General features: G+C 47.1%; 1 protein-coding gene across 10 annotated transcripts; it reads right to left on the minus strand.

Moving 5' to 3' along the window:
* Positions 1 to 37,178: 37,178 nt before the first annotated feature.
* LOC109782921 (uncharacterized) lies at positions 37,179 to 41,296 on the minus strand. 10 transcript variants are annotated; one of them, XM_073508958.1, is made up of 9 exons: positions 40,620 to 41,296; positions 40,246 to 40,550; positions 39,977 to 40,158; positions 39,077 to 39,877; positions 38,334 to 38,412; positions 38,075 to 38,220; positions 37,839 to 37,978; positions 37,671 to 37,751; positions 37,179 to 37,400 (listed from the first exon to the last, which is right to left on the minus strand). In XM_073508958.1, exons 2-4 carry the CDS (start codon positions 40,339 to 40,341, stop codon positions 39,838 to 39,840), a joined length of 318 nt encoding a protein of 105 aa, XP_073365059.1. In that variant the 5' UTR covers positions 40,342 to 40,550; positions 40,620 to 41,296; the 3' UTR covers positions 37,179 to 37,400; positions 37,671 to 37,751; positions 37,839 to 37,978; positions 38,075 to 38,220; positions 38,334 to 38,412; positions 39,077 to 39,837. The 10 variants fall into 10 exon arrangements, 3 of the variants coding, with proteins under 3 accessions (XP_073365059.1, XP_073365060.1, XP_073365058.1); XR_006670552.2 differs by having other exon boundaries at positions 37,839 to 38,248; XR_002237603.4 differs by having other exon boundaries at positions 37,839 to 38,220; positions 38,959 to 39,877.
* Between the last annotated feature and the right edge of the window lie 30,793 nt (positions 41,297 to 72,089).

The raw sequence follows: 72,089 nt of genomic DNA on the forward strand, positions 1-72,089 counted from the left end.
GTGAACCCAGCTACACTAATTATGCCAGATGTATTTGATTGAAAAATAGCATGAGCTTACAATTCGCAAGCATGTGATTTGATTTTGCATGTTTATTTGACTAGTTCGACTGTTTGGTAACCTATTTTTAATTTTCAGTTTCTTTCAGGGGTGCGACCTATTGTTCATTATGTCTGATAGTTTACGGACACGAACGGTCGCGACCATCTTACACTACCCGACATCGCCTTGGCCAGCTGCAGAAACCTAGCACCTCCGCCGATTCGTCTTGGTTCGTCTCTCTGCCTTGGACTTTAGTTTCAGTCATAGGCTTCTTGTGAGGATATATCTTGCTTGCAAGGATGATTGTTCTAGCCACCACGAACCAGGACTAGAGTGCAACCCTGTGCGTCCTCCCCTTCTACTTAAGTGAGATTGGTTTCCTTCGGGGTTGCCTTTTGCCATTTGGAAAACTTGTGGTTCTGAACCTGTGACTCTGCTCTTCTCCCCTGCCCTGAAACTCTGAACCTGCTGCCCTCTTTCTTCTATGAATTCTACTCTCTGTCATCTGAATATTCTATCCTGTGAAGATAGAAATACCAATTGGGTGGGTGTGGACGCTGATTCTGAACATAACTGTATCGAATTACTCCGCTGCACTGGTGCCTCAAGGTACTACGATTTCGGCTTTAGTCAACCTTAATGACTCTGCGGGACATGTATATACATCTCTGCCTGCCATACGTAAGCATGCAAATAAATTTCGGTAAGCAGCAACAGAAATATTCTTCTTTGAATTTTGTACCTAATTGAATAAACAAAATTTGAGCCACTGTATTCTTTCGTACAGTACCTATATGTTATTGTGCTTATCTGGTAGATGTTTATTAGGTATTGCTATAAATATGATGAACTCAGTTAGAAGGTTCTCGAAAGAGCTGTAACTGATTATAATGGCTCTGCTAAAGAGTTAAACAACACTGCTTTGGTTGATGAGTTGAAACATTATATTATTTCATGCATCTCCATTACTAGTGTCAAAGTTTTATCGTATTTATCTCATGGAATAGTCTACATCTTTAGAGCCTTACCCTATTTTCTCATTTGTAAAGATACATGATTCCATTGTGAGGAGCACCCATTTTAGAGACTTAAATTACAACTTTTCTTTAATTTGGTTAAGTTAAACTAATGATTATCATTTAGTATGCCCTGTTACACACCATGATTGAAGCATGCAGCTCACTAGAACTGCATGAAAGCTGTAATGCTATTTTATTTATTGAATTTACTTATTTTGGTAGTGTCACCCTCTCATGTTTATTTTAGATCAAACATTTACAACTCAATGCGCACACACAAAGGTAAGGCTCTTCAGATCCTGTGGTAGCAGTCTTGTCAATAACTCCATGATATCTCGTAGTAGATGGTATTTTTTGTTGGAGATATGCCCTAGAGGCAATCATGTGATGATGATATTTCCATATGTATTCATGAGTCCTTTGTATTGTCCTTGAACATCATCAATGATATGTATCAATAAGTATGTGACTTGTTTGTGGAACTATGCACTACAAAAAAATACACTTCCGTGATGATACATGTTTGTCATAGTAGGTCGCGTTTTTTGTCATGCATGTACATCCATGACAAATTTATGACAGAATCAAGATAGTCATACCTGTGCTATCATAGAAGTGTTCCATGACATTACCAAAATTATCATCACGGAAGTGTCCACTTCCATGACGATAAATCGCGCATCATAGAAGTGCTTTCGTCAAGGGTGACCGACACGTGGCATCCACCGTAACGGAACGCCGTTAAGCTATCGGGTCGGGTTTTGGATCCAATAACCCGTTAACAGCCCCGACCAATGGGGATTTTCCACGTGTAAAATCATCATTGGCTGGAGGAAACACGTGTCGGCTCATCGCTGGGACAGATGTCATGCACTCATTGGACAGAAGGCGCCTATGATACGTCGACACGTGGCACGGCCCAACAGAGGCCCATTCTTGTGAAAAGGCCGGCCCGTTTGACTTGGTCAAAAGGTGGCGGGCCGGCCCATGGAAAGCCTGTTAACGGCCTGTTCGCATATAGCCCATTTACAGCCCGCTAACCCAAGGCCCGTTACGCCCTATTCGAATTAGGCCCAGTAGCGTCATCTGGGCCTCCAATATGATTCCAGCCCGTTTTCACTTCTGGCCCATGTATGGCCCATGACGTCTTTCGGCCCATATGAGGCTCTATGTAACTCTTGGTCTATTAATGGCCCATGGTGAAACTGGCCCGTAATGAACAGTGTTTCACTTTACACCCATTAACGGCCCGTGGTGAAACTGGCCCGTAAAGAACAGTGTATCACTTTATACCCATTAACGGCCCGTTATTCCGTTGGGCCGTTTCCAGCCCATGTTATCTTTCGGCCTTCTCAAAGCCCATTTATTCTTGGGCTATTTTCCAGCATTCGTTTACTTACGGCCCGTTACTGTCATTTTCTGCTTGTGGGCCAAATTCCGCCCGTAGTTACAGTTGGCCCGTTTGTGGTCCGTTAATACGTTGGGCCGTTTTCATAGCATCATCAAATACGGCCTATTAACGATGGCCCATTATGGTCGGCCCATGAACGGACGATTCCAACTGTAGCCCGTTTACGGCCAGAATGCAGTCTGTTTGGCCCATGTTTGGCCAATCGATCATACGGCCCGTATAAGGCCCATTGATGATACGACCCATAGAAGGCCCATTGTTTCTACGACCCGTAGAAGGCCCACTATTTCTACGGCCCGTAGAAGGCCCACTGTTTCTACGGCCCGTAGGAGGCCCAGTGTCACTACAGTAAATATTAGCCCATGGTTATTGTGGCCTAGTTTTAAAAAATAGGTTATTGCAGCCACTAGCAAACCGCAGAAAAAGAACTGCACTGACTACTAGCAAACAAATAAACAAGACAACAAGGAAATAAATAATCAAGCAACTTACACTAGGCTATCATGGCTATTACACATATTACATCCACTGGGCATCAAAGTTCGCCACCAGTGCAAATATAGGGAACACAGCAGCATATAAACGCCGCAGCAAAACAAGTCCAGAACTGAAACCACTTCAGAAGAGCTCAAGAAACAATATCCTGGGTACCCATAATGCTGGCAGGATGCTTAGCAAGCTTATTAACTTTCTCTTGTTTGGCGCTTAAGTCCTCCAGCGCTTGCTGTTGCACCAGAAAGTATGCATCTGAATTCTGCAGGGACTTCCTCAGTCCTTCGGCTTCCTGTCGCATAACATCTGATCGATGCCTTTCAACTTGAAGTTGAGACTCAAGAAGCCGAACTGATTCAGGCAACGAGTATGAAGAGCTGGTGCCAGCAGTGGTAGCCAGTAACTCGAACACTACATCAAGACTGGACTTTGGGGTTGTCTCAGTGTCTTCAATATAGTTTTTATCAGCTTTCTTGGAGACCAACAGGGATGTCTCACTATCTTGAACCTTATCTGCATTACTTCCTTTACCATTGCATAACAGGGTACTCTTCTCCAATATTTTATCCACGTTCTAAAAGAGAAACAAACAAACACATCTCAGGTTTACAATGTAGTATATGAAACTCATTTTGGTAAATCAGTTCAGTAGTAAGGTGGACAGGATAACAGCATGAAACAAACATATATCTATGTAGTATGGTCACTGTATGGTCTATATCATTCTAGTTTATGTTGCCAAATCAAGATAGACACAGTTAGAATCATATCTATTTAAGACAAAGCAGCATAGACAGAATATAAGTGTGGGAAACTACACAGCAATAACAACACTTGTAATGTGCATGGCATGAGAACATAACTGTTTATTCAATTGAAACTGAAATCAACATAGAGCAAGTTACAACAGGAAACAACCAAAAACGTTGAAGAAACATGTTTAAAACATACCTGTTGTGCCATTGGAGTTTCAATTGCATCCTTCAAATTTGAAATTAGTTGGTATCAGTAAATACAGTGATGCAAGAGCAAAGTAGTATGAACCATAGCTACGGAACCTGACCTGAGAACAATTCTTCTTCTGCTTTAAGCGTTGACTTCGGGTTCGGAGTGGTGGTCCTCGTGATTTGGGCACTGCAGTTGCCTTACTAACTGCTCGTGTTTGGGTGCTCTGTGGTGGAGACGGTGCTGTGTCAACGGGAACTGGGTGTCTATCTGTTGGGGTTGGGGTTAGAAGGGGTGTAGCTGGTTCTCTGTCCAACTGGGTAGGGGTACAATCTGCATGAGTGTGGGTTATGTGTGGTGGGGCTGGTTCTTGGGCAAGTACAACCGTGGTTCTATCTGCATCGACAGGTAGCACGATCTTTTCTGAAGACCGTGTTTTTACTCCCACAGATACTGCCATCACTCCCTCCAATTGAAATGGCTGATAAACAAGAAAAGTAATTGAATGTACAGACATTGTAAGATAGACAGGTGTAATGGATAGTAGGGAAGAAAATAGGGCATGAAATAATTCACATTTATGTTGTCTAAGCAAACAGAATAGCAGGACATAATTTCACATATATGATGGCTAATTAAACATGATAGCATGACACAATTTCACATGTATGATGGCTAACTAAACAGGATAGAATGACATACTTCAAAATATGATGACTATGTAAACAGGATGACATGATATAACTATACGATGTGTCTATTAAAGTGGTTGGCATGCCATAAATCACAAACATGCCGTCGATGGAAACATGATGGCATGATATAATTCACGGATAGAATGACATAATTTAAAATATGATGACTATGTAAACAGGATGAGATGATATAACTATATTATGTCTTTAGAAAATGGGTTGGCATGCCATAATTCAGATACATGCTGTCTATGTAAACATCATGGCATGACATAATTCAAATTTATGATTTATATACTAAGGAAGTGAGCAGAGGGCAATCGCATATATGATGTGTCAACTAAGGAGATGGCATTCAATATTGTGTATATGATGTAAAAACTAAGCATTGCAATACAACATATGCATTATATGAGTAATATAACCCTGCCAAGTTTGAGCATACACCTCAGGGGGGTAATAGGACTGGTCATGTGCCTCTGAATCCTCCTCTGAAGAGCTATCTGTAACCAGCAAGATATCTGCTTCAGCAGGTAGCATTGTCTCCTCTGAAGACCTTGTTTTCACTCCAGATTTCTCCATCACCAATTCAAATGGCTGATGCACAGGAAGAGCAGTTGAATATACAAACATTGTCGACAAAAGCAATGAGAAATACAAAAAAAGGACGACATGATATAATTCACATATATGACGCTTGCCTAAACAGCATGGCATTGCATAATTCACATACATAATGCCTTGCAACAAGATAACATTGCATAATTCACATATATAATGTCTTGCAACAAGATGGCATTGCATAATTCACATATATGGTAATTAGACACTAAACAGGTGGCATTCACACAAAGCATGTCTAAACTAAGCAAATGACATAGCAATGCAAGATACCATACGCACGATATGAGCAACATAACCCTGCCAAGTTAGGGCATGCACCTGGGGGGGGGGGGAATATGACTGGTCATCTGTCTCTGAATCCTCCTCTGAGGAGCTATCGGTAACCAGCAAGACATGCGCTTCGTCAGATAGCATTGTCTACTCTGAAGACCTTGTTTCCACTCCAGATTTTTCCATGACCGTGCCGAATGGTTGATGCACAGGAAGAGTAATTGAATGTACTAAAATTGTTGACAAATTTAACACGTAATAAAAAAATGATGGCATGATATAATTCACATATAAGATGACTGGCTAACCAGGGTGGCATTGCAAAATTCACATATATGACGCCTGGCTAGACAAGATGGCATTGCATGATTCACATATACGATAAAGAAACTAAACAGATGGCATTGACACAAAGCATGTCTAAACTAAGCAGATGACATCTTTAATGTATACAGTAAGCAATGCAAGGCACCATATGCATGATATTACCAACATCAGGATGCCAAGTTAGAGCGAAGACCTCATGGGGTAAATAGGAGTGGTCTTCTCCTTCTGAATCCCCCTCGGAACAGTTATCTTCCTCTTGATTACGATCCGAAATGGGTGGAGGGGGGGCTGCCTTTGCGCCCACCATGGAACGACATCTACATGAAATTTTATTGCCACGCAAGGTTCGTCTCTTTTGCTCTACATGATCAGTTCCATTGTGTACAATAACTGGCATGCATAGGAATAAAACATAGTGAGATTATGTAAGGAGTGCATGCACAAATCCAGAGTGATGGTAGCAAACTGTGGATAGACTCAAAACCAATGATAGCAGGCAGATAATAGCTTTCGTTAAAAAATACAGATAATGGCTCCTTTAATGTTTGTTTGCACCCAACATGAAACTCATAGTAGACACCGGAGATTAACCAGATAGTAGACAGATAGTACTGATTGCTGCCCCAATATGTACCCCACAACCATTTAAAAACTCAAGTTTCAGCATTAGTTTGGACCTGACTCGGAGTCTAATAGGTGAACACGACGATAATGTAGCATGTCATCATATTAAGCGACGCATAACGTAAGCAGACACGGAAGAGTGCGACCTCTCTTGCGGACCCGTGTAGTCCTCAAGGTCATCTGCTCAGTTGATGATGGTAATGCAGTTGCCGTGGCTGCCAGTGGCAGGGAAGAAGATCTGAGGCGGCGAAAGACAGTCTGGAGAGCGGATCCCTGCTGTGGTGAACCCTTCCGTTGTTGGAGCAGCTGAGCTGGGGTGGAACACAGCGCCGCAGGAGCAGGACAAACCACACAAGGTTTTCTTTGACACATATCTGTAACAGAAGTAATTGAGTAAGGGCTTGTTTGAATTTGAGGATTCTAACAATGCAGGGATAGGAAATAGACATGATAAGATAGGAATGCACGTGCAAAACAGAGAATTTAAAAACACAGGATTTCTGCCAATCTGGGTGTTTGATTCACAACAATTGGAAGATCACAGGATGCAAAAAAGCATGGTGAGATTAAGTCAAACCACAAGAAAATGTACGGTTATAATGCTATTATGCTACTATCTCTTAGTCTTGTGCTTGATGAATAGGAATATGAAAAGGAGGAGAAGTGGAAATTAGAATTCCTACGGTTTTTCTTTCAAGGAGACACTAAAGGAACAAATCCTATAGTTTCCTTTGCTCCATTCCTTTGCACCAAATTCATGAAAAGTAGTACCATAGGAAACTTTCCAATTCCGATGTTTTTCATTCACTTTTCCTTTCAAGCACTGGCGATTCTAGTAGGCAGGCTTGAGCAAGGAAAATCCTACACTAAAAAAATGTTTTTGTGATACTTCTATTACTTTGGACCCAGGCCACTGCCATACTAGCTCAACTCCCAGGCCCATCGACAAATGCACAGCTCAAACACGCAGAGATAAATAATGATGGCGTTCAAGAGAGTCCATCACGGATAGCTAAGTTGCCTGGTACCTCACTGCTTGTCATATAGTAGGATAAAATAATCGTATTTCCCGTTACTACGAGTGCTCAGTGGACAATATATAGGACATGTAGAGTAAAAAAGAGATGCAACAAGTGTACAACCTCTTTGGCGAAGCCATGTCGATCTCAGCATGATTGGGTTGGCCGGTGAGGATGCTCCGGCTGACTTGGCTGTCGGAGGAGGGGAAGAAGATCTTAGGCGTCTGGAGATGGAGCCCGAGGTACTGCTCCGCTGTGATGGATGGGTTCGTCGTTGGAGCAGCTCCGGTGAGTTGTACGACGCCGAGGCTGAAGTAGGACAAGAGAGACAACGAACAACGTTAACCTGAGTGGAATTCTAATAGCATCTCCAATACATGACGTAAAATACATAACCACAAAGTGCTAGATGTAAAATACATCAACCGCTCATCTCTGAACTTAATTGTCGAAACTGAATTTAACTGTCGAAACTGAACTTAACTGTCGAAACTGAACTTAACTGTCAAAACTGAATTTTGCTGTCGAAATTGAATTTTGCTGTCGAAACTGAACGCACTAGCAAGGTGAGGCTACACGTCGGTCGACTGACTTTTTCATCTCTGGTCAGTCGATTTTGCAGCCGTTGGATACGAAATCAAGGGCCTGCGGTTCATCTTCAACCTACACCCCCCTGAGCCGCCAGCCACCACCAGCCAAACAGCAGCCCCCCGCCGCCCGCTGCCGGCGGTGCGCCGCCCCGCCCGCCCCAAAAACACTCCCCACCGCCGGTCCGCCGCCGCCCCGGCCATCCCTCTAGGCCCCCCCGTGCCGAGCTTTTTCTCCGGCGATCCCCACGCCACCGCCCCGCCAACGCCCCGCCACCGCCGGCGACCACCACCCCCATCCTGAACCCTAAGATAGATAGTTGGGCACCTCTCCGGCGAGCCCCCCTTCCCGCTGCGGCTGGTTCTTCCTTCACCCCGGCGAGCCCCCCCACCCCCTGAAAATTGACTGACCCAAAAGTCGATTCAGTCGACTGAAGTGTAGCTAAATCGGAGCAGCATCATAAGCAAGAGCAAGAGCGAGAGCACCAACGCGAGCAAGAGCAATAGCAAGAGCAGACCAGGCAGGGGACCGAGAGCAAGAGCAGAGCAGCAGCGCGAACGAGAGCTAAAGCAGCAGCACCTCCTACTGATGTGGACGTCGCCGCCGAGGGAGCGATGCCGTGGAGGAAGTGGCCGGCGACGCCGCCGTGGATGGAGCCGCGCCGTGTCGGCTCGGGACCGAGCGCCGGCAGCACCGTGAGATCGAATCAAGAAAAAAATGCGGCGATTAGTGTACAACCTCTTTGGTGGCGCCGATTAGGCCGCAGCTTCATCCGAGGAAACGGTGATGATAATGCTCTTCCGGTGGTGAAGGTGAAGACGGCGGTGTGGGAATGGAGGTGGCGCGAAAGACGAGGGGAACGTCGGGGCAGCTCCTTGGAGGTGGAGGACGTGGTGGCTGAACCGGCGGGACGATGAGATCGACGACGGATCCTCATCCGGTATGGTGGATGAGGGACGTCGAGGTGTTGCTGTGGACGACGTCGTTGGGGAAGAGGCTCCGGCTGGGTGGCGGACGGAGCAGGGTGTGGGGTTTCGTCGCGGTTTTTCGCGGCCTCGGTGTACGAATGGGTGGGCGGATGGGATGGCAGTGGGGAACCATGGCTTAGAGACGTGCTTGTCCGAAATGTGGGGTAAGTTACGAAAGTACCCCCACCGATTTGAGGCGGTTCTTTTGGTTTAGGGGTACCACGAGCATTTTGCGTGTCGGGATTTCACAGGAGGTGGGAGTTTTCGCGCGCGTTGTAATTTCGGAATAGGAAGGCGTGGGTTGAGATGGAGGGAGTTGTCGGAGCACAACGAGACAAAGATATATCTTAAATATTTCGGGCTAACAAGGCGCGGGTTGAAGAGGCGGGAGTTTCGCAGCACGATAGACAGAGACGCTAGCTTGAATTTTCGGCATAACAAGGCGCGGCTTGAAATTTCGGAAGAACAAGCTTAACGTGTACCAAAAAAGACAATTTGCACCTCAACACGCACAACACACACACAAACACCATTTAGACTAGAGTAAGGTACACGTGCATTGCACGCATGAGATTTGGCAACCAAATTATGAATAAATACCACATTATAGCATGCAAGCTTTGAGTCATATATGCATGATGTAGATGTTCGTTTAATTCTTATAGTTCATTTCATTCAAAATCATCTAGTTTTTATAAGAAAGCTAATCTATTTTAAGATTCATGGAATTGTGCATCGTAAGACATAAAGTAAAAACAAATAATGGCAAATCATGTAGAAAAACATTTGGGCAATTCTGATACGGAAGATTCTAGAACAAATAAGAAGTGCTTGTGTTTTGATGTTTGTGCATTATGCTTAAGTTCAACTATGGAGTCTTCTAGATTATACATGTGGCGAAATCTGGTGGAATCTAGATGATATCCAACGACCAGTAGTGCTCAAATTTGCCATCTTTGGACCATCGGATTCGCCTCATCCAACGACCATCTTTCAAAGTTAAAGTTACCCGCACACAATATAAAAAATATAAAATATAAAAAATATATATAGGGGTATAGATATAGATATGTGATGCGAAAGCCGCCCATGATCTCCAATTAGAATAGTGTGTCCATGCACGGATGCGACGTGGCCAAATGATGTCTGCCATCGGTATCTCAAATTCAAATCAGTCTGACCTTGTTCAATGTGTATACATTACAACATGCTCGTTTCCAAACCACACCGCGCAGATCTCCATTATATTCATGCATGCATGGGTTTCAAGCATCAGGATCTCTTATTCAAATATTTGAATTCAACTTTACATTGATTATGACCTCACCTATTCTTTTACACCCACACAGTAGTCTTCTCTTTATAATTGTACCACTAACTTTCTCTCGTGCATGCATGCACACACACTACCAGTCGGCATTATCCATCGCACGCATACAATCTTTTTCTTCAGGTCGGTCTCCCATGAAGGCACACACCCACACACATCCCCCTCTCCATCATATCGGGCATTCTTTATCTCTCACGCGTGCATGCGCAACGATCGATGTTCCTCTATGTATGTGTGTATATAGCTAGGTCTTTCATAGTTTTCCACACAAACCGATCAATCGATATATCCAGTGAGGTCTCACCCTCTTTCCCACGTCCACATCGATCAATCTATACCTCTCTATATAGGATTAACATATATAGCTAATACACCCACATTAATTATATATCCAACGCCGCCCTCTCATCATCCATGCCTTCCGCTTCATCTCTCAAACGCGTGCACAATGGCGAAGACAGGGGGTAGTAAGGGCCCTGCCCCCTCCCCCCTAACATCACTATATATATCGAGGCTAATATGAATGTGATCATTAGACAATTGCTGCTAAAAATGGTTTAAGTTCATGAATTGACCCTCCTCGTAAAGGATTAGCAATGCTTGGCCCCCTAGCTCATTTATTTTTCATGGCTCCGCCACTGCGCGCAACAGCGCACGTGTTCGCCCCCTCTCTCTAAATATCGATCTCGCACTTGTGCATTCCTTCATAGTATCCCTCCACTCGGCCCCTCGCACCATCTTCTAGCCCCCCACCGGATTTTGCCACATGTACAATCTAGCAGACTCCATGGTTGAACTTAAGCATAATGCACAAACCTCAAAACAACAGTGGTTCTCTTTTGTTCTAGAATCTTCCGTATCATAACTGCCCAAACTCTTTTCTAGTTGAATTGCCATTATTTGTTTTTACTTTATGCTTTACAACGCACAATTCCATGAATCATAAAATAGATCAAGGGCTTCTTTGATTCAAAGGATTCTCAAAGGAATTTTGGAGGATTATAATCATTAGGAATTTTTCCTATCTTGGTTGTTTGATTCGTAGGATTGTAAACCATAGGAATTTTTCCATATGATTCATTTGCACTAGATTTCATAGGAAACATCCCATCCACTCAAACCTCTTTGAAAGAATTATGCGTTTTTTCTATGCACAATCAAACACTCGTACAATCCTGTAGGATTCAAGACGACATTCCACTATAATCCCATGTTTTTCCTATTCCTGCGTTCTTAGCTTTTTTATAAAAACTAATTGATTTTGAATGAGATGAACTATAAGAATTAAACGAAGGGCTACATCGGGCATATATGACTCAGAGCTTACATGCTATAGTGTGGTATTTATTCATAATTTGGTTGCAAAATCTGATGCGTGCAATGCACGTGTACCTTACTAGTACTTCGAGTATGTGCAAAACACGTAAATTAGAATACCAATGGCACGCTACACAGTGTCTCTCTTACAGTTCATGAAACCACGTGGCACATGTGGAGGCGTTGTCGCGACTTCCTTGCGTGGATTGATCACAGTGACGTGCTGCTGGTTCCAGAAGAATGTACTCGTCCTCCCTGAGCCATACTGGCGGTACATGCACGAAGCGAAGATGTGCACGCACGCCACGCACGCACTCATTCCCTCGCACGCACACGCGGGTACACGGGTGGACGCAATTTTGTACCAAGATCCACCCCATGTGATAATTTGACGCGTGTAAAGTCGTTCACTTCATTGATGGTCAATTAATACAGCGCATGCAAATTGAGTAGACGTGAGGGCGGAAGAAAGACATTATTACTCCACTGCGCGCATGCGAGTAGTTAAATCGTGTGTTGCTAGTAGTACTTCCATTGGTCTCCTTTGTATTTTGTGCCAATTTTTGAAAGTAACATAATATTTACGCATTTGAGCAGTGTAGTACTTGAAATTTATGTTCCGCTAAACTCATCGGGAGCCGTTTCGGGCCTCGAAACCAAAACCATCAATTAATCTTTACCTTGTTCCCATCACATTCGAAAGCCTGCTCACACCTACTAGTACGTACCAAACCTGAACGTGTTCCCACTATGCAGGTATTAGTACTAGTGCTAGTACTTAGGTTATAAAAAGGGGAACTACCTAACCGAAAATTACTCTACCTTTCCTCCTCATAAGTGCTTCTTCTTCGTCCGTCGTTGCCATGGCCGGTGAGCAGAGCTCTAGGTCGAGAACTACTCGTAACAAGGGAGCGGCAACCAACGCTGCGGAAAAAAAAGAGAGGGCTCGCCGCCACGCAGAGACCTCGAAAGATCTCTCACGGGCAGGCGATGGCTCCCAGGAGCGCCCTGGCCGCGGAGGCGAACATGCTGAGCCGGCGGAGCTGGAGTCGTTATCCCTCGACGGCATGCCCGATCAGCTCAATAAGCAGAAGGAGTTCATCCAAGGCTTGATGGAGTTGCTAAAGGAGAGCCTCGACGACATGCCCGCTGAGCTCAATCAGCAGGGGGAGTTGACCGCCAGCTTGGTGATGCTGCTGAAGAAGAGCATTGCGTCGGAGAAGAAGGCGACCGGCGAAATCCTGCGACTTCAGGAGGACAAGGCAAAGCTCTGCCACGAGATCGACCTGTTGAAGGAGAAGAACGCCGGCTGGAAGAAGCTGCATGAGAATAGTAGTTCCTCGATGAAGATGCTGCAGGCCCTCGTCATGGAACAGAAGGAGGAGTTGGCGAAGCTCCGCATCGAGCACCCGGCTGCTGTCAAGGTACGTAATGCGGCCGTGGAACAGATGATGAAGGCTCGCATCGAGAAATCCCGCGTCATGGACAGAATGAAGAAGATGGTGGAGGAGACGCGCACGGAGATGGAGGTCGTGGAGGCGATGAAGAAGCAGTTACGACTCCACGGCGAATTAGATCATTTGGGGTGATAATCTTCCTTCTTCTTTTGCTCCTGTGTTTCATCTTTTGCTTCGGGTGTTTCGCCGCACGTGTCACGTTCTCTGCGAGGCATGAATAGAACAATGTTTTTTTGAGGGAATGAATAGAACAATGCTAACAATGAGATGACTAGCAAATTAGATCATTTTTTATCGCCATATGGCACTGGGCTGCCGTGTTTCGTGCTCCTCCGTCGCAGTACTACTCCAGTGGAAAACTTGAGTATACCGCACGGTTCTTTGCTCCTCCTCGACCAGGTTGTCGGCGCATTATACGAGCAGTCAAATCACAAGGCCCCGCCTTCCAGCAGTAATGAGTCGTCAAATCACAAAGGCCCTCGCCTCTCGTGAAACCGACCAAGCTAGACTGCCCCGCCCTCTAGCCTTTTAAAAAATGTATACTTTTGTACAGCAGTAGTATCGATGGATTGCGCCATGGAGCAAAACTTGAAATTAAAAAAAAGGTGGTACATATAGAGAGCGCTCGTCGCCAAATTATGCATATAGTACTATTAAAAAGGCTAGTTACAATAATGGTGTCCAGCACAACCCACCCCTCAAATAAAACTAAGAGGGTGCTTGGATACGTTTTAGTCCCATGACTAAAAGTAGTGGGACTAAAACATGCTAGCCTCACCCATGCTTGGATCCAAATACTAAAAAGGCTAAAATCAAGTTAATGAGCATTTATTATCCTCCAAACCCTCCAATCCAGAACTCGCCTGTGTTAAAGGAGAGGAGTTAAATGAGTAGAGAGAGGACTAATCCACATTTTAGTAGGGGTACCCCTGACTAAAAAAATTTAGTCTCAAGACTAGTTTTAGCCCCTCTTTAGTCAGGGGTGGTTGGAACTTTAGCCTCTTAAAGAGACTATTTTTAGTCAGACTAAAATAAGTCCCTTGGATCCAAGCACCCTCTAAGCATCCTGGAATTCTTTGACAAAACTAAGCACCCTGAAATTCTTTGACAACTAAACTACTGGCTATATGATGTTGGCCATATATATTGTACGTATATAATGTGAAGAAACAAGTGGTAGTACTATACCAACTAAAAGATGAAATGTAAGAAATACTAGTATGTACGTACTGAAGAGTTAAAGTAACGAGAAGAAACATAACATAGTTCTGCTGGGGGCTCAGCACAACACACCCCTCAAATTAAATTAAGCACACCTGAAATTAAACTTTGCAACTATTCCGGTAGACACTGCATTAGAACCACCATGAGCAATGACACTGCCACCTTACTCGGAGTCCTCGTCCACGTCCTCGACTTCGTCCTTGTCCCTCTTCCTCTTGGCCGATACTTCTTTGCTTGAACCGCACACTTGGCTATTGCTCTTCATCCAACCCTTGTAGATATTGAAGCAAAGGTAGCCATCCATTGCAGCATAGTGGATGTGGTCTATATCTAGTACATTCCGCTGCCATGCATGACGATGAAACGTGTATCGAGGTTTCTCCAGTTTACCGTACGAAGGATGAACCATGGCTCCTGCCAGGGTCAGCATTGAAGGCTGACGAGAGGACACCAGCCGATTCTTCTGGAGGTCGAAGGTGTTGCCTACAACGAGGCCTATCCGACGCAGGACTTCTTTGTCGTTACCAAAGTCTACAGTAACGAATTTGACTAGGTTGCTCTCGAGGAAGTCCTTAAAATCCTGGCACTCAACGTCGGCATGGCATATGTGGTAGACCAAGCATAAGTCATGCACGCAAACCTGGATCACGGCGGGCTTCTTCCTCTCTTCGTCCTTTAGATCCTTCTCTCGTCCCAGGACTATGGTGTACTCAACATCTAGCCCAGCGACCCACTCATCATTCGAGTCTTCGAACATGCGTCTGACGCGAGAAAGGCATCCTTTCACCGTCGTGGAAGAACGGGTGTAGATGACGTCGAACTCATCGCCGGTGATGGTTCTAACCTTGTACTCACCGCCGATCGTGGAGATTTGGGACGCCATGGATTTGGGAGGAGGGTTAGGATTAGTGGAACTACCGTAATGTGAATGGACGGGACGACTAGGAGCGAACCGCCGTAGTATTGAAGGACGTGCGGGGACGAGTATGAGCGAACTGCCAGTGTGCGAACGGCAGGGTAGTGGCTTTCCATTCTCCATGATACGGGCTTCCGAGAGCCCTTGGATCTGAGATCGAACGGTTGCATGGCGTGATTCTAGACCTATGGGTGAATATCCTATCCTGGAGGGTTATTCTGCAAATTTTCAGCAACTTAGCATGCGACCGTTTGATCTCAGATCCAAGGGCTGCTAGCAGCCCGTACCATGGTCGCGCCTACCATGACCGTCGCGTCGCTCGCGCCCTTGGAGATTTAACACGGTGCGTTAGGCTATCTGATGTTGGCATGTCATACATAGTCATCACTTAGTCACTCATACTACACCAAGGTTGGCTATAAGGTTGGCTATAAGTGTATTTTTTACTCCTCTCTATCTCTTTCTTCGTACTCCCTCCGTCCCATAATATAAGAACGTTTTTGACACTAGTGTAGTGCTAAAAAGTTCTTATATTATGGGACACAGGGAGTACTAGTATTTATTGCATATGCCAAGGAGTGACCTCTTCCAATGAAATGGTGTTGCTAAGTTTGCTTCATTTAATTAGCTATAGACTCAAAATTGTCTTTTCACCTAGGTACACGCGCTTAGCACCGTTTCTTCCTTGGGTCACCAAACTAGTCTCTCTCTTCTTGATTAACTTGCCACATCAGACTTTATGCCTATGTGGCAAGCTTAAGCACCTGTAGGAGCAAGTAAAAGTAAGTACAATAGTGCGGTTTACATGGCATTTTTGCATATGTGGAGGAAAGAGAGGCAAGGAAAAAGTGGAGAAGTGGGCTCTCATGCAAGAGCCAGCCTCTACTACATGGTGGAGCATTGGGAGAGGCACCTGTATGGAGGTGGTCAGGAATCGGGAGACTCACGCCGGTCGTAGCGTCGCAGTTAAAATGATAATGGCAAGTCAAATCACGGGGCCCCACCTGTCCAGCAGTAACTCGCTATCAAATCACACAGCCCTACATTTGCAGTAGCCTACTCCCTCGTCTTCTCGCGTCTCTGTCGAACCGACTAGGTAGAACTGCCCCGCCTACCACGCAGGAAAAGCCCCGCCCTCGACTTTTAAATAGTATACAGTATACTAATTTTGTATCCATGGATTGCGCCCGCGCCATGGAGCAAAGCGTCTAGAAAACGGCGGTACACATGTATGGAGTATACAGCACGCCCGTCGCGTTCGCATCGCACCCCAGACGGTCGGTCGGTCTGGCACGCTGCTCTCCGAATGGAACGCACGTCATATTGCGTTTGCACACACATGTGGGACGGCAATTGAGAACCGACCATAGGCACACTCCCCGGCCCCGCAAGACGGGTGACTTAATAGAAGAGGGAGACGAGCGATAGTACTAGAGAAGTGTTGTACTACATTGGTGCCTGGACGATCCCTTCAAGACACGGAAGATCAGTTCGTCCATGCATGTGACCAGACTCCAGCAGACACGCCTGGATTGGCTATCGTCTACATATCGTGTAGGCTGTGTTGTACATGGCTGTAGTTGTGGTGAGAAATCTAAAAAAAGGTTTCTTGTCATCTTGCAAAATTAGGTGTCATGTGCTTTGGATCACTGCGAGGGTTAAACAACGACAACTGAGTTGGGCTAGTCATTGGGGGCACATGCACGAACAGTCACTACTCGGCTGCCATCTAGGTCAAGCTAGCTATGTTAATTAGGACATCTATCGACGGACCCCTTTTCTACGAGTTTATCTTTAATTTGAGCTTTGTTCCTCATCTAGTTTGTCCGTCGGGATTCATGTTGTCTCCTTTGGGCAGTGAGGTTATGATTTCTTGTCATGTGGCATTTTTTCGTGTTATATGTTATAATCCGGCGCTTCAGATCAAAATGACGACAACTGCGCCTCCGGGCCACGTGCATGAAGACTTCTCGACAGTCATTGACGAGGTCAAGCCGGCTCCGGTAGACAAAAGAAAACTAGTACTACTCCACTATATAGGCAGGAGCCTCCGCGCTTGCTTGCTAGTGTTGCTCTCTTCACACTGTCTCGGCCTCTCCAGATCTAAACACGACAGCGGTGGCCACACTCTCTCTCTCTCTGCTCACCGCTGGTCACAGATCCAGCCGGATCCTCTCCGCCGGGGAAGGTGAGAAGGTGCAACGTTCACGCGGTCGTCCTCGGCGACGGCTCTTACCCACTGCTGGGCGCGTCCCGATCAGCCTGCCTTGCCGTTCTCTCCCAAGCACCGCTGGCGTGGGAGGGCCTCCGACCCCTTCTTCCTCGCTGCCGTAGTGTGGGTAGATCCGGCCTCCCGCCGCCCACCTAGCGACATCCCGGCGACCATCAGGTATAACTTCCTTTGAAACCGGCCTTGCTCTACTTCCCGAGCTCCCGACGTCGCTGCATTTGTATCTTTTACTATTTCTCAGGCCCCCTCGTAGATAGGATCGATCGGCTGTTCGAAAACCACCTAATTTTTTTATGTTTAAGAGGTAAAACTAGTTCATGCACTCGAATCTAGTACTACTTGGTTCAAACAAGGATGAAAGGGGGTGGGGGGTGGGGGATGATTTGTTACCTGAATCTAGGACTTGGTCGAAAGAGGAAATAATGGGGGCGAAAAGTAGCAGAGACTGGCTATCCAACTGGTCTCTAGGTTTAATAAGGAAATAAAGGGAAACGCAGTACAAACTCAATATAAACCCGATCTATTGGTTGAAAAAGGAAAGAAAGTGGGGACTGGGGGACAAGTCAACAGAGTAAGTCCAGCACTAGATTTCCTAGCCTCACACAATATAAGGTGGCTATACCGAACAAAAATGGGACCAACCCAGATATCCTGTTCTGATGTTTGTTTCCCCGAGCCACTCTTATGTAATGCCACTGGTAAAATGTAGCAGTCGCACTGTTAAAAGTAAGGACACGTTAAACCAATGTTGTTTTCAATGTAATGCCTCCAGTAATATGAATCAATGGCACTTCTTTACATGTCCTGCTAAAATTTCCCATTAAGATAAGTTGGTTCTTTTCATTAGAAATGCAACTGTCCTGGTCCGCCTACTCTCCCGTGCCCAAAGTAATGTCGTATTTAACGGTTGTCATAGTTAATCCTAATGCCCACACTAATATCTAGCAATGCCAGTGCTTTAGAAATTGCTAATGTCCTTGTAGGATTGCCATTCAGATAAGGAACATGCTTCTTTTCATTTGATGCATGTTTCATCACTTGTTAGTCACCCTCCTTTCCACCTTTTTTGTGCAAACAGAGATATACATTTCACGCTCGATCTTAGTTGAACTGCACAAATGATATCCAAATTATAGTTGAGCATTCCAGGAGCTTCACAACCAACCTTGATGTTGCTCAATTTTATTGCAACTAATGAAGAAGAAGCTCTGTGGGTTTCGTTTTCTGATGGAAATGGAACCGGGGCTGGAGCCCTTTTCTTAAAAAAAAATTGAAGAAGAAGCTGCTAGCTCACGGGACATTGCTTCATTTTAGGTGAACTGCACCAAAAGGTCCCATGAATTGAATCATCCATGTTGGTGACTGAAAGAGCCAGCTTCAGCATCCCAGTCTAAGCACCCCCGGCCTCCATCCTTGCGACGCATGGTACACCTCGTTTGCCACCTGCTCGACCCTAGTGTCACTAATAAAATGAAGTAATAATACAGTTAAAATAGAGCGAGTGTCATCTCTATCATTTTATTTCCAATGTAGATAAAGAAAGTGCTTCTCTTTGTTAATGTATGTTTCATCAACTAGTCCCATTGTTAATGTTTAAGCATTTCTGCAAACTGGGGTGCTTAATTTTAGTTGATATGTACAAAAATAGAGATTTGAATGTCTCAAGGCGCCTCCTTGTACTACCGCTGTATACTGATGTTCATCACTGGCAGAAGGTGTATCTGGGAGACTTGGGACGATGTCCAGTATGAGGCGTACCGTATGAGGCGTCGCAGGGCCCATCTCGCCCTCGCAGCATGGCATACTATGATACTATCGCAATATTTTCTTCTATTTATTTTGTGTGTTTCATCAACTAGTGCCACTATAATGTAATCACGCTTTTTCATTATCTGTGCAAACAGGGTTATTCAGCTGCATTTTGGTGAAACTACACAAATGTACGTATGGAACCTGCATATATGCAGAGCGCGAGGTGTGCCAAGTAAAAATTACTGACACCAACCATGCTGCATGCACGCATTGGCATCCACCACCACCAGTGGGATGTGTGGCGCTCTTTGTGGACGGATCTTTCTCGACACCAAATCATCTAACCAAATACTAGTAGCTTATATTGGCAGTTTTCTAGGGAGTACTCTTTTCTGAAAGAAGCACCAATCTATTTTTCTTTATTTGTACACTATGTCACAACTTTGACCCAAAGGTCCAGAGCTATTTTAGGGTGATTGGCGTAGTACTCGGAGACTGATTGTAAGCATGCTTTTCATTAGCTGTCACACTGATTGTAAGCATGAGCAGGTGGAAGATTAGGTTAGTGCGAAGCTTACCTTAAACCCTATCGCCGCCGTTGAAACGGGGTGAGCGTCGAGGGAACCGTGGAGAACAGCGGGGAAGCGACGTCGCGCCATCCGGCCTCCTCTTGCGGTGGGAGAACGAATATTCCTGTGGCTCCGGCTGGCTCTGTACCCTCACGAACGGCACACCATACTCGATCGATTCGTTATCCTCTAGGTGCTCGACCTTCGACCTCTACGCCCACCACCTCCGCCTGACTGTCGCCTCGGGCGAATCTGTCTGCTCCATCGCCCAGAGGAGATACTCGATGAACTCGGAGGACTGCGGCGTGACTGCCGCCGAGGAGTACATGTACATCGCCGCCCTCATCGCCGCCGTCTCGCTCTTTCGCATACATTGCCACATGGCCCGCACCGTCCTCGAAATCTCCCACTCATTGTCAAACCAACCAAGGATCTCCTTCAACCTGGCTAACTTTGCCTGGTCGCCGCCGGCGATCTGCCTGATTCGCTGCTGCATCCTCTCCATAGATGTCCTTCTGAGTGGTCCGGTGCTAGCTTTGGAAGATGGGAGGAGAGACGGTGGTCTTGCAATAGAGAAGAGGGAGAGGCGAGACGGTGGTTTTGGAATGGAGATGATGGAGAGGAGAGGACGTGGTTTTGCAATGGAGAAGATCAGAAGAGGGAGAGGCGAGACGGTGGTTTTGGAATGGAGATGATGGAGAGGAGAGGAGGTGGTTTTGCAATGGAGAAGATCAGAAGAGGGAGAGGCGAGACGGTGGTTTTGGAATGGAGATGATGGAGAGGAGAGGAGGTGGTTTTGCAATGGAGAAGAGGGCGAGGAGCGTGCGGCAGCGATTTAGGATTGGACGAGAGGGTCGGCGCGCTGTGACTGGATCAAAATCAAAATCAATTTACCCTTCAATTAAGAAAGCGACCCCACATTAACTAGTCTCCCTTTTATTCTGGGTCATAATTGACCATGATTTTCGCACATAAAATATATGTTATACATTGTAAAAATAATATAATTTGAAAGTACATTTAGATACGAACCAAACGATACAATTTTTGGTGACATGCATTCACATTTTGCTTGTCAAATACAGTACGTGGTCAAACTTTGACCCAAAATACGCAAAACAACAAAAAAATACTTCCAAGACCAGCGCCGCTCTTCCGCTCTTCTCCTCTTAAACCACCGCCGCTCCTCTCCTGTTCCAATCTAAATGCAGCGCCGCTCCTCTCCTCTTCCATTTCAAAACCACCGCCCCTCCTCTCCTGTTCTAGTCCAAAACCAGCATCGCTCCTCTACTGTTCTAATCCAAAACTAGCGCTGCTCCTCTCCTCTTCCATTCAAAAACCACCGCCGGCGAGTGAAGGTGCTGTGGAGAAGTAGATCGATGGAGGAGTACAACCGATACGTGAGGATCACAGACGGCGACCCTGTGAAGCTAGCTAGGATGTTGGAGATACAGTCTTGGTTTGACAACAAGGACCAACTAGCGGCGACGGCGACATCCATGGCCAAATATCTGCAACAGAGCGAAAAGGCGGCGATACTCCCGGAGGGAGTCGTGCCGGAGTACATGGAGCTGCTCCTCTGGGCCATGGAGCAAACAGATTCACCGAATCCGATCGTGAGGGAGCGGTGGTGGGAGTATCGATCCCAGATGGAGCATCCACTAGAGATTGAAGGATCGAGCATCTACAGGGTGCCGTTTGTGAGGGTGTCCTGCCAGAGTGAGCCGGTCGAGTCTTCGTCGACCAAACCCAACTGCAAGAGGAGAAAAGCAGTTGGCCCGACGACGCTTCCCCGCCATCGTCTCCCTCGCCGTTCACATCGTATCACAGGGCGGCTGTCTGCCGCCGAGGAATAGGAGGGGGCTGCCCCCCAGCCCAATAGTCGGGCAGGTTGTGAATTGTCAGGAGGAGCTTAGGGTTGTCAGTATTTTCAGGTTGTGAATTGTGTTTTGTGTTGTGTATTTTGAGAGTTCTTTCAGATATGAATGTCTTTTGAATTTCATATTTGCAGTATTGAGCATATGAAGTATTTTATGAATTCTAGAGATCTATTTTTAGCACTTAAAAATGTAGTTTCATAGGAGTATAAAAGTGCAGACAATGTGATTCTCAGAGAAGAAACTGCAAGTTTCAGTTTCAGATAAGAAACTGCAAGTTCAGTTTCAGATAAGAAACTGCAACTTTCAGAGGTAGAGCATTTATATTAACACGGCCTTTTCAAACAGGGTTAACATCATGTTGGAAGTTTTATTCATCGTCGAAAATGGAACTACCAGCCAGTTAACATCATGCTGTTCAACATTCATGCATAGCACATCTTCATATGATGCACAGTCAAAATGCCCACACAATGTCGAGTGTGCGAAACACAGAGAAAACGAGGGACGAAGTTTTGGCAAGTGTTGGACGTGGTTTTGGGCTGCCCCGTCTAGGCCTGCTCCCTCCTCCCCGCGGCCGGCTCTGCTGCCGCGCAGGTCTCACCGCCCCACCGTACTCCCATCGCTGGCCTAGCCATCCCTCTACTCACCCACACCTGCTGTTATTCTCCGGCGACGGCAGACGAACCAGTAAACCCTCGTATAGTCGTACTCCCCTCCGCGTGGGAAACAACTGCCGAGTCTTCCCTGCCTCCGTGTCGTTCCCTTCCTAGGCCTCGCCGTCGTCCACCGCCCTGGTGCTCTCAGCACGGCCTGGTCAACGTGATCAACGACCGACATGCATCTGAAGTGGACTGTACGTGGAGAGGCCGATAGCTGGGTCCACGGCCGCACGCAAGGAAATGCCTCCTTATTACGCGCAAAATAATGATTCCTCCACCTGATATCAGGGACCCACCGAAAGGGCCTCTGTATTTCATGAAAAAAAATGATACCGCCGCTGACAGCACGGACCCACCAGCTATATCTTCGCACGCAAGGAAGTGCCTCCTTATTACGCAAAAAAATGAATACTCCCCCTGCTAGCTGGGACCCACCATGGTGGGAGGCTGACTTGTGGGCCTACTAAGTTGACTGGGACGGGGGCCTTTGTCAACTTTAGTCAATATGAACGATTCTAGCTCCAGTGACCGTACGATGTCCATCCAACGGCCGTAGTGCTTCTTCAACCTCTGGTCTTCTTGCTCCAGCCGCCCAAAGCAGCGCCGGTCGTGCCGCATGCTCCTGCCTCCCGTGGCCGGCTGTGCTGCCGCGGAGGCCTCACCGCCCCCTACTATTTCCCACCGCTGGCCAGGCCCTGCGGCGACGGCAGCCTCACACCGCAGCCAAACCAGTGAACCCTCGTACTCCTCTCCGCGCGGGCTTCCACTGCAGCGTCTTCCCCGGCTCCGCGTCGTCCCCTTCCCAGGCCTCGCCGTCGTCCACCGCCGTGGTGCTCTCCGCGCGGCGTGGTCAACGTGGTCAAGGAACGACTTCCAGCGGAAGAGTACTGTACGTGGAGAGGCTGACAGCTGGGTCCACGGCCACAACCTAGTTTTTTTGTGATTTGCCAAGTAAGTCGCTTTGTCAAGCCTGTTGGGCTGCAAATCTTTCAAGACGAGGAGAGCTTTCATTTGGCTGGCCGAGAAAATGGCCCATCAGTAATAAGAAATGGGTTGTACATTTTTAAAACACATCAAACCGGCAATTAGTTTCAAATATATTTTTTTCATTTTGAGATTTTAAATTACATTAATTTTTATGCGTGGAGAATTTGTTGGATTTTATATTGATATACATTTATTTTTAAAATCAGTTTGAATGTGAGTCGAAATTTCGGGATTAAAAACAGTTCGGACCGCACCGAAATATGCAAAATTTCGTATAATTTTTTAACCGTGGCCACAATATGGGCTGTAATGCTAACAAAAAGAATATGGGCTCCAAAAAAACCTTAATAATTAGCAAATGGGCTGTAAATTATTAGAAATAATGGCAGATGGGCTGTATGCTGTTTTCCACAGATTTGAGGCTTTCCTAAAAAAAGGTTGACGCACAAGCAGTGACTGTTGGATGGCCATCCAACGGCCGTCGTGCTTCTTCAATCTCTGCTCTTCCCGCTCCAGCCGCTCAAACAAGCGCCGGCTGGACTGCCTGCTCCCTCCTCCCCGCGGCCGGCTCTGCTGCCGCGCAGGCCTCACCGCCCCACCGTACTCCCATCGCTGGCCTAGCCATCCCTCTACTCACCCACACCTGATGTTATTCTCCGGCGACGACAGACGAACCAGTAAACCCTCGTACAGTCGTACTCCCCTCCGCGTGGGAAACAACTGCCGAGTCTTTCCTGCCTCCGTGTCGTTCCCTTCCTAGGCCTCGCCGTCATCCACCGCCCTGGTGCTCTCGGCGCGGCCTGGTCAACATGGTCAACGACCGACATGCATCTGAAGTGGACTGTACGTGGAGAGGCTGACAACTAGCTCCACGGCCGCACGCAAGGAAATGCCTCCTTATTACGCGCAAAATAATGATTCCTCCACCTGACATCAGGGACCCACCGAAAGGGCCTCTGTATTTCGTGAAAAAAAACGTTACCGCCGCTGATAGCTCGGACCCACCAGCTATATCTTCGCACGCAAGGAAGTGCCTCCTTATTACGCAAAAAAAATGAATACTCCCCTTGCTAGCTGGGACCCACCATGGTGGGAGGCTGACTTGTGGGCCTACTAAGTTGACTGGGACGGGGGCCTTTGTCAACTTTAGTCAATATGAACGATTCTAGCTCCAGTGACCGTACGATGTCCATCCAACGGCCGTAGTGCTTCTTCAACCTCTGGTCTTCTTGCTCCAGCCGCCCAAAGCAGCGCCAGTCGTGCTGTATGCTCCTGCCTCCCGTGGCCGGCTGTGCTGCCGTGGAGGCCTCACCGCCCCCTACTATTCCCACCGCTGGCCAGGCCCTGCGGCGACGGCAGCCTCACACCGTAGCCGAACCAGTGAACCCTCGTACTCCTCTCCGCGCGGGCTTCCACTGCCGCGTCTTCCCCGGCTCCCCGTCGTCCCCTTCCTAGGCCTTGCCGTCGTCCACCGCCCTGGTGCTCTCAGCGCGGCGTGGTCAACGTGGTCAAGGAACGACTTCCATCGAACGTGGACTGTACGTGGAGAGGCTGACAGCTGGGTCCACGGCTGCAGCAAGGAAGTGCCTCCTTATTACGCGGAAAATAATGATTCCTCCACCTGACAGCTGGGACCCACCGGACGGGCCACTGTATTTCGCGAAAAAAACGTTTCCCCCTGACTACAGGGACCCACCAGCTACATCTTCGCACGCAAGGAAGTGTGTCCGGGCAAAAAAAAAATTGATTCGCCCCCCTGACTGCTGGGACCCGCCAGCTACATCTTCACAGGCAAGGAAGTGCCTGACAGTCGGGACCCACCTGGTCGAAGCATACGTAGCGTTGTCATTCTGGTCGCGAACATGTACGTACATATATACCGGTGGATGTAGAGGCGCGCACGTGTCGTAGTAGAGGCGCGTACGTGTCGTAGTAGAGGCGCGCACGTAGCATGTACACGTACGTACAACGGCCGGGTTGCAAGAAAGAAAATACGGCCACATATGTGTACAAACGGGCGGGGTCTCGAACGCCTACTCGCGCATACGTACGGCCAGGGCTTGTATACATGGCTGGGTCGGAACGGAGAAACAGCGTCGTCGTCGTGTTCATGGGGAGGCAACGGAATGCGTCGTGTTCATGGGGAGGCAACGGAATGCGTCGTGTTCATCGGGAGGCAACGGAACGTGTGGGAGCCAACCGGCTGGGTCGGAACGGAATGCGTGGTCGTGTTCATCGGGAGGGCTTGGATGAAGCAGGCGATGGAAACGAGGCCTGGCGTACCGCACAATGGAGGAAACAGACCTCCTACGTTCGGAACGGGGTCCTGTTGATCGGGAGGGGTGTGGCGTACCGCAAAACGGAGGAAACGGACCTCCTACGGTCGAAACGGGGGTCCTGTTGATCGAGAGGGGTGTGGCGTACCGCAAAACGGACGAAACGGACCTCCTACGGTCGAAACGGGGGTCCCGTTGATCGGGAGGGGTGTGGCGTACCGCAAAACGGACGAAACGGACCTCCTACGGTCGAAACGGGGGTCCTGTTCATCGGGAGGGGTGTGGCGTACCGCAAAACGGGACTCCACGGGATACTGTTCATCTCCACCGTCGACCTCCTCCAGCCTCCATGGGCTACCGTCGACCTCCTCCAGCCTCCACGGGCTCCTGTTCATCCAGCCTCCACTGCGTGCTACTCCACCGGCTACTGTTGAACCACCCCTCCACGGGCACCCCTCCACCGTCTACTGTTCATCCAGCCCTCCACACCACGGGGTCCTGTTCAACCACCGCTCCACGGGCACCCCTCCATCGTCTACTGTTCATCCAGCCCTCCACCACACCACGGGGTCCTGTTCATCCAGAGGCAACGCCACCGCTCACTGTTCATCCAAACCCCCCGCAACGCTCACTGTTCATCCCAGAGGCAGCATCGATCGGCTTCAGTTAGCAGCAGTAGCGAAGGAATCGCTCGATCGGGTTCAGTTAACAGCCATCGATCGATCGCTCGGGTTCAGTAACGCGTAGCCTGCAGTGCAATCGCTCGGGTTCAGTTAGAGCCCAACGCCTCGCTCGGGTTCAGTTAGAGCCAACGCCTCGCACACACGCGCGTACGTGTACGAGATAAACGCGCATCGCTCGGTCCCCGACCTCCCATCGTAACCGGGAACTCCCCTAAATTTTCCTCGCCCTCGCTTCTACCACGGTTTTTTCCGTCATGGACGGCCCAAAGAATGTCATGCAGCTGCGTCTCCGGCCCGCCCAGGACGAAAAGCCCATTTTCTGTCATGATTTGTTGTCATAGAAGTAGGAGCCCACCACATCTATGATGATACCGGGTTTTGTCACAATTATCGTCATAGAAGTGTCATATGTATGACAGAAATTTTTTTCGTTCGGCCCAAAATGTCACGGATGTGTCTTTTTTGTAGTGATGTATTGTATGATGATTGTTCTAATGGTCCCTAGTTGATAAGGTTATGCGGACACATATCCTTGACTAGTATACGACTCGGTTGATGACTATGTTTCACAAGTCATGTGCATGGAGATGCTAAACCGATAGTATGGACTCGGGGATGGAGATCACCGAGTCGGACAGACTCACTTTGATACGCAACGAGAGATTGTCATCTGTTAATATCAAGTACAATGTCTATGCCATGTCCTAGACCTGAGGTCCTCACATGTTCTCGGGATGAGGATCGACTCACTTAGGGTCTATCAAACGCTACTCCATAACTGGGTAGTTATAAAGATAGCTTTCGGGTGAGTCGTGAGACATGCCGCGCGACATGGTTGACCAAGATGGGATTTGCCCCTCCTATTTGGAGAGATATTCTCTGGGCCCTCTCGAGTGATCAGATTCAGAAAGCATGGCCATGCGACTTGGGTTAAGTGTTAACCTAGTTCGGAAATCTGTATCACGGTTTCGAGAAGAGAGGTTGAGCTATCACAAGGGTGACAAGTACTCGCCTTGAGATCGACAACAAATATCGTGAGGCAAAAGGAATGTTGCATATGACACATTGTCAAGGTTCGTCAAATGACTTTACGCACACATGGGAGTTGGCACGTTCTGCTAGGAGCCGCTACCAACTATCGACTTGGTCGTGTCCATGCGTACATGAACCTATAGGGTCGCACACTTAAGGGGCTGCAGCCCATTCAGATTGGATCCGAGTGGAAAATGGATGTGGACTACTAGTTGGCTAAAGTGTTGAGCCCACCTCGGAGGTCTATATAAAGGGGAGTGGGCGCACCACTTAGGGTTAATCTTTTGAACCCTGGTTTGCCACCGCCACTCCCCACCCCCATGCCGTGCGACCGGACCTAGCAGTCCGCCGCTCGACGCTGCCCCCCTTATGTGTGGATACCTTGGAGGCATCGCATCTGCGGTGCTTGGACGAACCGTTCGAGGGAACCGCAAGGTGCCGTTCGTGGGTCTTTGCTGTTCACGGGAGATCGGCAACGTGAGGAGGAGACGGGCTGAGAGATCGACTACACTCATCACCAACTCTACTTCCGCTGCGGTGACTGCGCGTCTAGTGGTAAACCCGATCTCATAATCTATTTCCAGCAGCATGATCTTGGGTGCGCGGTAGAAAATTTTATTTGGCGCTAGCGTCGCGTACCGCGTGTTCCAACATTTTTGAGTTCTTGTGAGGATTTCTTGGCTCCAAGATTGGGTGTGAGGATCTCTGAGATTGAAGATATGCAACCACCACACTATGTGGCAATCAGTTTAGAATGCCCTACATCCCTTGCTAAATCATTTGACAAACTATAAACATCTAAGATACTTGTTGTTCATGTGTACATTTGAATTTACATAGTTGTTGTAAGTATGTAGAGTGGACTATTGCACTATGGTGTCTCAACAATAACTCCGTATGGCAGGACCATAGGAGAGCATCCTGGCTCCTAACTTGTAAGGAACCAAACTGTTACTTGCTTCTATGTGATTGAACCATGTGCTTACACCATTTTTATTGTATTCTCACCTGAACAACAATTTGAATGTGGCCTGAGAGTCAGCCACCAATACAAATTCATAAAAGTTTGAGGTATTTGTATTTTTGACCGGGAATAATTGTACGATCGAGCAGCTCGAGATGGGATCGATGTTCTTTTTGATGGATAGATATTCTAAGCAGGAAGACACTCTGCATCCTATACACTCCTTGGAGCATAGAACATATTTAGCTGATATGTACTCAAATTAATTAGGGTGGGCCTTTATTGTGTTGGTTTTTACCAAATTGGTATAATTTCATATTAGTAAACAACCTTTATAGTTAGGGTAACATTTCTAAAAGCATGCACAATTGGGTGCATATATGGATAAAGTAATGTTAAAAGAATTTTAAATTTATTGATCTATAAGATCGTGCGTTGCACGTGCATGCTTACTAGTGATACATAAGTTGCCATCTTATTTATATAGAAATTACGAGGCATAAAAGTGCTCCTCCAATTCTTCTCACATGCAAATGAATTAGAAGACCAAAAAGTTGATGTTGTCCTTGATTCCCCTTTATTTTAAAACTTTAAAATATTTTGTAGCTCAAACCGTTTGTCCGATTGAAATATCGTTTTCACATTAAGAAACCGTCTTGAAGAGAGCATCAAAACTAGACCCTATGTTCATTTGTTCAGACAACTTTTATTTCGGATCAAGAGTTACCACCTCTGGGCTAAGTAAGACGCATGAGCTACATATGTTACCATGTTGTTTACACAGATATTACCGGGGCATAAACATTCTAACCTTCTTATCAGCTCGGGTTAAAATTACTGTGGTGATTGTGCATGAGGTATCACCTATATATACGATGCGTATAGTGCCAAAATATTCAGACGAAAGTAGTCGGGGGTATGCTTTTAAACAACCCCCGCACCAAAGTTATCAGGACCGAGGCACATAAGTTATCAGGTCTGCATGTGTAAGTTACCATGCTATTCACCCAAAAGTTACTGAGGGGATATTTCATCAACACCTCCCCCCCGCCAAAGTTATCAGGACCAAGGTACATAAGTTATCAGGACCGCGATATGTGAGTTACCATGCTATTCACATAAGGGTAGTGTTAACTTCCGACATAGCTCATATCGTTTCCTTTTTATGTGCATGTCCATTGTCCACTAATAGTTAGTTTAACTTCAAACAAGTCCCTCCCGCCCTTCTGGTCAAAAGTTATCATACCTGAACTAAGCAAGTTATGAACTCAGCTGTGCATATATTACCATATTATTTACGCATGAGTTACCGGGTCAAAGTTATCACCGTGTTTGTACATAAGTTATCAGGTCTCCGGTGCGTAAATTACCATGTAATTCACACACAAAATGTCGGGGACATGTATCTTCAACTTTATTTCCCCGCGTCAAATGTTATCAATGTGTTGCACATAAGTAATCAGGTCTACCGTGCGTAAATTGCCATGTTATTCACACCGAAGTTATCGAAGGTGTATTACAACAACCCCATCCCTGTCAAAGATACCACATTGGTTGTACGTCAGTTATAAGGTGTGAGATGCGTAAATTACCGTGCTCTCCACACTGAAATTATCAGGGGTATGTTTTCAACAACCCCCGCCCCCCCCCAATCGGGGGTATGTTTCAACCAAATTCCCCTCGTAGTTGAAGTTACCGCGGTTTTTGTATCTAAGTTATCAGATCCATGGTGCGTATATACCATCATACTTGCATAGAAGTTACCAGGTTCTGTTTTCAACAACATTTTTTTTCTTAGGTCAAAGGTATTGTAGTGTTTGTACAAAAGTTATCATGTTCGCGGAGTTTATATTATCGTGGTGTTTGTACATAAGTTATCATGTATGCGCTGCATATATTATCATGTCATTTGCACATAAGCTACCGGGGTTATGTTTTCAACAACTTTTTCACAAAAGAATTGATGAATAATTCAGAGAGGGTAAACTGGGCTAGGAAGTAATCTTGGTAAAAATATTCTTTTACACTAATACAAATGGTAAAAAAGGTCAAATAGCTTGGTTTGTATTTGGTTTACAACAATTACATTGTGTCGATCCTGAGACCATACTTTGAATCTGAACATGGGAACAAATATCAACAACTTGGCATATAGACATCACCTCACGGCTCAGACACGACATCGATGGTAGGAGATGGTATTACACACTGTACAAAAAAAAAATCTTCCGATTCAGCAATTAATCTTCCGATTTATCGCTAATTGGGGGTGACCGATAAGATTATGCCTTATCTTCAGCGTTTATTTTTTGGGCCGATTTATAGCTCTGTCAAGCAATTTATCGGGAATCTACCAATAAATCGGACCTATTCATAGTATTATGTTTGCAAAAACTAGATTTATTTGTGTTTTGTGGACCTTGTTACGCAATATGTACTATTGTCCAATTTTGTTTGTCATTATACGAGGATTCAAAGGCTAGGAATTAAGGTAACACTTCTGTCCAATATTGTTTTGGTGTTGAATATAGCGTATTTAGTGTTGGGAACCAGGGATTTGCAAAAATTATCTGATCAATAGTCGATCGATAAAATTGATTAATCGGCCGATTTCTGATTAATCTCTAATCCCCAGCTGACCGAGACGACAATGATAAGCGATATCCTCAACATTGGTATTACATACATGATATTTTTTACAAATACCATGGTAAATTTTCACCCGGACAAAAAAAGTAGTTGAAACATACCCTCAGTAACTTTAGTGTAAAGACCATGATAAGTTACGTATTGTAGGCGTGATAGTTTACGTAGTCTAGATGTTGTAACTTTTGTCCTCAAAAAAAGTCATCGAAACATACTGACATGGGATTTAGTTTCAAAGATCTCGTCGAGACTATATTTTTTGGGTTTTTATCATTTATGCCACTAGTTGCGTCCCACTACTCAGTTTTTCCATTAGAAGTTACAACTACTCAAAAATGCCATCGATTTGTGAGGTGCTTGCTAAAAAATGCCATTAGTTATCTAAAAAATACCATCGTTCCGTTAGATGTTTGCTCAAAAATGCCATTAGACATTGTTATTTCACGTCAAACCCGTTGACCATGTTATATGACAAAAATAAGCCTAGACCAACATGTCAGTTCTATCTATCTCACAATGATAAGTGTGGCCCCACTTGTCAGGAGTAAGAGCATCTCCAGCCATTGCCCCTCCCAGGAGGCATAAAAATCGCCGCCTGGGGGCGAGCCAGCGATACAATCGGCGCTGGGGGCGGTTGGGTATCCAGCCGTCGCCCTCAGGTCGCCCCCAGGCGCCGATATTGGCCCAGTTTTCGGCCCACTTTCGGCGAATAAAGGCCCCATATGGGCGAGAATCGGCCCATATTCGGCGTCGTTCGTCGTGGCTCGGCGTTCAATTATCAACATAAATATATTTTTATCACATAGTTCATCACAGAAAATCAAATAGTTCAACAAAATAGTGCAACAACAAATAGTTCAATACAAATTATATAGTTCAACAAATAAAAATTCATCACACGTCAAGCTAGGCATCGCCCTTGATTCTCCATAGGTGCTTCACCAGATCCTGCTGCAGTTGATGATGCACCTGTGGGTCTCGGATCTCCTGACGCATACTGAGGTAGGCAGTCCAGGTCACCGGTAGCTGGTGATCAACTTCGGCTAGAGGACCCTGCCTGTAGTATGGTTCAGTGTCAAACATTGGCTCTTCCTGCTCGCTCTTGATGATCATGTTGTGCAAGATGACACAGAAAGTCATGATCTCCCACATTTGATCTTTTGACTAGGTCTGAGCAGGGTACCAGACAATAGCAAATCGAGATTGGAGCACACCAAATGCTCGATCGACATCCTTCCTGCAAGCCTCCTGCACCTTGGCAAAGTGAGACTTCTTGCCTCCTGGCACATCGTTTGAGATAGTCTTCAAAAATGTAGACCATCTCGGATAGATGCCATCAGCTAGGTAGTACCCCTTGTTTTAGTGCCGCCCATTGACCTCGAAGTTCACCGAAGGAGAATGACCTTCAACAAGCTTGGCAAAGACAGGGGAGCACTGCAGCACGTTGATGTCATTGTGAGTTCCTGGCATACCAAAGAAGGAGTGCCAAATCCAGAGGTCCTGTGTGGCCACCGCCTCAAGTACCACACTGCAACCGCCTTTGGCGCCTTTGTACATCCCCTGCCAAGCAAATGGGCAGTTCTTCCATTTCCAATGCATGCAGTCGATGCTTCCAAGCATCCCAGGAAATCCTCTTGCTGCATTCTGTGCTAGGATCCGAGCAGTGTCTTCCGCATTGGGTGTTCGCAAGTATTGCGGTCCAAACACTGCCATCACTTCCCGACAGAACTTGTAGAAACACTCAATGGTGGTGGACTCGGCCATGCGCCCATAGTCGTCGAGCGAATCACCGGGAGCTCCGTATGCAAGCATCCTCATCGCCGTCGTGCACTTCTGGATCGAGGTGAATCCAAGTTTGCCGGTGCAATCCATCTTGCACTTGAAGTAGCTGTCAAACTCCCAGATGGAATTCACAATCCTGAGGAAGAGCTTTCGGCTCATCCGATAACGGCGCCGAAATGTTTTGTCGTCGTGCAGTGGAGCGTTGGCGAAGTAGTCGGAGTAGAGCATGCAGTAGCCTTCGAGACGATCCCGGTTCTTTGCTTTCATCCGCCCCGGTGCCGAGCCACCTCGCCGCGGCTTTTCATTGCTCGCTAGCAGGGCGGCAAGGGCGGCGAGCACCATGAGATGTTCCTCTTCCTGGACATCGGCCTCAGCTTCCTCCTCCAGCAGCACGGCGAGCGCTTCCTCGTCGTCTGAGTCCATCGCCGAGGCAGGCAAATCGCCGAACACCTTGCGGGCGCGGTGGGCGCATACCCGCCGCTAAACTGCCCCTCCGCGGCCGGAAACGGCGGAAAAAAGCCCAACTGCTGGTGGAGGGGCTGCCTCGGCGAAACCTCTGTTCTTTTTCCGGCGAGGATGGGCTATCTAGCGGTGGCGGGCGGTGGGGCGGCGCAGGGATACAACTGTTGGCGGCCGAGCGCGCGGGGGTAGGAGGCGAGTCGGGAAGAAAGACTTGAATTTTCGCCTGATGGTGTAGGCCAGTCGTGCTTTTCCCTTGCACCGGAGCCCCCCAGTGCGCCGGGTTCGGCCTGTCATCGCCGGGCCCAAAAACGGGCCGAACCGGTGGCGTCCTGGGGTCGTGACTGGGGCGTTTTTTCGGCGCCGGCGCCGAAAAAGTCACCTGGAGGGGACTGTTGGGGGCGCGGCTGGAGATGCTCTAACGAAACGAATAATTTTACAAGAAAATAAAAACGCTGTTGGGCCCCACACTTTATTGTAGGGAGATAGAGGGAGAGCTGGCATGTTGGTTCATATATATTTATGTCATTATAACATGGTAAAAGAGATTTGAGATCACAATAATGGTGTCCAATGGCATTTTTGAGCATGTGTATAACGAAGCAATGACATTTTTGAGGAGTTGAAATTCCTAGTGGCAACACTGAGTAGTGGGACACAACCGGTGGCATGAAAACTAATTTTGAATCGAGTGATGGTTTGAGCTACAAAACGTTTTAAAGCTTTTAAATAGGAATAATCTTTTGCCGACGTCATTTTTTTGTCTCCTATGGCCGTATGCATCGTTCTGATGCGCAGAGGCCGGGAATCTCCCCCTTTTTCAATTTTTTTTGTCTCCTAACTTGCATGCATGCATGAAATCGTGATCAATGCCTACATGCATTTCCTCCGTGGATGGATGCTATTAGCTAATAGAAAAACGAGAGTTAGATAAGTGATTAGTTAGGAAGAAAAGAAAAAAAGGTTCGGACTTGAATCGTCCGTGCCTATTACTAAATTTCTGCCGACAGGTTGAACAATAACCTAATCACTAATCAGAGATAGACAGTATACTACTACGTTGTCATGAAACTAGTTAGTCCTTTATCACAGGAATATTTCCTTTTATTCATTTATTGTACATAATTTAATTTATATACATTGAGAAAATAGCGAAGAACAATCATTCCACCTTCTACGATCCTTAGGTTAAAAAAAAAGACAGTTGACGAACATCAAACAGATTTAACCCAATGGGAATTGAGCTATGGTTTCCACGAGCATTACCCAGAACAGTTAGACCAAATAAACCACATGCACCAATGCACTTACAAAGGAGTCTACCGAAGGATCGGATGCAAAACAAGCGATCAAATGAAAATAAGTATCTCATCCAAAATGTATATACAAAGATCAAATTTTACATCCATGAGCATCGAATTTTGAAGCTAAGATTAAGAAAGGGTTGTACTACTAGATCAGGTCGACCTCATTAGTCTAAGGTAAAGAAAACAATTTACCAAAGTTTAACCAAAAAAGATCGAGGTGTCCTGCATGCAAAAGATCAAACAACTTACCGGATCGTTCTTCATGACAATACAAAAGTTATGATAAAATTTTGCTCGGAAGCACGATCATATGAGGTTTCAACTATTCTGAGGCAAACATAACCCCTAAAACTCAGATGGAATCAACACACGTAGCCAAAGAGCAACGGAATGTTCTTCCGCTGCATTCTTTTGGCGATGACCCAACATCGAGTGATTCATCTGACACATCTCAAAATTAGCTACGTGGATATATATACCACTAAATCGGGTTTGGCTCAGGTGCAGGGGTCACCGCACCTATTATTACTAGTAGAATGCCCGTGCGTTGCCACGGGCTTTTAAAGCATTTTGCTGAAATTAGTATAAACATGTATAGAAAAGGTAAACCGTAACAATTGGGTAATAATTGAAATTCATTTCACGGTGCAATGTAAGTTGATTAAAAAGATAATTTAAGGGCATCTTCAACGCTGACCCGTAAACCGGACACCATATTCGTTCATGGATGCGGAACCAGTCCACAGACAATGATACGGGAGCCGGCCATCCAACCATAACCAAAAATGCCCATAACAATCTAACTTTAAACATGCTAAACAATGGTTAATTAAAAAAAACACCTTCCGCCAACACAAAACTAACATGTTACATGCACCTTCGGCCAACCAATGCAATGCATTGCAAGCAGCTTCCGCCACACACTTGACCAAAAGCATTTCCTTTTGGAGAGAAAACATAGATTAACATCAGTGTTTTTGGCCGAAGGTGTTCTAATATTTCGCACAAACCATGTATTTAATAATAATTAGAGATTTGTACTAAGTAAATCATATTTGGCTAGATAGCCGTGTCCCTTTCGCCAAATCAAGCTAGCTAGCTTGAAGTCTTCCGCCGAACATCATGCTAATCAGTTATTCATCACGTTCTTCTTCCGCTGAATAAGACCAGTCTTACGCCATCTTGCACGGATAAGGGCACGTGGTGGCTTTTTGTAGGCCAGTCGGATGTCCGGGCTCCGGCAAAGCTCCTCTTTGTTTGTCTCGAATTTGCGGAAAAAATTGTGTGCGGACCCATCAGCGGACCGATGCAGGGTCGCGTTGGACGGCAAAGTCATCTTTAATGAAATGTACTTTGCGACATTTTCTATAGTATGAAAATTATTCCGCTCAAACAACAGTAACTGAACGAACCAATATCAACCCCATCCCGCTCAATCTCGACCTTCACACTTACCACAAAATTCACTAACTCGTGTTCTAAGTGAGCTAGTGATCGCAGCTGTGGCAAGCCAGCAGCAAGGGACAAGGGCGACAACTATCTTCCTATCTTAGTGCTAGTACCTCATGGTTCTATACCGGACCCACTCTTCATCCAGGATTCTATCACGATGGCGTTATGCTCATGCGTTGCCACGAAAATAGAAAGCTACGAATAGAAATGTTCGTCCAAAGCCTGAAAAATGTCAATGTGTCTCCTCTTCCCGTCCTCACACGCGCATGCCTAGTTCGTGGTACAAATTTATTTATCCATGAGAGAAGAGAAAAAAAAGTTTCTTCTCTCGTTTTATCTTCTATAGCTAATTGCATGTGCGTTGCAACTGGGGCACACATAGTCCGATATTGTCGATTATTCCTTTTTCCCGTGAAATCACTCTTGTTCCATTCACTATTTTTATCTCTCCACCTCCCCAGTCCAAACTCGCCACATGTGTCCCTCACACAAACATTTTGAAATTCGAACCCATAATGGTGCAGATGCGGTAAATTTCACATCTTGTATTAGTAAAGTGTGGCTGCATTTTACGATTTCATGACTGTAAGCCTACCCTCCCCCCTCCTTCTCTCTCCCTCTCCAAGGGCTATTATTTTCAATAGTGAACTTGGAACTAAAAATGTGAGAATAATATTTTCTTTCAAATATGCATACATGGAATTTGTAGAAGCCAATTTATTTAATAAGAGAAATATAATGTTCCTGTTGCACTTTCACATGAGTTGCAAAAAAAAAAATGGACATCGGTCATTAGCTTCAGGTCTATTTTTACTCTTATTGAATCGTGGTAAAGTATTCTAGTTCAATAAGAATTTCGCGGGTCGATGTGAAGATAAAAGCATGGCCGATTTACACTTTTGGGTTCTTGGAACCAACGTCTCATGAATCAGTTCATCCATTGGCACAATTACAAGCACGGAAACTTGAACTGTCCAAAACACATGGCAAAGGTGTACCTTTGCCGTTAGTAATTCTTCACAATACCGGTCAATAAATTAGTTAATGGGACGATTAAGGTCACCAAGTAGCCGATTAACATATTAGTATCATCTTCAAAATAAATTACTCAACATGATGGAAATATACTCGTAAAACATTTAGCTTTACCTTAGTAGATGCCGAAGATAATCAGTATCCACAACATGAAAGCAACAAGATATTATAAAGAGTGATTCTGGTGAAACATAATGTAGCAGTGCATGGTTTACCATTATTTCTGTTTACGAAGATATTCATGAGAAGTACATCAAACTTCGTATAAAAATATTTAAACCGCATAGAGCTCCTATATGTTCTCAGCTCGTATTCTTCATAACTTGGAATAAAATGTACAATTGACCTAATGTAGTTCGGACCGAGTGGAATAGTCCAATCTCTAATGGCCTTGTGATCAGGTTGAAATGTAAATAACTCTGCAAAAAAGACATGAAAATCGATCATGTTGGAAATCATGATTTGATATGCATTTGAAGCCCCATTTTGCAATTCATGAACACGTCAAAACAATCAGAAATACATCACAAGTAAGCGAATAAGGATCTAACTGTACCAAATAGGAAAAATGAAGTATCTGCAATATTTACGCATTTTGTAATCATAGTAATGTTTTTAAAGTTATCAGTGTCTGCAATATTTACCGCATTTTGTAACCATAGTAATGGTTTTAAAGTTATCAGTATCACCTGTAGGCAATTTCCCTTCCTCCACTTCCTTTCCATTGATTAGAACGGACTCTACACACCACACGTATCTGATGGCTTCATCTGTGAAAGAATGAGATGAGATTTGTAGGTTTACTCCTCTATGATAGAAATATGCGAGTCCAAATGCATTTGGTAGCAGGGGTGGACCTTGCTCGACGCAGCATCAAGCAGAGGCAAGGGCTCTGGGACGTCATCGTCAATCCCATGTCGGCAGTGAGCACAAAATTTGGTTATCAATTGGGGTAATTCCACTTTCAATTAACAAAAGTACAGCCGCAAAAGTACACCTGTGCAAAGATGTAAAAATGCCTCCCTTAAGAAGATCATCTCATTTCTGTAAAACTTATCCTATCGACGCATCAAGAACTTGTTACCAGAAGAACCTCATGCTCGTATGTGTCAAACTACTCGCTGGCAAATTTGTTGAACGTTTACAGAACAAAATCCACATCGAGTAACTTTATCCCACTGAAGCAACTGAACGAAGCTACTGGCACGCAACAGCAAGCACATGAATGCATCTCCCCATCTGCATGCATGAGTCAGACCTCAAGGTACTACAATGCAAGAATGGAATAAGCTAGTGACACATCACACATTCTTGAAATAGTAGAGGTAAAGATATTGAAAACATATATCAACCTAAAATGGCAGGCTTGTGATGTGCAACAAAATGGAACTGATGGCAACCATCTCCATGACAATCTCCGTTTATATCCTACTGTAAACAGAAGAGCTGGGATGAAAAAATTAATTTAAACCAATCATGCACAAAGATCACTATTCTGATGGTAAATTTGAGATAGCCTAGATGTTATCGTCAATGTTATAAACCACGGATCATTAGGAATCAACACTAGCCATGGAAAATTTGGTAGTCGCTGCTTGCTGTAAACCTAAACTCTCTGCTATGGAGCATTAACATCCGCTTCCAGGCTCCAGCTGCTGGCCCATGGGATATCTTCCATATGCCCCGCCAGCTCATGCTTGGCAATATTAATCTGATGCTACGCAATAGAAACCTAAAACACCAACAACAAAATGCAATTTTAAGAAGGCTATCATTTGCCTGAACGAAAAGTCCACGGGAACTCTGAATAGTAGTACTTGCGGATCCCGACATTGATCTCAACAGTACACTCCAACTGCCATCCAATAAACTAAGTTAACAGTAAATCAAGAAGTTTTAAAATAATATTGTTTGAATAGTAGATATAAGCAACAAGATAATTGATGTAGGTCAAATATATATGACGTGAAGGCTGACCTAAATCAACGCACACATGAGACTTGACTGGGGCGCAGAGGCGCCTATAGGGTTCGCTGTGGCAGCAACTCGGGGGAGAAGATGGCCGGGCCGGGTTTCTCAAGGCAGTTGCACTCACCGTGCAGAGCCGACCTTGGTGAGGTGCCGGATCTGGACTCCTCCTCCGACCCGGTAGAGCGGCGTCTGTGGGTACCCACCGCACGGCCGCGTCGTCGTGGTTGATCACTGGACTGTGTGAGGACCCTCTCTGTGCCGCCCCCTCCTTCCTCCAAGTAGTATGTTCGGAATTCACAAAAAAAGAAAACTATGTGATCAAATATGTTTACTAAGAAAGAATTTAGGATTGACAAGCTTCTTGTACGGGCATTCATCTTGGGGATTCAACAGTTAACAGATACAAACAAGATAGTTTTGTTGCACATTCTAGCATAAAGTTGCATTACTATCGATCTAATTTGAGAACACTATATGTGAGATGATGGTCGGGAACTTGGACTCGAACAAAACTGCAATGTTATAATAATAGTTCGACACTATATGCTCATTATCGCAGAATGCATTGTTTGCTAAGGAAAAAGGGACAAAGTACATAGATCAGACTGTGGAAGAGGGACACATGCATACCTTGCAGTGCTCGCAATTGTAAGCGTAGTTCTCATCCATCCAGTACTGCAGCTTCCCAGTGGGATCTAGAGGGGCCTGACCTGGGACCAACCGACGCGTGCACCGAGCAAGTTGGCCGTCGTAGTATGCGGGCTCAAGCAGACAAGCCACTCTGTCCAGACGGTGTCAAATTGCCATAGGAAAAAGAGGTGCCATTGCTGGACATACTTGTAGATCCTAACTACGTTCTCCGTCGCCGACGCGTTGCGCAAGGCCTCAAGTGCCACCTTCTGCGCCTGCTCCCTCTGCTCCATGGCTTCCAAAAACAAATTTGCACCATCGGTCCAGTTCAGAGTTCAGGCGGACTGAACAACTGACAGAGAAAAGCCCATCTGAATATCTGACGATCACATACCTTCCCGAGAGCATTGAGCTTTCCCGGCACGGCACCCGAGCGACCGACAAGGGGCGCCGCTTGGAGGACATGGCTGTGCTGCCAACGTCGTCGTTGTCGTCGGAGACCGGCGAGGAGGGCTCCTCCTTCCTGGCCATCCTGCTCATGATCCACACGGACGTGAAGCTCATCGAGATCTTCTCCTGCACAAACAGTTTCAGCTTCAGTTTAGCTTTAGTCAAGTTCAGTTTCAAAACCAGCAAGATGTAACAGGTGTGCAGATGACATACAGGTGGGAAGGGGCTCTTGGGGATCTTGTTCGACGGCGGAGGAGGGTCGCCCCTGTCGGCGACGAAGCTCCGGCTGTGGGTCATGAGCCTGGGCATGACGCTGGTGCTCTTCCTGACCAACGCCGAGCTGCGCGCCGGCGAATGCCGGTCCTTGACAGTCGTCCTCTCCTCGAAGCTGAGGAGACGGCGGTGTCGGCCAGGGAGAGGAGATCGAGGGATGGTCCAAACTTTTCTTCCAAAGGCCCGGGGCGGTGAGGAGTCGCCGGCGTCGGACAGGTCGAGGAGATCGGAGGGAAGAAGAGGACCTGAGATGTTTTCTGTTAAGTAATCAATTCTCCACCAAATTGAATTGAACTCGCAAAAACCTTATTTACCTTGTGATTAGTTGAGACCTGAGAGCCACAGGCTCCTTACCATGAGAGAGCAAGATCAGTGAATCATCGTAGTTGGCTGCTGCGACATGAGAGGACCACATGAGCACAACAACCGCCACGCCAGCAAGGCAACATCCTCCATGGGAATCCCATCAACGGGACTGCTTGCTCGCCGAGGGCCTGGTCGGTGTAGATCATGGTGGCCGAGATGACGAACGAGGTTGGCTGCCTGGGTGGCCCACGCGCTCGACGGCGAGATTCGGCAGGCCCAGTGCGTTCGAGGGAGGGGATGGAGGCGGCCGCGGGGAGGCAACTGGCACTCGCACTTGGGGAGGGAGGCGGCCGGCGCTGGAGGGAGGGAGATGGTCGGCGCTGGCGGAAGGGATGCGCCCGGCGCACTGTGGCAGCAGCAGGTGCTCGTGGACGAAGGTGAGATGCGGGAGCAGGGGCGGCGGCGGCGTAGAACCCTAGACAAAGGATCGAAGCCGGTAGAGGGAGGAGTGGCGGCGTCCTGGTGATCCACGAAGGCCGCGTCTTGGTGATCCGCTCCGACGGCGGCGGTCGCCGGGTCGCGGCGTCGTCTCCCCGGATCGGCCGCGGCGTCTGCGGCTGCGTGACGAGGGGTAGCAGCGCGTCTGCGGCTGCGTGACGAGGGATAGCAACTTGGGATCTCCAGGACGATAGGAGTGTTTTTTTTCCGTGGGGTGTTTTTTTTGGTTGCGTGGGGTGGGGTGGGGAGGGGACGAAAATAAACCGGTTGAAAATAAACCGGTTGAAAGTTGTGGGACTATTCAACCAACTCGTCCATTAGAAGTAGAGATACAGGCCTCATCAATGCATGCCACGTATGCTTGTAGGCCCAGATAATTAAGTAATTGTTTTAATCCTTCGACTAATCCTTTTCCTGCGACCAGACCATAACCTGGCCTTTCGAACAAGGCAAGGTGCATTAGCCCTCGCACGCAGCGACGTCTCGGAGTCCGCCAAGTATGTCGCCTGAGCCATGGTGGCCGCCACACAATCGTGTGGGGAGTGTGGCGTGCGTCCATGGCGGGTTCGGGTAGTCGGCAGTCGGCAGTCGGCACCCACACAGAGGGCGAGTGGGTTAGCATGAGAAACTCTTGGAAGGTGCCGGACATGAGAAGCAGCACAATGACGCCGGTGAAGAAAACAACAAATCGCGTCCCCGCGCTATCTCACCGATCTCGTCCCCCAGCACCAGCAGCATGCTGCATCCGCCGTGGACTCGAGCCGCGGACCGTGCCGCCCTCGAGGGCACCTTCGGCTACTGATGAAGGTTAGCTGATGCATAGCATACAGATATCAACTGTTGCATGGACATGCCGATGGAGATTTGCTATTGCAGCAGCCAGCAGGGAAGATAGAGGAAACGACAAAGAGATAAGTAATCTCAAAGGATTAAAACAAGGGCAGTGATACGCGCCGGTGCGCCGGCCGAAATTTCGGCCCGTACGATTCGTTTTCCTTAGAGCCGCAGGATCTGCATGTATAGCCTTTCCAATCGCTAACAGCTTCGTTGGAGAGTTGTAAAAAAAAAAAACTGCTTCGTTAGAGAAAAAGGAAAAGCCATGGCGCCCCATCCTGTTAGCCCTTACAGCGTGTTTGGTTGGGGGGAGTTGAAGACAGGGAATGGGAGTTTAAGGTAAGTGGCACTTTAAGTCCTTTGATTGACTCAGGGACATGGGAATTAAGAAGGGAAGGGGAAGGGGAGTTAAGAGGCTCAACTCCTTCAAATATCTTCCCTAGGGGGACCCTGGTAATTTAACCTGGGATTGGGAATTGACAGAGAAAAAAAACGTTTTGTTGGTTGGGACGTGGTGAGGGGTGGCCTTTCATGTTGAAAGTTGGTTATTTCTCTGCCTAATCCCACCAACTAAATAGGGGCAGTTAATTATCTCTTAAATTCCCACCTTTAATTGCCTCCACATGCCAAACAGAGAAATGAGACTTCAAATCAACTTCCCATGTATAATCCCTTGGCAAATTCCCATCGCTAAACTCCCATGCCCTCTCCCTGTCATTACCAAACACGCTGTTAGTCCTTAAGGCAGCCAGCTAGCCGGGCGTCCTCGCCGCCTGCCTCAATGCCGGTCGCCGCCCTCGTCACCGATGCTCGTCCTTGTAGCATCCGTCCTCGCCGGTTCCAACAGTACTTCGTCACCCCTCATAGCAAAACCGTGCCGCATGACGTCTCTGTTGTTGCGCTGCCACCGCCGTCATCGTAGCACGTCCATCGAAGCACCACCGTACCGCCGGCTGTAGCTCTCAGTGTCACTGCTCGCACCTTGGTTTGAAGCTTTTTCTCACGCCCGTTGAAGCTTTTATCCACCGCGTCATTGAAGCTTTTCCCCGCACCGGTTGAAGCTTTTATCCATGCCTGTTGAAGCTTTTTTTTCATCGATGCTCGCTGCACGGGGTTGCACGAACGACGGCCAGCAGTCAACGCCATGTAGCAAAAAACCACACCGATTGTAGACAAAAACAACGATGGTTGCAGCAAAAAAAAAAGGCATCGCCGCCATCAACCAACACCGCTGTGCATGCATGTATAAAAAAAAGTCACTGGTGGCAGCAAAAATAGGCTACCGTTGTAGCAAAAACGTCGTTGTTCCAGCAGAACAAACTCCGATGGTAGCATTTTTGGGTGCTGGTTCTAGCAAACCTCCCCGCCGGTTCCAGCAAACTTGGTCGCCGGTTGTGACATCCGGTTAGCCCTGTCGCAGCTCCAGGTTGTAGCTTGCTCCATCGCGGGACGCGGCCGCTGCTCTGCGGCGACGCACCGGCGTCTTCTGGTTGAAATTTTATTGTCATTGGTTGTAGCTTTTAAGCCGCCGGTTGCAGCATCGGTGGAGGAGCATGTTTTGGGATTCATTGGGAAAGAAGATGCTTGCAACGGTGGGGTAGGCGATGCTCATGAAAGCAGCATGGGGTCGAGCTGCTGATGTCGGTGAGCTCGTATTGCTGGAGCCGGGATGGGATCAGACGGAGGCGGAAGGAAGAAGAAGCAGAGAAAAAGGAAGAAAAAAAGTGAAAAAGAGAAGAAAAACATTTGGGTCCACTGAGCACGTGCGTGCCAACGTGTCTCGCGTGAAAAAGGAAGCGACCGGCCGAGCGCTTCGGCCGGCTCTCCGGCCCCAAACATTTACCTTAAAACAATTAATTAGTTGTTTGGACCTACAAGCTTACTAGGCAACCACTGATTGGGCTGGCACAATAATAGGGTGCGGTGAGCCCTGCACCTGAGCCAAACCCCACTAAGGCTGGTCATAGTGGGGAGTAACTTAGACTAGTGTCATGCATATGACACTAGTCTAAGTTACTACCTTCATAGTGCAAAGTAACATAGTAGTATTATCATAGTTTGCTTTATTTATTATCTTATAGACTCATTTTGCTTCGGGAAGCGCTATGTTACAGTAACATATTATGTTACCACAAGCAACTCTTTTCTCATTAAATACTTGCAACATAAGCAAAATTTTCTTGGGATGTATTAAGTTACTACCTAAGTTACTCCCATTATAGCTAGCCTAAATCATGCATGACATCCATGAATAATTCCGTATACCTTTATTAAGGTGGGTCTGTCTATGGCACATCCCTAATTATTGCACATCTACGTGACTCAAACAAATTAAAAAGAAAAAAAAGACAAAAGAAAATGCTTGCATGAATTTTAGTATAAAATCAATGACATAGGATTTAGATGTACAATACATAGAGCACATCTTGATGTACTTTAGCAAAACTGTTTATTAATCTCTTGCTCTTCTCCCTCCTTGGACCCAGCCCAGCGAGAAAAGGCATGGGTCAAATACGCAGTCCATCTCGTACAGCACAGGGGTGGTAAAATTACATAGTGTTTGAAATATACTACTGCACCAAGTACTAGTACAAAAAGTCCATCTCACATACTTGGTCGCGTCACGTCTCGATTTCTTGTCCTTGAGCTCAACCGACATCTTCTCCTTACTCCTGAGGTCGATAGTGAAGAAATCGCCACCCTGCTGGACAAGTAAAGCGCCTCTTTTCTCTGGAAAGAAGACGAAGTCTACTCTCTCGTCACCCAGATTCGCCAAGTCGGAGTGTAGCCAGTCACCCTCACGGCCATGATCATGGCTCCTAGCATCATGTTCTTGCTTGGTCCAAAGCTCTAGCATGCCATGTTGCCGTATATTGACAAACGAGATACTTCCGCCTTCCTCCACAGTGCATAGTAATGGCGGCTTTAGACGGCCATGGCGGATTTCGATTGGTATCTTGGTCAAAGAGGCATGTGCCGTGGCGCTGCTTACACCGTCTGCGTAGAAGCTTGTACCGTCTCTGTACAACCAATGCGCAGTGCCGCCGGGGAGACTCAGGTCGATTCATAAAATCAGCCTGAGGATCAATTCCCAGCTCGGCAGCATACTTAGGAATAGAAACGCGGTGTGCAAAGTCCTCGAGACTCAGGTTGGATGCGGCCGACCAACCCGAGGATAATAATCTCCTCGAAAACTGTATTGCACTTTAAATTTTCTGCATTGGATTGTCAATGCAGTAGCCCCCGAGCCACTGGTCGGGTGGCAACACCAAATCAGGGGATCGATATGCCCCTTTAATATTAGTGAATGATAAGCCTAAAGTGTTGGAAATATGCCCTAGAGGCAATAATAAATGGTTATTATTATATTTCTTTGTTCATGGTAATCGTCTATTATTCATGCTATAATTGTATTGTCCGGAAATCGTAATACATGTGTGAATACATAGACCACAACGTGTCCCTAGTAAGCCTCTAGTTGACTAGCTCGTTGATCAACAGATAGTCACGGTTTCCTGACTATGGACATTGGATGTCATTGATAACGGGATCACATCATTAGGAGAATGATGTGATGGACAAGACCCAATCTTAAGCATAGCATAAAAGATCGTGTAGTTTCGTTTGCTAGAGCTTTTCCAATGTCAAGTATCTTTTCCTTAGACCATGAGATCGTGCAACTCCCGGATACCGTAGGAGTGCTTTGGGTGTGCCAAACGTCACAACGTAACTGGGTGACTATAAAGGTGCATTACGGGTATCTCCGAAAGTGTCTGTTGAGTTGGCACGGATCGAGACTGGGATTTGTCACTCCGTGTGACGGAGAGGTGTCTCTGGGCCCACTCGGTAATGCATCATCATAATGAGCTCAATGTGACTAAGGCGTTAGTCACGGGATCATGCATTGCGGTACGAGTAAAGAGACTTGCCGGTAACGAGATTGAACAAGGTATTGGGATACCGACGATCGAATCTCGGGCAAGTAACATACCGATTGACAAAGGGAATTGCATACGGATTGATTGAATCCTCGGCACCGTGGTTCATCCGATGAGATCATCGTGGAACATGTGGGAGCCAACATGGGTATCCAGATCCCGCTGTTGGTTATTGACCGGAGAGGCGTCTCGGTCATGTCTGCATGTCTCCCGAACCCGTAGGGTCTACACACTTAAGGTCCGGTGACGCTAGGGTTGTAGAGATATATGTATGCGGAAACCCGAAAGTTGTTCGGAGTCACGGATGAGATCCCGGACGTCACGAGAGGTTCCGGAATGGTCCGGAGGTGAAGAATTATATATAGGAAGTCCAGTTTCGGGGGTTACCGGTATTGTACCGGGACCACCGGAAGGGTCCCGGGGTCCACCGGGTGGGGCCACCTATCCCGGAGGGCCCCGTGGGCTGAAAGTGGAAGGGAACCAGCCCTTAGTGGGCTGGGGCGCCCCCCTTGGGCCTCCCCCCATGCGCCTAGGGTTGGGAACCCTAGGGGGGGGGGGGGAGTTCCCCCTTGCCTTGGGGGGCAAGGCACCCCTTTCCCCCCTTGTGGCCGCCGCCCCCCTTGAGATCCCATCTCTTGGGGCCGGCGCCCCCCCAGGGGCCTATATAATGGGGGGGAGGGAGGGCAGCACACAACAGCCTTGGGCGCCTCCCTCCTCCCCTGCAACACCTCTCTCTCTCTCTCGCAGAAGCTCGGCGTAGCCCTGCGGAGACTCGCTACATCCACCACCACGCCGTCGTGCTGTTGGATCTCCATCAACCTCTCCTTCCCCCTTGCTGGATCAAGAAGGAGGAGACGTCGCTGCACCGTACGTGTGTTGAACGCGGAGGTGCCGTCCGTTCGGCACTCGGTCATCGGTGATTTGGATCACGGCGAGTACGACTCCGTCATCCACGTTCATTGGAACGCTTCCGCTCGCGATCTACAAGGGTATGTAGATGCACTCCCTTCCCCTCGTTGCTAGTATACTCCATAGATGCATCTTGGTGAACGTAGGAAAATTTTAAAATTATGCTACGATTCCCTACATAAAGCCAGTAGCCCCCGAGCCTTAATGCGGGCACGGGTGGCCGAATTAAGGATCGATATCCAGAGTAAAATCACAAATTATGTGTAATGATTCTAGGTATCCCAGTACCCTACATCATTAATGCTCGGATCCGCATTGTACAAAACTTTGTTGACCGACCATTGGCTTCAACCTCCTTGGCCAGCTGCCGAGGAGTGTTTGTCCTACTTTATAAAGCCTTTATGAGGGCAAAGATTTACAACAAACAAGGCAATCCGGCCATACGGTTTTATAAACAAAGGTATGCAGAGAGATATGTGATATTACTTTTTAACGTAAGAAACATCTTCCAAAGAAAATAGTCCCGCTATCGGTTCCTTTCTTTGGGTTGTCATGCCAACCATGATTATGAAACCTCGCCTCCGATCAATGCAGGAGAAAAATATTGAGGATTTAATTCGGGGAAAGTTCCCGAACTCTATGGTATTAATGAACCAAAATTTTCACTTCCGTCGTTGCCGACCAATGTGATACTTTAAGATTGCTAGCTTTCGGCTTCACCCAGTCTGAGGTACTAACTCGGATGACCCGGCAGTAACAATCACAGAGGTGCTCCCTTTACCACCTAGCCGAACAATCGGGTACGTAGGGGTAAGCACAGGAGCCAGGCAACCCATATTGGCCAAAATCTTAAGTCAAATTGATGCATATTTATGGCTTTATAACGATGATTACGGAAGGCAGCCCTCGTATATTAAATACAAATGCTGATGATATGTTTATTTTGACTCCGTTGCGACCGTTTATCAGTTGAAAGTGGCCCATCATCGGCTTCTGCCCCTTTGTAGATACTACGCAGGGTGTTTCCGCAATAACAAGACAACCCTTAGCCGACGTCTCGGTGCCCGAAGGCGGTTGTGTTAGCGGAAACGAGGCAATCAGATATGCGAGCTATATAACCTTCACTTAGTCATAGGAGCTTTAAACTGGGGAAGCCAGCTACGAGCCCCCGGTTAGTGTTCGGCGACAGCCGAGGTTAAGCCGTAAACACTTCGGCCAATGTTATGAATGGCCCGTCATTTAATATAGTCATCGGATCGCTGACCAGTTTACACTTATTGTGACAGTCAGTTTTTGGATTTCTCCACTGGGGTGCTTTACCATGCGAGCTGGAAGCACAATTATAGTGGTTCTCCCTTTGCACACCTAGCCGAACAAAGTGGAACGTAGGAGGCAAGCACAGGAGCCGGGCAACCCAACTATTGACCGAAGACACAATTCGAAACTGATGCATATATAGCAATATCCGAGAATGTTTTTGCCGAATCTCTAAAGGTGTCCGGCGTTGCACTGCGAGACTTATGCTGGAAATATACAAATAGTTTAAAAGTGCCATAGGCTTGGAAAAGCAAAAAACGTCAGTAAAAAGTTAACGTCCAAACAAGATCAAGTGTTCGGTGCCAATCCGAAAATTGGTCTTAGAAAAAAATGCTTATGTCGTGCTTTAATACGACACATCCTATCTCAAGACTTCAAGCGGGTCAGCCTACGGCTTCCACCTCCTATCCCTAAGGCGGGGTACTTCTCGTTAGGCCAATTTAGCAAACTAAACTCTAGCGGCTTTGAGAGAGAAATTAGGCTCCCCGGCTATTGACCACACACTCGCGTCGAAAAAGGAGTGATAGAAAAAGACTTTGCAATGACTAGGAAGAAATGATTTATTATAAAACGGCTCATATAAATTTAAGAGCCCCCAAGTGACTTGGGTAAAAAAAAATTATTTATAATGATCGTATGTACCGAAGTACTTGTATCATATCTGTGTTCACCCGAACTTTAAACGCGTCTTAACCGACCGTCGGCTTCTCCCTCTTCGGTCAAGGACCGAAAAGTGTTATGTACTACCCCTGTCGAGAATATCAACGGTGTTTCTGATAACCAGGCAATCAGGCCATAAGGCTGTAACAGACAAAGCGCGCTCAGGGAACTTATGCTATATTACTGACGAAGTGTAAGAAGCATCTTCGAAGAAAATAGTACCTCCACCGATACCTTTCTTCGGTTGCTCATTGTCACTATGAGACTTGTGCAATAGATTTTTTGTACTCATGAGTTCCGTTGTGTGCCGACCATGATTGAAAACAATAAGAGCGCTAGCTTTCGGCTTCACCCAGTCTGAGGTCCGAGCTCGGATGACCCGATCGTGACAATTGCAGAGGTGCTCCCTTTACTCCCTAGCCGAACAATCGGGAACGTAGGGGTAAACACAGGAGCAAGGCAACCCAGCTTGTGGAACACTTAAGTCAATATGGTGCATATTGTGGCGTAATACACGAACAAGGAACGAAGCCGTACAAGTATAATCATATGCAAGAGGAAAAGCTTCATAAAGGAAGCCCCCAAATAAACGGGGTATTTTAATTTGTGTGTCACAAACAAAGTTATGACAAGGAAATTTTTCACAAACAACTTTTTTCCAAGAAAGTATAATGCTTGGTCGAACCGAACAAAATTCAAAACTGAAAGTTTTTGAGCATGAAAGCAACTTAGCTGGTTAATGTGTTCGACATTGATGACGCGGTCCGAGCTTGATGCGGGACAAGGTCCCAGCCCCCGAGCTGGTCCCGAGGTGGCGGAGCGAAGAACTCGGCACTCTGACGTGGCAACGTAGCACGACCAATGTGGCGAGGTGGAACCCCCAATTCGACCGAGGCGATGGAGCTAGCCGGCAGTATGACGCCGAAGTCCCCGCCGTGGGTTAATGAAGTGATGACGAAGCCCCGATCGAGCCGAGGTGACATGGTACATCGGTACGCCGAGGTGACAGCGCTGCCGGAAAATAGTGCACACCAATAATAATAAGATATTTTAAAAAGAAATCTCTTCTACTTAATTAATTTAAGTGATGTAAATGATTTAGAAAAAAGTGGCCTGAGCGTCGTGGTCAGCTCGATCGAGTGGTCGCGCGGAGGCGTCTGCGCAGGTCGATTGGCCGAGGTGATGCCACAACCACAATCAATTTTAGATGTGTGCCAGGCTTATGAAAAAGCGATCGCCCAATCGAGACATTGGTCAGACTGACGCGGACGGAAATCGCCATGTACAGGTGCCGATAGAATATTTCTGCAAAATTAAGGCAGTAGAAAGCAACAGAAAAATGCTCTGTGCATACTAATAATTAAGGCGGTTCGAGTTTTCGATGTTGCGTTCGTAGGACCGCGGATAGGACTGCACCATTATATAGGCCGTACTGTAATTTGGCGCAACAATAGCGGATGTTGTAGCAATTAGTCATCAGGTTAAAATCAATACGGCACAGGAGATATTAGTATCTCATGCGGAGGTTAGCAAGTAGTAGTAGTATAGTACTACTCCTCACCCTGGGGTCAAGCTAATCCTGTATATGAAATATGCACGGGACAAGCCACTAGTGCAAAAGACTTCATTAATATAAAAAAAGGGAAGGAGGGAATCTCCCTGTGTTTCCGCATAGATGAGTTACCGCCAGCCTGGTGTATTGTCGTACGCCAGAAGTACTGTGCATGCGTGATCAGCGCCGCTGGCCGGATCGCCTCCGCAACACGGGGTATATATAAATTGCCTTTGGGGTGTGCTGCTAGTAGCATCACACCTCGGATCTGACGTTCTGGCAGGTAGCAGACAAGGCCACCGCTGCTAGAAAATTTCTTGATCTCATTCTGCAAATAAAGTAGCACGACGCGACGCGGAACCAATGATTTTGCAAAAGGAGATAATATATATGGAATAGATCTAACTGAAAAAATATCACCTGATCATCACATCGATCCGTGTCGATCACCTAGCAGGCTCTCAATGAAAGCACCAATGTCGGTTCTATATCCGGCGCATCTCGTAGTAGGGGTCCTAAGCTAGGCGTCTTGGAGTGATCGTAACATGGACACGGGATTTTACCCAGCTTCGGGCTCTCTCGAAGAGATAATACCCTACATGCTGCTTTTGATTGTATTCATATGGGTATAGTATAGAGTACATGTAACTACCAAGAAATTGTAGTAATGAATATGAGATTGTCTATCGACTAGCTTGGCCTGAGTTTATATAAGACACCGGAGGCCTAGGGTTTAGGAGAGTCCTTGTCTTGGGCGCCAAGTCTTGTGGAGTCTTCCTTGTATGCGGCATGAGCTGTCCGAACTGGCCCATGAGTAAACGGCCCTGGGGGTCCTCGGCCCAATCCAATAGATGTGGAGACGACGTGGTGAGTACCCCCTAGTCCAGGACATCGTCAGGTATATATATCCTGACCCTTTCGGTGTGATCGAGTGGAACGACTCGGTGGCACCGAGATGCGGAATCGCAAGCGGTTACTGCAACTTGGTGTGACCGAATTGTTCTAATCTGTTGCACCGAGATTGAAAACCTAGATCAACTCAGTGAACTCGGTGTGACCGAAAGGGATGAATCGGTCAGACCGAAATACACAGAGAGGTTTTGGAAGTTTAAGTCTATGACGAATCGGTGACTTCGAGTGCTCCTCACCCAGAGGGTTCGAATCTGACTTGATCAAACTTTGTGATGTAGCGTGAATAGAGTTTGAGACGAGAAAAACATAGATAGCTCACTACAAAAAAATACACTCCCTGATGATACGTGTTTCTCACAGTAGGTCACGTTTTCTGTCATGCATGTACATTCATGACGATTTTATGACAAAATCAAGATAGTCATACCTGTGCTGTCCTAGAAGTGTTCTATGACATAACCAAAATTATCATCACGGAAGTGTCCACTTCCATGACGATATATGACGCGTCATAGAAGTGCTTTCGTCAAGGGTGACCGACACGTGGCATCCACCATAACGGGTCGCCGTTAAGCTATCGGGTTCGGGTTTAGATCCGATAAACCGTTAACAGCACGGACCAACGGGGATTTTCCACATGTAAAATTCTCATTGGTCGGCAGATCCACGTGTCGGCCCGGCGTTCAGACAGTTGTCATCCAGTGAATGGATGGAACACGCCTATGATACGTCGACATGTGTCTCGGCCCAACAGTGGCCCATTCAAGTTAAAAGGCCGGCCTGTCAAAATAAGCGGGCCAACCCATTAGCGACCTACTTTAGTTAGGCCCATTGTGCAAGTACGGCACATACAAGTTACACCGAATTGGCCCATCAAAGGCCCATTCTAGATTTGACAATTTCAAGCCCATCGTCAGTTTAAGCCCGTTAACGGCCCGCTATGTCTTTGGGCCCAATTGCGGCCCGAGCTTCTTTCGGCCTGTTAGCAGCCCATCGTCAGTTTCAACCCGTTAATGGCCCGGAACGTCTTTTGGCCTTTTCTCGGCCCATTCTGCAGTTGGGCCAATTCTAGCCCGCTGTGACTTTAGGCCTGTCCTTGGCCCATTCAGTAAATCGGCCAACTCTTAGCCCATTTTGTCTCTCGGCCTGTTAACGGCCCGCACAATAGTTGGGCCTTTGACTTTAGGTCCAGTAGGGGCCCACGTTCCGCAGGGCATCATTTCAGCCCAACGCGACTTTCGGCCTGTTAAAAGACTAGTTTGCAAATTGGGCCTCCTCTGGCCCATAACACTTTCAGCCTCTTACTGGCCCGTAAAGTAAAATGGCCGAGACAAAATTGACATGTATTTCGGCCTGCTAGAGGCCCACGGGCCATTTCCATTTATACGGCCCTATCGAGCTTTTGGCCTGTTAACATCCTGCTAAGAGCCGTTGTTACGGTGGGCCACATCATTTGGGATCCACTTAATATTATTTTGACCAGCCTAATTAAGGCCCGCTTTGACTACACATGTTTGTTCGTTTGTATGGCGTCCAGGAAATGTTTGGGCGTATTGGCCCCCGTTTCAACGATATAGCATATTCAAGAATTATCCTACTCTATACTATCGCCTGTAAAAAACATACACTATACAATAAAAAGACTAAGGCATAGAAACGTAGAATAATCCTACACTATACAATAAAGAAATTACAGCCGAATATACCCAGTGGGCATTATAGTTCGGCACCAGTGATAATAAAGCATACAGAAACAACAAATTACATACACTGGACAAATAAAGCTCATACATCATGGACGCACATCAACAGAACTTACCATTTGAACTATAATCTCTTCAGAAAATAGGATTGGCCGGATTTAGATAGCACAAATTTTAGTCTGCAAAATCTCCAATTCCTTCGTGGTTACCTCAGTGTCTTGTTTCATTTTTTTGACTCCTGCATCTAATACCTGCATGTCCAGTCTCAACTTGTTGATTGTACGTTGAGAATCATGTACACATTGTCTTGCCACCTCTTGTTGATGCTCGAGAACATCAGCACATTCCAATTCCAATCCATAATCATTCGGTAATGGCGCTGCCGCACTGCTCGCAGATCTTCATGTTGATGCCACTTCATCCTGAAATGTTTCTGTAAGTACACAGGACTAGGGCAAAAATATAGTTACAATAGTGAAGCGAGCAAGACAAGACTATTTTGTACATGGCAAAACAGGACTAACAATAATGTTACACGTCATGAAGCATAAGCAGGTGATATTTTAAAAATTATAAAAATGGTAGTCTGTGCAGCCTGCATACAGAAATCTCTCTTAGCTCACCAAAGGAGCATGATGTTGGGGCCAAATCCAAAACAAAGACAAGTTACAAATTTAGACAGCACGTTGCGTATAAGTAAGCATGCAGTTGGCCATTCTGTAGCTCAATTAAAGTCTTAGGGAGCATAATGAACAGCAGAGGGATTCATACAAACCTACTACAGAAAGCAAAACTATGCAATCATTAGCCTAGTATAAACTAGATTGTGAGCCTCATGCAGTAATAGTTGGTTAATAGACTTCAAAGCTTCAGGCACACTTCGCCATAGTAATTAAATGGTAAGGCATTTAATTATGTCAACTAATAGTTATACAAGTACCCAACATTAGGCATCATTGTTTGGGCATCTCATTAACTGAGGACAAATAAAGCAATTGAAAAGAGCAAATTAACTATGCCTGAAACAAACAAGGAATTGAATTGTTGAGTTGGATACAGTGACTTACCTTAACTGGTTGAACAGGCTCAGCGCTGCTCCTACTTCTCTTGCAAGGCTCCTTCCTAACATCTTGTACTTGGAAATCCTCAATCTTATCTTCATTGCACCCCCTCTACAAGGTGACACAAACTAGTTACTCGTCTCCTTGGAAGATTAATATGCATACTTTCCAGTGTGTGAACAACACAAAAGGATGAGATTATAACAAAACAACACCACATAATGAAACATGCCACATCTCTTGCACTTGCACACAATGAAATGAGCATTTACTATGTGCGCACTATGTAAAAACTAGGCATACCTTCGAACTGGATCTCCATGTACACTTGGAGAGCCTACTTTAGTGTGCAGCCAAACCTTTATGTCACCTATGAGTTAGACAAGCCCCACTACAGCAGCCCTTAGTGTTTAAATCGTTGACAAGCTCTGTTAGTGTTATGTCAAGAACAACAAGTAATCAAAGCAAACAGTCCTAGTATGGCTGGTTGATGCAAACAAGCAATTGAACAGATGTGTGAGCAAATCTTACATATCAAGAAAAGAAGCAAAGAAGGAGGCTTAAAGACCATCACTTGACTGACCAGATTTAAGGGGCATTTAAACATCATGTGCAACGTATGAACTAACATAAACATTGCATATTCCAGATTCTATAATGGAATGCACATGTATTAGGTTATGCCATGTATGATGATGCCTAAATGTACACTATAGCAGGCAGGAGTGATTCATCATTGCACACACAATTGAATTGCAAGTTAAGGGCCAGTTCTATTCCGCCTTTTCAGAGCTTATTGTCAAAATAAGCCACAAAAGATGTAAAGAAGTCATTTTTGAGTTATGGGCTTGGGCTTAACTTATTTCGCTTTGGAGGGGGTGCGTTTCGGGTAGAAGCTCACTAAAAATTGAAGGGAAGGGGAATAGTGAAATGACTCTGTTGTCTGCCTATATTACACTCAAAATGCAACTGCTCACGCTCGCGTCACACCTGACCCTCAAGTAAAAACAGACACGCAAGCGTTCATTGCCCTGCCCGCTTGCATCTCCTCTCCCCTTTCCCTCTACCTCGATCCCCTGCCTGCAACGCTAGGGTTCCTCCAGCGAGCCGTCACCACTGGTCCCATCTGAACTCATCCTCGATGATGCTCTGTCCAGCTAGGCTACATGGCCGGTGGGTAGGGCCAAATCTCCCAGGTTGCTCCTCCCTCTGGCGCCGCCCCTCATTCTCATGGTCTCCAGGAGCTGCTCCACTATGGTCCGTCCAACGCACTACTCCGGCGGGCGTTGCACAATTACGGCTGATGCCATACTGCGGCAGAAGGCTTCTTATTCCCCCTCCCCTCCTCCCAGGCCGTGGCCTTGAGGTGCTGTCGAAGGATGAGCTCATCCAACAAGGTGAGGATCTCCTCTGATTTTTGCCAAATTTTCATTCTGATCCACTATGCGATGAATTGCTATGAGCTGCTTCTGCTGCTGCTATATGATGCATTGCTATGAGCTGCTCCTGCTGCTATATGATGAATTGCTATGAGCTGCTGCTATATGATGAATTGCTATGAGCTGTTGCTGCTATATGATGAGTTGCTATGAGCTGCTCCTGCTGCTGCTATATGATGAATTGCACACTCCTGCTGCTATATGATGAATTGCTATGAGATGCTCCTGCTGCTGCTATATGACGAATTGCTATGAGCTGCTCCTGCTGCTGCTATATGATGAATTGCACACTGCTGCTGCTGTATGATGAGTTGCTATGAGCTGCTGCTGCTATATGATGCTTTCAGGTGGTGCTGCTATATGATAATAACCAGCCACTTGGACCATCGAATTTCAATAAATAATTGTTCTTCATTTAAATGTGGGTCATGCATTCTTCGTTTAAATTAGGCAATGAGATCTCTATGGAAGACATTGACCAAAGTAGATTGTGCCAAGTAGATGGTATCTTTGTATTTGCATTTTGAACAAATAGTGATGGTCTATTTTCCTATCATATTAATTACTGCACTGCGTTCAATTTGTGATGTTTGCAAGTAAAATTAATTTTCATATGGGAAGCAAAATGATAAAATATAATGCAATCTAGATTTTTCACTGATCATATCAAAGATAAGATGAAAAGGAAGGCAATGAAAAGAACTGGTTGGCTTATTACCTGGAGCTTATATTCACAGGTGCTTATTTTCTTAGGATAACTCGTAATAACTGTCCCTAAGAAACTTGGCCAATGGAACTGACATACAAATAACATGTCACGATGATTGCAATGGAGGAGTGACCTACCATAGCACATTGTATAGGCTCACCACTGCCTCTTCTTTTTTTGCGATGTTCCATAAAATTGCCACATACATCTTGTACTTTTTCAATGTGTAACCCTATCTGCAAGTTGACACGGCTAATTTCAGACATCTCTACATGATAATACATTGCATATCCCTTGCACATATTTAAACCACCAATTAACGATTGTGTGCGTAGCATAAACTAGCCATGACTCTGTGTGTTGGACTAGCAGGCACTCTAAGGGAGCCTAATGTAGTGCACTGGAATGCCTACATGCCACCTATGATTTTGTGTAATGTACTACCTCTGTTCCTAAATATATGTCTTTGTAGAGATTCTAGTATGGACCACATACGGATGTATATAGATGCATTTTCGAGTGTAGATTCACTCATTTTGCTCCGTATGTAGCCTATAGTGGAATCTCTAGAAAGACTTATATTTAGGAACGGAGGTACGAGGTAGTATCATGTATGACATCTACATATCTAATTTAGCAGCCAATAGTAGAAATCATTGTCTGCACAAAGGGATTACTGGTCGAAAATCCTAGCAAAGCATGCTGGCAGCCACACAACAATACAAGAGAGAGACGCACTTATAAGATCATAGCAATGCCTCAGTCCAGGATCTTGGTTGGCCAAGCTGTTAGATCTAGAAGAAACATCGTCCTTGTAGTTTTTGCCAGCTGCATAACAGGTAACAGTGACCTGTTAGTATATTTGAAGTACACCGGGCAGGTGATGCTGGGCGGGTTTAAAGGTGACAAGTACCTAGGCCATGGCGGGTGCTTGGCATCTTGCCAGACGGTGGGAATCAAGTTAGAAACGTCAAGGGTGATGACGCTGCGCTGGCTGTCGGAGTCCGGTAAGGAGATCTAGAACCGTCGAGTAGGGTGTTTGTGGAGCGGCTCTGGTAGGGTGGACTACGATGTGGGCGAAGTGGATCTGTGGCCGTGGACGAGGGCGTCGGTGAAGCTGCTCCGGTGGTTGGGTTAAGGATGGTGTCGACGATGCGGATCTGCGGCCTTGGACGGGGCATCAAAAGCTGCTCCGGTAGGTTGGTTGTGGGTGCGATGAAGCGGATCTGAGGCCGTGGACTTGTGAGTTGGCAAAGCGGCCCCGGTAGGGTTGAGAACGGTATAGGCGAAGCTACTCTGGTAGGGTTGACGATGGTGTCGACGAAGCGGCTCCGGTAGGGTTGAGGAAGGTGTGGGCGAAGAGGATCAGAGGCCGTCGACGGGGGCGTCGATGGGGCGGCTCTGGGGGGTGTGGACGAAGCATCTCCGGTGGGGAGTACGAATGAGCCGCTGCAGATGCGCTGCGGTTGACGAGAGTACCGGCGAAGCAGATCCGGCGCCGTGGACAAGACCGACACTGAATGGGCTGTGGTATAGTGGTGGATGAGCAGTCTACTTGGTTCTATGGGAGGTGGGAGGGGTAGATGCGGCCGCAGAAGCAGATCCGGTGAGGTGGACGCCACTGGCAGTGAATGGGCTCTTGTATGCTGGTGGATGAGCAGTCTAGGGTTTTGAGAGGGGAGGGGTAGAAAGGCCGATGAAGTACGGACGGCGTGATGTAAGATGCTCTGGTGCTGTGGAGTTAGTCGTTTTTGCGGGAGGGGGAGAGGAAATGGGGGTGTCGTGTGGTGGGAACCGGAAGTTACCAAAGCAGCCCCGACCTATTATGTAGATGAGGGCGGTATTGTAACTGTTGTTCTCCGTGCACCAAGGACAAAGGGGAATTTCGCATGCTAAAGACTAGGTGGCGGAAATTTTAGAAGGACGCGGGGGATTTTGCCGCCCGCGGGATCGTTCGTATCCAGTTTCAACTAATTTTCGACTGTGCTAGCTGGAAGGTCATGCGAGACTATTTACATGGGGCACGCGTCAGCAGTTAATAACTGGTGTGAAGTCCACCCCAGAAAAAAAGACATAAACTCGGGATGATGTGCCGATAACTTGGACGTTCACACGGGCGCGGCCAATCGTACGGGTGTAGAGGCGCGTTCACAAAAAAGGGATCAAACGCTCAACCTATGTATTTCTCGTGTAAATAGATAATTTAGTCCATTGGTTATTTACTTTAAACATAATGCATTGATGTGTTAGTGTAGAGGCGCACAAAAAGAAATGGATATTGTAGTCCCACAAAAGAAATGGATATTGTAGTCCGCTACTTAAAAGTGTTACCTCATATGATTACATAGCCTCCATTTCATAAATTGCGTACCTGTTGAATTCATATATGAATATTACATATATTACTTCATAATAGAACCTTAAATCATCCAAGACTAATGAATTTGAATGCAAGACTAACAATGGTGCATGTACATGATAGCTACATTGATTGTTTGAAGAAACATCACTGTAACTTTGGCATGCACAATTGAAAAGGTTTATTTAGATAGAAAAAATGTGATATGTGAGTGTCGAATCTTTGTAGAGTTGAATCGATATTGTACCTTTGGACACGATACAAAGTAGATATTGATTTATGTTCAAGCGATGCACGTCCACGATCGCCAGATAGTGATACGTGAATGAATTGTGCAATCTCTCTCACACGCATACATACCTCATTTCCCTGTGGGCATCGTAATCACACACGCGCACTTCGTGTATTTCTCTCCCTCCGTCAAGGTTAGAATTCGTCGTTCTACCCCGTCCTACAAGTCTCTCACACAGAAACACACACGCTCTCTCTGTCAAACATGCCCACCCCTTTAGTTCCGCCCACCCACAGCCACTAATGTCTCAAAGTATAATTATGTCTCTCACACATAGGCCTAAGATTAACTCGAGTTCCGGAACCATATGAATACATACAATGGGATTACAACAGAGCACCTTTTGTTTTGAGATTTCTCTCTCTCTCTCTCTCTCACACACACACACACACACGCGCGCGCGCGCGCGCGTAGACATTGTTTCTCGCTTCATTTTTTCCGGTACTTGCATGCACACCGTTTGTTTATCTCTGTGATTCTTTAAGTATGCCTCGCACACATGCTATCTACATATCCCTTAATATAGATATGTGTCCCACAAACTCCTTCTCGCTACTAGCAAGATGACCCATGCGTTGCACGGAACATCAAGATGCATTTGTATGAGTAGTTTATCTTGTGGGAGAAAAGGATGAACGAGGGAATGCCTTATTTGCAAATGTGGAGAGGGGTGTGGGTATCTTTTTGCAAAATTGCCATAGTTTCCTTCCTATCCGGCGGATATAAATTGGATGGCCTATATTCCAGGATGGCAGGCACACCATCATCACCAACTCTGTTTTTTATAAGAGTAGAGATATGTAAGTGTCACTGCCCCCCCACACCCACACACACACTTCCCGACACCGAAGGAGTAGGGTGACACCTCGATCTTGATACTAATCTATCGACTGGCTTATCTCTCAAACACACACACACACACTACCCGACACCGAAGGAGTAGGGTGGTACCTCGATCTTGATAGTAATCTATCTACTCCTCTTTCAAACACACACACATACACACACAGACACTCTCGCTAGTTGCACTACAAAAAAAGACACATCCATGACATTTTGGGCCGAACGAATTTTTTTCTATCATACTTATGACACTTCTATGACAATAATTGTGACAAAACCCGGTATCATCATAGATGTGGTGGGCTCCTACTTCTATGACAAAAAATCATGACAGAAAATGGGCTTTTCATTCTCCGCGGGCCGGAGACGCAGCTGCATGACATTCTTTGGGCCGTCCATGATGGAAAAAATCGTGGTAAAACGAGGGCGAGGAAAATATCGGGGTGTTCCCGGTTACGGTGGGTGGTCGGGGCCGAGCGATGCACGTTTCTCTCGTACACGCACGCGCATGGGTGCGAGGCGTTGGGCTCTAACTGAACCCGAGCGAGGCATTGGGCTCTAACTGAACCCGAGCGATTGCACTGCAGGCTACGCGTTACTAAACCCGAGCGATCGATCGATGGCTGTTAACTGAACCCGATAGAGCGATTCCTTTGCTACTGCTGCTAACTGAAGCCGATCGATGGTGCCTCTGGATGAACAGTGAGCGTTGCTGGGGGGGTTTGGATGAACAGTTCCCGGTGGGGGTGGATGAACAGGACCCCGTGGTGTTGCCTCTGGATGAACAGAACCCCGATCGATCGAGCCGGTTGGGGTTGGATGAACAGGACCCCGTGGAGGGCTGGATGAACAGTAGAAGGTGGAGGGCTGGATGAACAGTAGCCCGTGGAGAGGGCTGGTTGAACAGTAGCCGGTGGAGTAGCCGGTGGAGGGCTGATGAACAGCGCGCGGTGGAGGCTGGCTGAACAGGAGCCCGTGGATCAACAGTCACAGGTGGAGGCTGGAGGAGGTCGACGGTGGATGAACAGTAGCCCTTGAAGGCTGGAGGGGGTCAACGGTGGAGATGAACAGTATCCCGTGGAGTCCCGTTTTGCGATACGCCACACCCCTCCCGATGAACAGGACCCCCGTTTCGACCGTAGCGCTCCAACACAAGTCCGTTTCCTCCGTTTTGCGGTACGCCACACCCCTCCCAATCAACAGGACCCCCGTTTCGACCGTAGGAGGTCCGTTTCCTCCGTTTTGCGGTACGCCAGATCCCTCCCGATGAACAGGATCCTGTTTCGAACGTGGCCGGTTGAACACAAGGCCGTTTCCTCCGTTCTGCGGTACGCCAGGCCTCGTTTCCATCGGCTGTTCCGTCCAAGCCCTCCCGATGAACACGACGACGCATTCCGTTCCGACCCAGCCGGTTGGCTCCCCATGAACACGACAACGACACTGTTTCTCCGTTCCGACCCAGCCATGTACACGAGCCCTGGCCGTATGTATGCGCGAGTAGGCGTTCGAGACCCTGCCCGTATGTGCGTACGTGGCCGTATTTTCTTTCTTGCACACTGGCCGATGTACGTACGTGTACATGCTACGTGCGCACCTCTACTACGACAAGTGCGCGCCTCTACATCGACCAGTATGTACATACACGTTCGCGACCAGAATGACAACGCTACATACGCTTCGACCAGGTGGGTCCCGACTGTCAGGCACTTCCTTGCCTGCGAAGATGTAGCTGGTGGGTCCCAGCAGTCAAGGGGGCGAATCCTTTTTTTTGCCCGGACGCACTTCCTTGCCTGCGAAGATGTAGCTGGTGGGTCCCAGCAGTCAGGGGGCGAATCCTTTTTTTTGCCTGGACGCACTTCCTTGCGTGCGAAGATGTAGATGGTGGGTCCCAGCAGTCAGGGGGAAACATTTTTTTTCGTGAAATACAGTGGCCCGTCCGGTGGGACCCCGTTGTCTGGTGGAGGAATAATTATTTTGCGCGTCATAGGAGGCACTTCCTTGCTGCGGCCGTGGACCCAGCTGTCAGCCTCTCCACGTACAGTCCACGTCCGATGGAAGCCGTTCCTTGACCACGTTGACCACGCCGCACCGAGAGCACCAGGGCGATGGACGACGGCGAGGCCTAGGAAGGGGACGACGCGGAGCCGGGGAAGACGCGGCAGTGGAAGCCCGCGCGGAGAGGAGTACGAGGGTTCACTGGTTTGGCTGTGGTGTGAGGCTGCCGTCGCCGCAAAATAACAGGGGGTGTGGGTGAGTAGAGGGATGGCCTGGCCAGCGGTCGGAGTAGTAGGGGGCGGTGAGGCCTCCGCAGCATCACAGCCGGCCACGGGAGGCAGGAGCACGCCACACGACCGACGCTGGTTTGGGCAGCTGGAGCAAGAAGACCAGAGGTTGAAGAAGCACTACGGCCGTTGGATGGACATCGTACGGTCACTGGAGCTAGAATCGTTCATATTGAGTAAGTTGACAAAGCCCTCCGTCCCCGTCAACTTAGTAGGCCCACAAGTCAGCCTCCCACCAAGGTGGGTCCCAGTTAGCAGGGGGAGTATTCATTTTTTTCTGCGTAATAAGGAGGCACTTCCGGTGGGTCCGAGCTGACAGCGGGGGGAACGTTTTTTTCCGAAATACGGTTGCCAGTTAGGTGGGTCCCAGCAGTCAGGGGGGAAACGTTTTTTCGCAAAATACGGTGGCCCGTCCGATGGGTCCCTACTGTTAGGTGGAGGAATCATTATTTTCCGCGTAATAAGGAGGCACTTGCTTGCTGCGGCCGTGGACCCAGCTCTCAGCCTCTCCACGTACAGTACACTTTCGATGGAAGTCGTTCCTTGACCACGTTGACCACGCCGCGTTCCGTTGCATGCATGCGTCCATGGGCGTGGTGCGTCCCCACTGTCAGCCTCTCACGTACAGTCATCTTTCGATGACTCTCGGTTGTTGACCACATTGACCACACCGTGCCGAGCGCACCAAGGCCGGTGGACGACGGCGAGGCCTCAGACTGGAACGACCCGGAGATGGGGCAGTGGAATCGCAGATGGAGAGGAGAAACTTGACTGGTTCGGGTGCGCGGCAGCACAGCCGCGGTGCCGCCCACTAGAGACAGGAGCAAGAACAGAGGTTGAAGAAGGAGCACGACTGTTGGATTAACATCCAACGGTCCAGCTGCTAGAATCATTTGTTGATTAAGTTGACAAAGCCCTGCGTACACGTCCGCTTAGTAGGCCCACAAGCCAGCCACCAAATCTGACGAGTCCCAGCTGTCAACGGGAGGAATAATTTTTTTGCGCATAACAAGGAGGCATTTCCTTCCGTGCGAAGATACAGACGGTGGGTCCCAGCTGTCAGGTGGAGGAAACATTTTTTCAGCTTAATAAGGAGGAACTTTCCTTGCGTGCGACCATGGACCTCGTGGGTCCCAGCCGTCAGGCTCTCCACGTACATTCCTCTTTCGATGACTCTCGTTTGTTGACCACGCCGCACCTAGCGCAGCGAGGCGGTGGACGACGGCGAGGCCCCGGACGGGAACGACTCGGAGATGGGAAGACGCGGCAGTGGAGTCACAGATTGAGTGGAGGAGAAGGGTTATAACTGGTTCTGGTGCGGCGTGGGGCTGCAGTCGGTGGAGAATAACAAGAGATGTGGAGGGGTGGAGGGATAGCCTGGCCGGCGGTGGGGTAGCGCTTCGCAGCGATGCGTGCTAAGCAGAGCCGCTAGCCGCCGGAGGCCGGACCGAGCGGTCCCGGCGACGCTGGAGGAAGAAGACGAGAGATTGAAGGTGCATGCCGACCAAGTTACAACGCTCTGCGTAGGCTTCGACCTATTGGCCCACATGTCAGCCTGCAAGAATGTAGGGTCCATTTGCTGGGCTGGGTGAACAAATAATTTCGTGTCAATGCGGCCCATTTATATTTTCTAAGAAATCCCAGCCCATTTGCACTTCCTTCAAATACACGAATTAGCTGGGCTCGTTATATATATAATGTTATGTTAGAAGGAGCAATTAATATCATAAATAAACCGGAGAGGCACATTTTTTATATACATAATTAACAAATTAGCGAGTTATTGCTCAAAATAAAAATGAGTGCGTTATTATTACATTGGTCCTTAAAATCTTCGCAAGCTTTTGTACGCAATCACCAGGATTTTCCTTGCCTGTGAGTCAAAAACAACCAGGATTTTCCTTGCCAACTTCTGTTAAACATTTACTTTTATAAGTTAATAACATGTGGGATGTTTTTATAATGTATATATAAGTCTATAAAATATACGATAATAGTAATAATATAAATATATATAATGTGGTTAAAAATACATTGGGCTGCCGATCTTTAAGAAAAAGCCCATAGGCCGGTATGGACCTCAAAAAATAAGTTGAAACCACAGTCACCGTATGTCGTGGGCTACACATGTTAAAATACAAAACCTAGGCCTAGCTGATACTTGTTCGCCCTCTGGAAAAAAATGATACCAGATCCCTAACCGAACTGGATTAAAGAGGGGGTCGGCGGCACGACTGAAGAAGCACATCAGGAGCGATTTTTTTCTTCAGTGGATGGCTCTCGATGGCGTTTTTTTACTTGCCTCTGCACCATACAACTTGTATTTTTAGCCTCCCAGTCCGTGGTTGACCAACAGCCCATTTGCTGGGCGGGCCAACCTACAGAAACCAGCACTCAATTTTTCATCAAGCCCCAAAAACAACGCAGTACTATATTTGTCTTGAGGCCGAAAACATTACGACAGGGGTTGAGCGAGGCAGGGGCAAGACAGAGCAAAAAGATTAAAAAGAGCTGATGCGCCGTTGCTACCCTAACAAAGCAGGTGCAATTCTTCTTGGGAAGAAGGTGTGCCGTTGACACCCACACGTCACAAATGCCACAGTAGACATACTAACAAGTTCACACACAAGTACAACAGAACATGTAAACATTTGTATCAAACTCAGTTTCACAGGACACGTTCATAATCATAGCCAACATTCACAATCAACAACTCAAAAGATTCATATATACACAAGTTCAGCATGTCTATGCATCCAAATGATTGATAGATCACACGACAATATTCACAGATAATTCACAAAAAGATTCAGATATACACATGTTCAGTATGTTTATGCGACCAAATGATTGAGATCACAGCCAATATCATCCATGGACGAACTTCATTACCTAGGGTACAGACTGGTAAATTGTGTTCAGTCAGAGGTACTTCTTGCTAAAATTAATGTTTGTACGAGTAAACTTTCGAGTACATAAGAGGCAGCACAGACAATCTGAACTTTGCTTGTAGGTTTATCCTCAAATAGTGGCCTCGTGCCGAGGGAAGTTTGAGCAACTTGGCCACAACTTGCATCCAACTAGTTTACTGGCTCATCTTGGTCCTGTAGCTCGCCAAAATTCTACATTGCAGATGAGAAAGGAGGCGGTTGAGAAAATGAACCTCCCAATTTTTTTGTGCAGTTCAACTGAAATGGAGCATCCCTGGCTCATCTTTAGACTCCATGCCATACAGTTCGCTACCATATGTGCCGACAACCAAAAGGCATAAGTTGGGACCAAAGACTGGACTGCGTTTTTCTAGGCTATGCGCCAAGCAATATTTTTGGCGTTCACTCTCCTAATACTTGGAGTTTGACAATTGGTTGACGCTGGTTAATACTCGAATGAATATAGGCACTTCTTCTTGTCAACATCGATGCTTGTCTGAGTGAACTTTGGAGTATATAGCAGCAACATAAGTACCTGCCCATCTGATCTTTTTGTGCAGTTCTACTGAAATCACCCGATGTAATGATTTGCCTGCGAGTTTAGGCTCCAAGTTACTCCTTTATGAAATCGGCAAACAGTAGCACAATACCAAATTACCAATACATATGACAAGCACAATAATCAGGATAAAGACCGGTACCAACCTGTGTGAGGTAGCATATCAATTACTATTTCCTTTGACTGGAAGCCGAGATAAGCCAAGCGACTGACAGCAAAGGAAAAATGCAATCCGAGATTAGCGACTAACAGGAAAGGAAGGAAGCTGTCGAGGCAATAAAGCACCCAAAGTTTTTGTGCAGTTCCACCAAAATCGAGCATCCTTGTTGGCACATATATTGAGAGAGTGAGATTACTGTAATAGTGGGACTAGTTGATGAAACATACACTAACAAATAGAAGCACCCTCATTATCTTAATCGGTAAAGTTAGCATTCCCTCCCTGCTCCACCACATGATTCACCTCCATAGACAAACATACACACGTACATGATTCAGCATAGGGTGCTACTAAAGATCTGTTTAACTCCGATAGGAAAACCAGGCAGCAATAAATTAGTGGTACTTAAGTACTCCTAATTAATTAAGTGAGATAGCAGAAGTGGAAGGGCTCCCTGGAGGATCGTCTCACATGTAAGGTAGTCGTTGTCGGAGCCCTTGAATGGCCTCGACTGAGGACTCTGGCTTCAGCAAGATCGCCTTGGCACTGTTTACTCTTCTTCTTCTTCCTCTTCATGCTCTGTTTCTTATTCTCCTCGCCAGTTGGTGAAACCAAGTATATGATTGTCCTTGTATTTCAGAATTAGTTTTGTCAGTGAGGGAGTACAAGTGTACTAGTAAAAATAGCATTATTTTCTCATGGCAGTCGCAAAATAGAGATGAACACATGCATTAAATATCATTCTTACCTAAAGGAAGCTTATGGTGCCAATATGGATGATGAGGATTGGAACACAGATCTCCCTTTGTGCAGTTCCACCGAAATGAACCAACTGTTCCATTCTGACATTCCAGTTAAACAACACAAATGTCACTTCTTTTAAGAAGAGTTTTGTGCAGTGCACCAAAAGGTCACAACAGCAACCAGGTGGATATCCCTGTTTGCACAAAAAGCTACAGAGGAAACAGTAAGAGTCTCAAACAATTACAGGCAAAAACATTTGGGTCAACTTGCCATGGCTTATAACAGTGGCATCGCTTCATTTTTTCCAGGGGCATTAGATTAAGAACATCTAAATATTTGGTATAAGGGTATGGGACAGTGGGTGCACCAGCAGTCCAGCACCATGTACCTAAAAAGGGGCATAAAGTGGTGATTCATAGTTTGTTACCCTGAGAAACAAACATCCAAGAAACATATCTGGGTTGGTCTCATTTTTGTTCACTCTAGCCACCTACTCCTATGTGTGGATAGCAAAACTAGTCCTGGTCATACCACTCTGTACAGCGTTACCTATATTTCCCTTTTCGACCAAGAGACCGGTTGGATGACCAGTCTGTACTACTTTCACCCCCTTTCCTTCCTGTTTGTACCAAGTCCGATGTACTACATACTAAATTCCCCCACCCCCACTTTATTTCTTGTTTGAACCAAGTACAAGATTTGACTCCATGAAGTAGCTTTACCTCTAACAATAGAAGAAAAAAAAGATGGCGTTGGACCATCCGATCGAGAGGGGCTGAGAGGTAGAAAATGATGCACATGCAGCAATGTAGCGAGCTGGGGAAGTAGAGCTAAGGCGGTTTCGAAGGAAGATATACCTGAAGGTCGTCGGGATGTGGATAGGTGGGCGGCAGGAGGCCGGATCCGCCCACACTGGGGCAACGACAAAGGGATCGGAGGACCTCCCACGCCGGCGCTCGGCCAGAGATAATGGTGCGGCCGGCAGTGGGTCTCCTCCCTCGCTGTCGACGACGGCCTAAATGCTGCCCCTCCTCCCCTTCACCGGCAGAGGGGGATACGTCCGGATCTTTAACCAGCGGTGAGGATAGAAAGACAGTGTTTTTTGAAGGGAGAAAGACAATGTTGCCACCCCTATCTTGTTTAGATCTGGAGAGGATGAGAGTGTGTGAATAGAGCAGCCCTAGCAAGCAAGCGCGGAGGCTCCGGCCTATATATACGTAGTGGGGTAGTTTTCCCTTTTCACTCCATCAAAACAATCGTTTAAAATTGTGTACTACGTGTCAGGTTGCCGTTTTTTAGTCATTGATTGTTTTTTGAGATAGCTACCCGCTTGTTCCAAGTGGTGTTATGGTGTGCCAGGCCGCACTTTGTATCATTCAAGTCTGGTACAAGTCCCTCCATTAAATGAACAACCACCCCTCGGAAAATTGTGAACAAGCCCACGGCTAAAATTATCGGAAACGTGGGTTGCCCCAACATGCATTATTATTTATATTTTCTACTCCCTCCGTTCCTAAATATAAGCCTTTTTTATTAGCCACACCTAAGACAAGAATTGTTTTGTTAGAAGTGAACCCCACATGTCATAGACACAAAAAGTGTAGCAAGATTCCCTTAGGCAAGCCAAAGTGTGTCTAACAATTTTAGCAACTCAAGTTAGGCAAGTGTGGCAAGTGTGGGAAAAATAATGTGGCAACTTAAGACAAACATAGTCACAATCCAAACAGCCCCGTAATTTTTTGTGACATGCATGAAAATTTGGTTAGTTAAATTTATAGTCAAAATTTGGCAAGGTGCATCAAATCAACACATGCAGGTATCAAAAGGGAAGTCACGACATGCATGCATGCGTTGTACTCCCTCCGTTTCCAAATATAAGTCTTTTTAGAGATTGCAACAACCAAAATATGTCTACATACATCCGTATGTAGTAGTCCATTTGAAATGTGTAAAAAGACTTATATCGAGTGCAATGCTTTGATGTGTCGCGTCAACTCGTACAAGACCGAGAAGTTTGATTACTACAACGCCCTCTGCCTCGCGGAATGAGCTCCGGTGCCTTAACTGGACCTGCCTTTGGCGTCATGACAGGTGGGCCAACCACCTGTTGGGCCCACCTGTCATAGACGCAAAGGCAGGAGCAGTAAGTCAATGAAGCTGGCTGCGTCCCTCCGTCGTGCATGAGCGTGGTGGCTGGCAGGACTAGTAGGAGCTTTCGCTACGACGCCGGCGGTCGCCAGCACCGTCTGGAAACGCTGCGCGGTGTGGGGCCGCAGGCCGGCGCCTTGGATGATTTGGCACAGCCGATTGTCGCTCGCGACCATCGCCTCCATAGGTTCTTCTGGCTTCTGGTCACTTGGTCTTGGATTGGAGTGAGCAGTGTTGCGCAGAGACTAAGGAGTAGATGGATTGGAGTGGTGGGGCGCCTTTATATGACGATCCAAACTCTGTTCATTCACATCATGCTGGCTCTATTCTACTTCTCCAATTAATTCCCTCTGCATGTAGAGTAATTTGAGGATGCATCATTGACCGTTCAACGTCTCGGGAACCGCTACCCTCTCCCTCCTTGGCATTCAAGCACCTATGGAGGCGACTGCCGCTCGTGTCTATCGTGTGTCAGGAGACGTTCCCGTCGACGACGAGGTGCCTATGGTGACTTCGTAAAATTTCAAGATGATAGTACTAGTATACTCAATAGTGTGCACCGCGACCAAGGCCGAGAGGAAAACGAGAGAACTACATATTTATTTACGGTGTAGATTCACTCATTTTGCTCCATATGTACTCCGTCTCGGTGTAGTCTAGTCACTTGTTGAAATCTCTAGAAAGGCAAATACTCCTTTCTGGTTTACATGGCTATACTAGCAAGTACCCCCTCCGTCCGAAAATACTTGTCATCAAAATGGATAAAAAGATGTATCTAGAACTAATATATATCTAGATACATCCCCTTTTATTCATTTTGATGACAAGTATTTCTGGACGGAGGGAGTACTACAATAGTGGGCTCACATAGCAATTTTGTCTCATGGAAGAGCCTGGCTATATGCGTGCTCCAAGGTTCGCAACTGCCACGTTTGGGTTGCACTTGGCTCTTCGCCTCTTCGAGAAGACGAACAATGATGTTACTACTACTGCTTCTACAGTATCGAATCCACTGTTGCATGTCCGTCCACCGCGAGTGGGAGGGATAGCTAGTTGTAGTACTATAAGCAAAAGCCTATCCTCGTCTGCGAGCCACCGCGCGCATGGGCGAGGGAGAAGGCGTGTAGTAGTAAAATCAAGCTTCTCCTCGTTGTACGAGTTGACGCGACACATCATAGCACTGGCCCCACATGGTTGCCTCTAAACTTGGCTGAAAGACCCGCAGTGTACAATACTCCATTTGCTGCAACCTCTAACATTTACCCCACCACAAATTAAAATATATATTCCTGTCTTGACCAGATGAGAGTGCAAACTAGAATCACCAAGATGACAGGTAGGGCCAGAAGATTATTTTAATCAAAAAAATATAGCATGGAGCCGACCTCAATGATTTTAAGCTTATAGGCACGGTACACGCTATCCTAGACTACTCTACACATGAAACTGCCACACGAGCCTCCGGGCTGCGCTTGGCTCTTCGCCTCTTCGAGTACTACTGCAGTGGAGGAGTACTACAGTATGCTTCTGGCCATCTGACACCGATTGAACTGATGCATGTCCATCGCGTACAGGAGGGAGAGCGTGTAGCGAACGAAAGCTTCTCCTAGTCCTGCCAGCCACCACGCTCATGGGCGAGGGAGGGACGCAGCTTCATTGACTTACTGCTCCTGCCTTTGCATCCATGACAGGTGGGCCCAACAGGTCGGTGGCCCACCTGTCATGCAGCCAAAGGCCGGTGCGGTTAAGGCGAGAGGGCATTGTAGTAATCAAACTTCTCGGTCTTGTACGAGTTGACGCGACACATCAAAGCACTGCACTCGATATATTTCAATAATTTGTGTTTACCGATGCATTAATTACAACGCTTGCATGCATGCCGTGACTCTCCTTTTGATACTTGCATGTGTTGATTTAATGCACCTTGAAGTAGTATGAATATGTGATGGTAAAGCTTTGTAATGCCCCGGCCCTAATAAAGCGAGAGATGGTTGTGCACGAGGAGGGCGAGATCATGCCGACGGAACAGGACCCGACGATGGATCTCTCTATGGTCTCGATGGACCTCACCTTGCTCCACTGCCCCTTGTGCCTCCGCCCCTTGAAGGCTCCAGTGTATGAGGTTCGAATACACCTCGTCCGTTTGGCTGATCGAGCAAGGTGCAGGTTTCTTGATTGATGTGTTGTGATTGATTTGTGCAGTGCAAGGGAGGGCACCTGGCTTGCGCGGACTGCCGCGTCGAGTGCCTCGGGAACCAGCGGCAGTGCCAGAAGTGCGAGCGCGGCGGTGGCTTCGACGTGCGGAACACGGCGGTGGACGCCGTCCTCTCCTCGGTGAGGGTGGAGTGCCCGCACGAAGGCTGGGGGCTCTACGTCACTTGCCACAAGCTCGCCGATCACCAGAGCGTGTGTCCGCTCGCGCCCTGCAAATGCCCCGTGCCCATCTGTGGCTATGAAGGCCCGCCGACGGTGCTCTCCCACCACATCAGCACCGTGCATCCCATGCCCATGCACAGGATCCAGTACGGCAAGGCGCTCCAGCTGCATGTGCCACTGACGGAGCCACGGCTCTTGCTGTTCGTGGAGGAGGACGGCCACGCGTTTTTCTTGGTCGGTGGCGTGCTCGACATCGGCGCGCCTATCGCCGTGTCGGTCGTCTGCATCAGAGCGGGGGCATCCCCACTGCCGCACTACGTGGCCAAGCTGTGGGCGAACGGCCCGCCGGGGGAGCCCAAAGGCAGGACCGACGCTGTCAAGGTGGAAATGGAGGTGACAAGCAGCAGGGATCCCGGCGACATCGCCATGCAGGAGCTGACCTTCTTCACAGTTTCGCCCAAGCTATTGGCCAGGGCTAAGCTGGTGTCCCTCCACATTCAGATTGACAAGCTCACGTCCTAAATGATTCTACAGTGCCTCTGTTTATCTTAGTAATATGCTAATATAGGGGTTAGCTCGGTCTACTTTAGCTTAAGAGATGGTGGGTTTTGGTGGCGATGCAGCAATTACCTCGACATCAGATCAGCAGAGAAAGTAATTTTGAACAGTCGAATGGATATTTTGTGTCTATTGGATATAAAGATCCTTTGGGTAAGAAGTAACAGCTTATATGCTTTTTTTTGAAACGGAACAGCGATACTAGTATAATTTTTGTTGACATGCACTAATATTTTCGAAACGGACGTCGGGCTGTAGCTAGAAGGGCGGTTGGGACGCGGCATCGTCCCATACCGCGGTGACCCCCGATTGGGACGCACCGACTATGGATTTTCTCCCTCGCCGATGTCGACCACGTCTACGCAGAACGTTGTTCCCTTGCCCCAGCTGCGGGATCAGGCCGGATATGTGACCAGCGGTGTGGCCACCGTCGTTCTATGCTTGTGAAGAGAGCAACCTAAGCAAGCAGGCTTGTAGCTTAGGCTCCTGCTAGTGTATATATAGTGGTTTTCTTTTTCTCTCCATATCAACCATTTTATATTGCGTACATGTCATTGAAGAGTGAAATGATGGTTGCTTCTTCCGACTAACTTACTGTGTGATTTGACTGCTCCTTTAGTGGCCCCTACACGTACTCCCCCTACGTGTATGCAACAGTCACACGTACACATGGACGCAAAAACGCGCGCGACGCC

Source organism: Aegilops tauschii, chromosome 2, assembly GCF_002575655.3.
Source record: "Aegilops tauschii subsp. strangulata cultivar AL8/78 chromosome 2, Aet v6.0, whole genome shotgun sequence".
NCBI classification, from domain to species: domain Eukaryota; kingdom Viridiplantae; phylum Streptophyta; class Magnoliopsida; order Poales; family Poaceae; genus Aegilops; species Aegilops tauschii.

Bases quoted from the DNA above. Each gene is read 5' to 3' on its own strand.
- LOC109782921 (XM_073508958.1), bottom strand. From the start codon at position 40,341: ATGCCCAGGCTCATGACCCACAGCCGGAGCTTCGTCGCCGACAGGGGC. The intron at 40,159-40,245 runs GTATGTCATCTG...CTGTTTGTGCAG, and splicing joins CCAAGAGCCCCTTCCCACCT to GAGAAGATCTCGATGAGCTT. The intron at 39,878-39,976 runs GTATGTGATCGT...TGTTTTTGGAAG, and splicing joins AGCTCAATGCTCTCGGGAAG to CCATGGAGCAGAGGGAGCAG.